At 32.9% G+C, this 72,089-nt stretch overlaps 1 long non-coding RNA gene and 3 pseudogenes across 2 annotated transcripts; 2 read left to right on the top strand and 2 right to left on the bottom strand.

The window, feature by feature from the left end:
* Positions 1-22,553: 22,553 nt before the first annotated feature.
* LOC107853800 lies at positions 22,554-25,103 on the top strand (annotated as a pseudogene).
* A 4,713-nt stretch (positions 25,104-29,816) lies between these two features.
* Positions 29,817-30,597, bottom strand: LOC124895877. 2 transcript variants are annotated; one of them, XR_007051932.1, is made up of 3 exons: positions 30,441-30,597; positions 30,239-30,323; positions 29,817-30,171 (listed from the first exon to the last, which is right to left on the bottom strand). It is a non-coding gene; the product is annotated as an uncharacterized LOC124895877 (long non-coding RNA). The 2 variants fall into 2 exon arrangements; XR_007051931.1 differs by having other exon boundaries at positions 30,397-30,576.
* A 2,221-nt stretch (positions 30,598-32,818) lies between these two features.
* On the bottom strand, positions 32,819-34,251 carry LOC124896168 (annotated as a pseudogene).
* Positions 34,252-37,864: 3,613 nt separating this feature from the next.
* Positions 37,865-45,831, top strand: LOC107853795 (annotated as a pseudogene).
* Positions 45,832-72,089: the final 26,258 nt, after the last annotated feature.

The following is a 72,089-nucleotide window of genomic DNA, read 5'->3' as shown; positions in this document are numbered from 1 at the left end:
ATCTAAGATTATTGAAGGAAAGACAATTTATAGTATTAGATAATTAAAATATTAGTTGACTGTAAAATACGATGTTAAAATTTTTTTACATTATATTCAGATAACTGATAAGAGAAAATCAATGTTCTAAAGGTACTTCTAAGAAAGGAATAAATTTCTAAAGTATTATCATAATTTTAATATAAGGCGTCATTTTTTAGAGTTTTAAAACTTACATAAAAATTGAAAATGGGAAAATAATAAACATTACTTATTTTTGTCATTTAATTTTTACAAATTTTATAAAAACTTAACATGAAAAATAATAATATTTATTTTCCTGATTGTCTGATTAGCAGCAGCGCGAAAATTAGGAAAAAATCTAATCAGACTTTTGCTTCGTCCATCAACAAAGTTCCTGCAAAATATTAAACAAGCATGATTTTATTTTAAGAAAAACCATTAAAAATATTGAAGTGGACATATATAGAGAGGGGCTCAAAAAAAAATATAATTCACTAATCAAATCATAATATGAGAAATTATAATGCTAAACAATTGAAAATAAGCAAATAAAAATCAGAAGAATAATTCTTAGGAAAAAGGAGAGCTACTACAACGAAGTGCAGTTGGCGAACCCTTGCATATATTTCATCTCTTTATTTTTACTTTTTGTACGAAAAAGTTTTATGAGGAATGGGGTTGGAGTTTTAGTTCATAATAAAAAAGAATTGATAGATAAATTTTTAGTTGATTCAATGTGAAGTTTTTATCAATTACAAATAAGTAAAACTTTCATATTTATTTTATATTCTTTTCATATATATTAGGAGTCGTTAGTTTAATAAAATAATAACTAAGATAAATAGGAAAAAAGATAATTTTATCTAAAGTGAAGACTTTTAATGAAGGACAAAAAGATCAAAATCATTTTTCTAAGGTTGTTCAGACTTTCAATATATTATAGATATAGATTATAAATATAGATTTAATACAGCGACATCTCTCTTAGTCCTTGTGGTACGTGTTTGACGGTCCCCATAAGATGCTCACTTAGGGCCTCTTTGTTTTTATCAAGAGTCTCCATGTGGTACGTGTTTGACGGTCCCCATAAGATGCTCACTTAGGGGCTCTTTGTTTTTTTTCAAGAGTCTCCATTAATTGAACCGTATTCAGTATATGAGTTTTAAAAAAAAAAACTAAATATAGTAATTTTGTCTTGTTTAAAGGGACAGTTAATTTGGAACAAGTATGGTAAAAACACGCTCAACCCTACCTAAAGATTAATACTTTGCTTCTAGAGTAAATTTCATTCATAGTTACTTAACTTTGTGTTTATTACGTAAAAGTCACTTTTCTTATATTCATTACACAAAAGTCATTTAACTTTACTCTGACCAACATAAAAGTCACTATGACCGGATTTTACAATAATCCCATCAGAAAAATAATATGACAGCCTTAATTAGTTCTTAATTTTAATTTAAGTGAATATACAATACATTACTCATATCTTGACCCTTTTTATATGTCCACAATCCAATTTTCCTTATGAATTATTTAATGAAAGAATACGAATTTTGTAATAGATTAGACTACCTAATGAAGACTATTTTTATAAAAAAAAATTGGTTGATATTTTTATGAAATATTTCATAATATTGCATTCATCTACCAAAAAGGTTCATCGAAAAAGAATCATGAACAAGATAAATTCTTCAAAACACATAAGATAGATATACATGTATGATATTATTTTAAAGTCATGAATAGTAATGAAGCAGTGCACTACAGTCGCACTGATCCTCATTGCATCCTTACCTTTAGATTATTAGATTTTGATTCGTCAAGATTCTAGTAATTTTAAGCGTAGGTGTGGGATTCTTAGAGTAAGAATTTATAAAATGAGTGTTATTAAATTCGTACTCTTATGGAAATTATATATTTGAACATATTTGAAATATTCGAAAGTTTTACGGAAGGGTAAGACCCTTACAAATTAGCTTGCACTTAGATTCTTCGATGGAGGTAGGTTACGGTTTAATTGGAGTTTAGACTCGACTTAATTATGTGTATGCCCCTAAATTGGATACTTGTGGATTGTTATTCGGACATACATGAAATTGTTGATGTTTGGATTGTTGATTCATGTATAAATACTTATTGAAAATTGACTTGATGGAATTGTCTTATGACTTTAAGTGCACTTGTAAACTTGGCACATTGTGTGGCATGTTGTAAGGTTGTGTAAATTGATATTGATAATACTAGGTTATGTTTATGTTGGATCGAGTACCACACTGGTACGTTTATATTTATGTTGGATTAGGTACCACGCCGGTACGTTTATATTCATGTTGGATCGGGTATCATGCCAGTACGTTATATTTATGTTGGATCGGGTACCATGCCAGTACGTTTATATTTATGTTAGATCGGGTACCACGCCGGTACGTTTATATTTATGTTGGATCGGGTACCCCACCGGTACGGTACATGAACATAGATTGTTCCCTACAGGTCATGACTATTTGGGTAAAAATAAGTCTCATAGCATGTTGTACACCCCGACGTCTTCTTAGCTAAATTTCGTCCATGAAAAGTCTAAGCATTAGCTTCTAGAATGATCTAAATTAATTTTCATGTGGAATTTCCTAAATTTCAACCTTTTATTACGTAGATGACTGAATTAGATTTCCAACGTTATAAGATTCGTCCAAAACGGACCTTCGGTGAAGAAGTTATGAGAAATTTATAGTTCCAGTCGTAAACATCATCATTTTGGTGTCTAGCGCATCGCGGAGAGGGTCAAATTGTCAATTGTCAAATTCCAGTGGGGCTCTTTGATGGTGGTGCATCGCGAAGGCACCCAATTTCCCACTCGTCAAATTCCAATGGACCACCGCGATTGTGGCGCATTGCGGTGACACCCAAAATCGGGTTTTTTTAGTTCAAATTTTCAGTTCCATTTAGGAGTCACTAAGGATAATTTTGACTTTTCCCTAACCTTTAAAACCATCCAAACAAAGGATTTAGGGTATGTTTGAGCAACTTAATCCTGTTTTCATCAAAATCGTCAAGAATCCTCTCTAGGGTTTCAAAATAAAAAACCCAAGTAGTTCAAGATTCAACCGTAGGTTTTGAAGTTGATCGCATATTTCGAATCCCCAGGTCGTAGGCTTCAATAAGCACCTATTGTCTTCCTAATTCGAGGTACGCGGGGTTTTTCCTAAAATCTCATAGGCATAGAAATCATGTTTTAAGAATGGGGTTTTGAAGTTTATGAATATAATCATGTTTTAGAAGTTTTGACGGTATTGTTTTGGTCTTTAGGCCTTTCCCCCAAATTGATTTGAAATTATGTATACATGTACGTATGTGTTCAAGAATGGTTATTCAATTGAGAGCATGAATTATAATGAACCCCTCTCTTGTTATGAGTTTTCTCATCTTCGTATGATATAAATGGTTTTGAATGCATTTTGAAGAGCATGATATGAAATACTTTGGCTTTTGCTATGTTTTGAATATGATTTTTGAATATGAAAGAGAGGATTGTGAATGTTGAATATACATGTAATGAAAGAGTGCATGGTTTTGCCAAAAGCACATGACCACCATATGTTTGATCAGAGTTTTTGCATAATTTTGACTTGAATTTTTGAAACATGAAATCTTTTATGCAAATTACATGTTTTGGGTGGTCTAAAACTACATTTTTTTATGAAAGATTATGCTTATTGCATTATGGATTAGAAATAGAACTTGCAAGTCTTGGTGTGACGACACCAACTCAGAAAATGCCATGATAAATTCAAAATAGAATAGAATGCATGTTTGAAATCAGATTTATAGATTTTGTGATTAGAATGTTGCATGATTAGAAATGGTTACAAATTGGCCAGAAAGAGATGTTAGGTGGTTCCCCGAAGAAGGCATGAGTCCAGATACTCATTGCCCAAAACCGTGATTTGCTGATCCGAGTATATCTTATATTACGCTGGCTTAGTACTGTGTGGCATATTAGAATTAGAGACTCCAACCCTTACGGCACACTCGGGTTGGAGGCTTTCCCGCTGAGTCTGTAATATCCCGGGAAATTTTTTATTGAAATTTTGTGCGTAAACATGTTGGGTTCTATCTTCTAGAATGAATTATAAATTTTTCGTGCAGAATATCTTAGATTATGACCCACCATTGCGTAGAGTATCAAATAATCTTTCCAAGGATATGTGGATCATCCAAAACGGACACCGAGCGATGAGTTATGAACATTCCGATCGAACCATGAATAGTATTGAACAGTAAAACATGCAGGAAAAAGTACTGAGGCCTGGCGTATTTTTGCTCCAACTTTAAATGATCATAACTCTTTGTACATAATGATCTGGGTAATCTACTATATATCAACGGAAAGCTCTACGAGTCCTCTTTCCAATGAAATTAGTTTCATCAAATTTTTCTATCGAAGCAAAACGTTATGGTCGATCTACTTCAGCCTATCAAAAGTAAATTTTTGGGTCAACTTCAAACGATCATCACTCCTCGTACACAATTATCTAGGTGAGATACTATATATCAACGGAAATATATGAGAGTCTTCTTTCTAATCAAATTAGTTTCATCCAATTTAGATAACGGAGAAAAATGTTATGGTTGATCTACTTCAGACTATCAAAACAGTCCACCAAAGGACAGATTCGAGAATTATTTAATTTTTAGGAGCGTTTTGGTCATTCTCCCTCACCCAAAATCCGTCCAAACCTTATATTAAAGCCTATTAGAAGCATTATATGTTATATTTCATCAAATTTCCTCAAAAAGAAAACCCTAAGCTCCTACATCCAACTTCAAGAACCTCCAAAATTCACCATTAATTCTGCAAATTTATTCAAGATTCCAAGTTCCTAGTTCAAGAACTCCAAGAACTATCATTCAAAGGCATGATTAACATCTCAAAAATGAGTATCAATCTAAAGTTCATCGTTCAAGGTATATGGGAATTTTCAACAAGAACTCTCTTTCGTTCTTGTGCCCAAAAGTAATTTTCTTTACAAAGGCATGATTTTTATTTGATTTTTACGAATTTGAAGCATGAACCTATATCTTATGATGATTATTATGAAATCTTGATGTTTATGATTTTGAAAGATGAATTTACATGTGTGGAGATATAAAGCATGAATCTTGAACGATATTTATCATGATTTGTGTTATAAGCACGTTGATGTTGAATATTTGAGATATTTTGAATGATTTGACCTTTTGGTCTTAATGGAGTTATTTTGAACTCGAGTGTGAAAGAAATCCACAACGTGGTTGATTTTGATAGATGGGAAGCATGATAGCTCCCGATGTATATTTACATATTACTGAAATTGTTTTATTGTGGATTGCCTTTGAAATAATCTAAGCTAAGTGTGGGAGAAATCTTTAGCACCGAGTGGGAGGTATAAAGTGACCTTACTTCCCTAGAACTACGTACCCCCGTAGGAGTAAGCCTGAGGCTAATTTATATAGTGATCACTATTTTGTATGGATTTAATATCAATAGTCCTACTCCGATGGTAAGGATAGGACGGCTCTCCCCAATACGGATTGTACGTTAGACTCCATATAGCTCACATGGTTTATGTTGGTTATAGGATCTCCCAGTGTGTGTGTGTTTCCTTGTGTCTATGGTGAATGGTGAAGTGATTTGAAAGTGGAATTGTGAAAGTTATTCTTTCAAAATATTTAAATGATATTTACATTATGAGAATTGATATTCTTGATGAACTGAAAGCGATTGACAAATTATATGATGACTCACATGTGTTATTGTACTTATTTCATCCTCTCATGATTATGATGATTTTCTTCGGGCTATGTGAGTCTTTCATACATCCTGCATATTTCTTATAAATATTTATGGTGATGATGTTTATACAACTGCATACACCCCTGCATACTCGATTGTTTTCCATGGTACTGACCCACATCTTCGGATGTGGGCTGCATTTTCTCGAAATGTAGGTTCAGGTGCTCAGTTCCAGGTTTGACAGTGATTCTTCGGACACATAGTTCTACATCCTCTATTGTGGTGAATCCTCATGTTTTGAGGACGTGATGTCTGATGTTGGTTTTAAAAAATTGTTTACACTTGATAATTGAGTATGAGTCAGTTGGGGCATGTCTCAATGGCTCGCTGGTTTTATTGATTTTCTTAGAGGTTTGTCAGACTAGTATAAATGTTGGGAGTTGACTAATAAGTCATATTTTGTTATCTTTCTAAAATTCTTTTATTCTTGGATGATGATTACTCTGTTGATATTTGAGGGTTATTTATGGAAACCCTGTTGATTCATGTTGAACTAAATGAAAATGGCTCAAAGGGTTAGCTTGGGGCTACTCGTAGCCTCAAGCATCGTGTGATGCTCCGACACCCATTTTTGGGGTGTTACAGAGTCAATGGCGGATTCCATATAGCCCGTGGAATATAAAAAAATGTAGTGGAGTGCCACCTAACTCAGAAGTAATACAAAGATCAGAAACTGTTTTGATAAGAATGATTTATGATTACTCGAATGGTGCCCATGTGTTTCCAGAAACTATTTACGCATGACGTTTGATGAAAAATTCCTCTCATCTATTTTATATATATGTTCAAGTAATCTATTTTGGATTGCTTCGCATGCCAATACTTTTGTGCTGACACCCCATCCCTCCAGGTTCTGAGGCACAGTCTAGGGGTCCAGATAAACAATAGATATTTCAGATCGTAGATCAGATTGTGCAGTGGTGAGCCTTCTATGATCCAGAAGGCCTGGTTATTTCAGATAATTATCTTTAGTTTTGGTTTAGTCTACTTGGGGCCTTGACCCAGTTTTTAGACAGTTTGTTTAGTCCATAGTAGAGATTTCGTAGACTGAGTCAGATATTATTATTCAGATATATCTTGGATTTCAGTTTTCAATGTTATGATTACATTTAGGTTGACCATGTTTCCGTAGTATTGTGAATCTTCCGCATTTATTTTATCATATGAATTATGTGCATGATTACCAGATATATAGGGGTGTTTCGGGCATTCATGGTTCGGAATGCTCTTCACGGTCAGGGCCCCGGTTCAGTTTGTGAAAACTTGGTATCAGAGCACGGTTCATGGTCCCAGGGTGCCTGCAAAATTACGTTGGGTAGAGTCTTTTTTATGGGTGTGTAGCGCGCCACACTTATAAGCAAGAGGCTACTAGGCGTTTAGGAAATGTTTCCCTTCCTTGTGATTTAGTTCGTGCTTCAGAGTCAAGTCTGTTCCTAATCAGTGATCTTTTGTCTTACAAAAATAACAGTCATGCCTCCTCGTCGCAATACTAATCAGAGTGATCAGAATAATGAAGTCTGTCTCACTCATGGGATGAGGACACGTAATAGAGCTCCCACTCAAGACCCTGTCCCTAGTCCAGGAGTCCTTTCAGTCCCGACCAGACCACCTTGGGCTCTACGGACCAATGTTAACCATCCCCCAACTGCTCAGAGGGATATTTCGAATGTCGAATTCAGACAATCTATTCATATGCTGGTACAGTTGGTGGCTAATCAGGCTCAATGATCGGAAGACGTTGGGTCTGTATCAGTGACGTCGGAGGCTACTAGGGTGGGATAGTTCATGAGAATAAACCCACCCAAGTTTACTGGCACCAAAGTAGAAGAAGATCCATAAGAATTTGTAGATGAAATGGAGAAAATTTTCAAAGTGATGCATGTGGATTAGATTGAAGGTGTTGAGTTGGCAGCCTGCCAGTTGAAGGATGTAGCAAACCAATGGTACAATGAGTCGGAGGATGTAAAGGGTGATAGTACTGAGCCCACAGTTTCGGATGAGTTTGTAGAAGCTTTCCTTAATAGGTTTTTTCCTCTGGAGCTAAGGGAAGCTAAAGCAGAGTAGTTCATAAACCTTAAGCAGGGTAAGATGGGCGAGCAGGAGTATACTTTAAAATTTAATCAGTTGGCCCGTTATGCTCCCGAGATGACGAGTAGTATGAGGGCTCGAATGAGGAAGTTTGCTTTCGGCCTTTCAGATAATCTGGTGCTTGAGTGCCAAGGAGCTATGCTGAACAAGGAGTTGGACTTTGATAGGCTGACAGTTCACATGCAATAGGTAGAGGAGAAGAAAAAGAAGATTTCTGAATCTAGGGAAAAGGAAAGATAGGCAAAAAGAGCCAGATCTGCCGACCAGGGTTACAGTCAGCCTCAAAGCGGTAAGTGGGGAAATAAATGGTAGAAGAAGAATTGGGGTAATGCACAATCTGCTGCCAGTGCCCCAACGCCCATACCACTAACAGATAGATGATCTCTTAGTTTTCAGACAGTTTGTTTTGTCCATAGTAGAGATTTCGTAGACTGAGTCAGACATTATTATTCAGATATATCTTGGATTTCAGTTTCCAGTGTTATGATTACATTCAGGTTGACCATGTTTCCATTGTATTGTGAATCTTCCACATTTCTTTTATCATATGAATTATGCGCATAATTACCAGATAGATAGGGATGTTTCGGGCCTTCATGGTTCGGAATGCTCATCACGGCCAGGGCCTGAGTTCGGGTCGTGACACATGTGTGTACATATTTGTGTTATTTTTATGGATATTTACAGTATGGTTGATACTCTTGATGGTTATGTGGCTTGTTTGTGAGCACTGTTTGAACTATTGTTGCTGTTTTGTTGATTCATTGAATATTTGTTGTGTGACGATGCCTGTCTACTTATTATTTGATTTATGTTGCGTACATGCTATTAAATTGAGTTGACCTATGATACCTACCACTACATTGTGGTTTGTACTGATACTACCCTGTACTCTTCTTTTGTTGAGTGCAGAAAATGTTCTAGGCTCAGACATGACCTCACCTCTAGAGTTTGATAGCAGATCTTGATCCAAGGGTGAGCACTTCATCTCCAGGCTACCATGGGTCATCTTATTTGTTCTTGTCTATCTTTCGAGCAATAAAACATTCTTTATTTACTTTTTTTTTATATCACTTTAGATATTATCTTTATTAGTAGTTCTTGTACGATGACTTTCGGGTCTTGGGAATTTTAGTAAGTAGTTTATTTGAATTTCCGCATTAATAAAAATTAGTCCTAGATATTTGTTATTATGTTGAATTTTATAATAATATCATCTAATATTGACTAAGTGTTTGGGTAATGGTTCGGTTTATAGATGGTTCTCCCACAAGAAGATTAGTATGGGTATCACTCATGGCCATTTGGGTCGTGAAATTTGTTAACTACAATTATTATTTAGATACATATTTTACACGACTCTATATAGTTTCTATATGCATTTTAAAAATGTATCAATCTAATATAAGAGAGTATCAATTGAGTATATGGACACTGCAAGTGTATCAATGTAGTATAAATGTGTATGAATGTGGTATAAAAGAGTATCAATTGGGTATAGGGACTTCTTGTGCCCGCATAGAATTTCCTTTCTCTTTTTTAAAAAAGTGTATCAATATTATATAAAATTGTATCAATGTGGTATAAAAGTATATCAATTGAGTATAGAGACTACATGTGCCCGATTGGGCCAAATGGCTAAAAAGGAGAATTAAATTTGGCCGACTGGTTACAGTTGTCCACCTTTATCAATTACATGTCATAATTTTAGAGGGAGAAAAATAATTTTATCAACTAAATGCTATAATTTTAGAGGAAAAAAATAATTTACCAACACATGCCTCAACTTAGGATTTTAAGAATTTATAAGTATAATTTTATTTCATAAAAATATCAATCAATTTTTTTTTTTTTTGAAAATAGTTTTCACTAGGTAGCCTAATCTATTGAGAAATTGATATTCTTCTATTATATAATTCATAAAAATTCGGATTGAACACAAGGGTCAAGATATGATTAATATATTATATTCTCTTAAATTAAAATTAAGAACTAATTAAGATTGACATACCATTTTTTTGATGGAATTATTATGAATTCCGATCATAGTGACATTTGTGATAGCCGGAGCAAAGTAAAGTAACCTTTGAGTAATGAATAAAAGAAAAATAATTTTTATGTAATAGACACAAAGTTAAGTGACCATGGATGAAATTTACTCTTGCTCCTGATAAGCTGAAACATTAAAATAAAAGTAAATAATTTTTCATTAATGCTGAGTGGTGACTTGCTCGTACACTGAATTGACTCGCCGCCATGCTTGACCACCAAGGAAGTGGCAGCAAAACCGACCCTTTCCTCCTCGATTACAACACCAATGAACTCCGAATGGCAACTGAGTTTCTATGTAATTGGTTTCCATTTCTTTTCCGTGACCTCTGCCACAGCTGTACCCTTACTTTTTCCCATCGTATCGGATCCCTCAGACATTGTACTCTCTCTTTCTTTCCTTTAATAAACTCTATGCATTAACATGTTTATTCAGTGGTAAACAAATATGTATTAATTTCACAGCTTTTTTTGTTGTACCTCAACACATGTGATATGCATAAATTCTCCAGCCATTGGATAAAGGGTTTCCTTTTTATTATGAAAAAGAATTCGTGTATTTTGTATAAATGACCCAAAAAAAGAAGGAATTTTGATACCCATCATGATTTTTTCTGTTGTTCTCTTATATGGCGGTATCCAGCCAACCTGGGCTTATTACCATCCGCAAGCTCGAGCAGATAAGCTTACACTAAGGACCCATTTGGTACGAGGGATAACTAACTTTGGGATTAATTTCATGATGAATTTATCCCATGTTTGGATGAGATAAAATTGTGGGATAAATTATTTCGGAATTAGTTATCCCATAATTTAGTGTTATTTCATGTACGTTGATGGTGGAATAACAATTCTGGGATAACTAATCTCGAAGTAATTAATCCCAGGATAACTGATTTTCCAACCAAACGAGCCCTAAATATTGTAGTTGGGATTGTTATTATTGAATTTTATGTTTCAATCAATTTTGGAACAAGTGCATCGGTTAAAAAAAATTTTATTTATGTTTCAATTAATTTTGAAACAAATGCAACACTTAAAAGATTTTGAGTTACAAAGAAAATGAATGTGAATTTTACAATTCATTCATTTACATTTTAGGTTCTTGAAAGAAATACAATTTTTGTTCTAAACTATTCATTAACATATTAACTATTACTTAATTAATACTCAACTTTTACATGAAACTTTTATCCTATAACTAATGTTTCTTTTGTTTGAAAAGACAAGCACTCAAAAATACTTATCCCCTTGAAAAATATTTGAGAGACATTGATCAAATGGTGAAATCACCAATTCAAAAATAGAAGAACAACATTCTTGAATGCTACTTGTTTTGGGGGCTTAGTTGAATCCCGAAGATAAAGTTGTTACTAGTTCTTCCGTTTGTTCGTGGGAAAGACTCCAACTATCTTCAAGGAGCGTATTATCGTGCCTCTAAGTCAAGCAAGTTTTATTTTGAATTCTTGTACAATTATCATTATTGTTTAACAATTTAAAGATAGTTGTCTCAATGGCTTCTACATCAATATCAAATAGTATTCCATCTTTTCCTAATCCTAATTTTAAAATATTTAATGGCAAAGACTTTTCTAGATGGCATGAAAAGATCGAATTCTTTTTAAGATAATTAAAGTTGGTGTATGTTCTTGAAGAACGTTGTCCTAATGCTCCTGGTTCTGAGGTAGCATCTGACGAGGCTACTTTGATTAAAGACAAATTGTCAAGTGGCAATATGATGATTATTTGTGCAAGAATTATATTATTGAAGGAATGTCCAATAAATATTATGATCAATATTATGTTAAATGCAAATATGCTAAAGAGATATGGGACACTCTTCAAGCTATTTATTTAGCAGAAGAGGCGAGTTCTAAGAAATTTCTCATTTCAAATTATATGGAGTTCAAAATGGTTGATGACAAGTCAATCATTGAACAAGTACAAGAATTTCAACTTATAGCTAATAAAATTGCTATATCTGAAATTGCTCTTGATAAAAACTTTCTTGTTGGTGCTATTGTATCAAAACTTCCTCCATCTTGGAAAGAGTATCGAAGCAAACTCTTACATGAAAAGGAAGATTTGACCCTTGAACAATTATTACAACACTTGCAAATTGAACAAGAGACACGATGGTGTGATAATAATAGTTTGAAGGAACCTTTCATGAAAGTTCATATGGTTGAAGAAAAATTAAATAAGAAGGAACCTAAAAATAAGAATTTTTCAAAGGTAAAGAAGACTACAAATTTCAAGCGTAATGGTGCCAATTTTAAATCTAGTGAATACTATCATTGTCACAAAGTTGGTCATATGCGCGTGATTGTAGAATTCTCAAAGCCGGAAAGAAGAAATAAAAAGTAAATAAAAATAAAAAAAATGATCTTGTGAAAATGGTCACAGAAGCATTTGTAGCGGAAGATCAAATGGAATGGTAGATAGATACCTATGAAACTCATCACATGTCAGGTAACCAAAATTCTTTCAAGACTTATGAATTAGTGGGGGACGGTAAAATTGTATAGATGGGAAACTCCTCCTCTACTAAACTTGTCGAAAAAGGAACTGTTGAACTGAAATTTACTTCCTAAAAGATAGTTACATTGATGAACGTATTGCATGTTCCTGATATTCAAAAGAACTTGGTGTCAGGTACGCTTCTTTCGAAGCATGATTTTAAAATGGTTTTTGAGGAAGATAAGTTTATTTTATCTAAAAACGGCATGTTGTTGGAAAAGGTTATGTTGCAAATGGAATGTTTAAACCTAATATTGAAATGAAAAGATTTCTGCTTATCTAGTGGAGTCTCTGGACTTATGGCATTAACGTCTTGGATATGTGAATTTTAGATCCATTCAACTTATAGTAAATGATGGATTAATCAAAGATTGTGGAAAGAATCATACTACTAAGTGTCTTACTTGTAGTAAATGCAAGATTACAAAGAAGCCCTTTAAGATAGTTTAAAGGACTTTCACACTTTTGCAATTAATCCACACTGATATTTGTGAGATGGATTATTTGTCACATCATGAAAAGAGGTATTTTAGCACTTTTATTGATGACTACTCAAGATATACTTATTTCTTTCCATTGAAAACAAAAGATGAAACATTTGAAACTTTCAAAACATATAAAGCAGAAGTTGAAAATAAATTGTGTATGAAAATTAAATCAATTAGGTTTGATAGAGGTGGAGAGTACTTAAAGTCAGATTTTATTGATTTTTATGAAAAAAAAAAGGCATTGAAAAATAATTTACCATGTCATATACATCAAAACAAAATGGTGTAGCAGAAAGAAAAAATAGGACTTTTATAGAAATGGTTAATTCTATGCTTTATGGATCTGGTATGTCTGAAAATTTGTGGGATTGAAGCCTTAGTTTCAATATGTCATATTTTGAATAGAATTACTTCCAAAAATCATCATGCATGTCCATATGAACTTTGGAATAATCAAAAATCAAATATAAATTATTTTAAAGTATGGGGTTGCTTGGGTCATGTTCGATTACCAGATCAACATTTAACCAAGATTGGCTATAGAGGAGTAGATTGTGTGTTTATTGGTTATTCACAAACCAATAAGGCTTATAGATTTTTAAATCTTAAGACCTCAAGTCCTCACACAATTATTGAATCTTTACATGCTAACTTTTTTTAGCATACATTTCCCAAGAAAAAAACTCTTTTGAACAAGATGCAAGTTCTTTTATTTCTCCTCTTAAAAGAAAAATAGTTGAGCCATTGGAAGAAAGTCAACCAAGACGTAGTTCAAGATCAGCCAAATCAAAAGACTTTGGACCTGATTTTCAAGCTTATTTGGTTGAAAAGGATCCTGAAAGTTATGCTGAAGCTATGTCTTCACATGATGCTCCATTTTGGCGTGAAGCCATTAATGATGAAATGCATTCTATACTGTCTAATAATACATAGATATTATCATATCTTCCTCTTGGATGTAAATCAATTGGTTGTCGATGGATTTCTAGGAAGAAAATAAAATCTGATGGTACTTTAGATAAGTACAAAGCCCATTTTGTAGCTAAAGGCTTTACTCAAGTGAAAGATATTGATTATTTTGATACTTTTGCACCTGTAGCTCGGATGACCTCTATTCGTCTCTTGATTGCTCTAGCAGCAATTCATGGTCTTGTGATTCATCAGATGGAAGTGAAGATTGCATTTCTGAATGGAGATTTACACAAAAAAAGTCTACATGAAACAACCAGAAGGACTTGTCATTCCTAGTCAAGAACATAAAGTTTGTAAGCTTCTTAAATCTCTTTATGGGTTGAAACAAGCTCCAAAGCAATGGCATGAGAAATTTAGAAAAGTTATGATTTATAATGGCTACTGAATCAATGGTGGAGATATCTGCATATTTAGTAAATTTCAAGAAAATTCTGGTGTTATAATATGTCTTTATGTAGATGACATGTTGATCTTTGAAACTACTATCGAAAGAGTCAAAGAAACAAAATATCTTTTTGCTTCTTAGTTTGAAATGAAAGATATTGGAGAAGTTGATTAATTTTAGGCATCAAAATTATAAGATCAACAAATGGTTTGGCTATTACTCAATCAAGTTATATTGAGAACATTCTAAAGAGGTTTGGTCATTTTAACGACAAGCCTGCTCCTACACCATTTGATCATAACATCAAACTAGTGTGAAACTTTGGTGATATTCTTGATCAATTGATACATTCTCAAATTATTGGGAGTCTTACGTATGCCATGCATTGTACCAGGCTAGATATTGGTTATGCAGTAGGAACTTTGAGCAAGTTTACTGGTGGCCCTGGAGTTGAGAATTGGAATGCCTTAATTCGTGTTTTAAGGTATCTGAAGGGTACAATTAATGTTGGCCTGCATTATTCTACCTTTCCAGTAGTTCTTGAAGGCTATAGTGATGCTACCTAAAATTCTGATCTGAATGACTCTAAATCTATTACTGCTTGGATTTTCACTTTGGCTGGAGAAGAAATATCTTGGAGATCAAACAAGTAGACATATATTACTCACTCAACCATGGAGTCAGAATTTATCGCTTTGTCTTCTACTGGAGAAGAAGCTGATTGGCTACGGAGTATGCCGATAGATATTCCATTAGAGGGTAAGCCAATACCATCCTTAACTATATATTGTGATAATAAAGTTGTTATATTTCAGGCTTCAAGTGATTATTACATTGGAAAGTCAATACAAGTTCGTCTCGAATATAATCATATGAGAAGATTATTGGAGGATGGAATAGTATCGCTTCAATTTGTGAAGTCCAAACTCAATTTGGCAAATCCTTTGTCTAAAGGGTTAGACAATGAATTGTTGTACAAACTTGTAATGGGATGGGAATAAAGCCTGTTGTATATTGATTGTACTTTATGGAAACCCTACCTAATGATGTAATCTTGGGTTCAAAGGGAAAAACAAGTTAAAGTTACAATTGTGAAGCATATCTATAAAATTTCCTTTTTCCCTAGAGAGTGAGTAGATATGCATAAGTTGAGATTTTTTCTCTTGATAAATATATAAGGACGATCTCGGTTGGAGTAAATAATAACACTCTTGATAGATTTGATAATATTCCTACAAAAGAGAAAAATGAGATTATATTCTCTTATTAAGTCTATACACTGATTTCGATTGGAGTGTGTAGGAACACTCTTGATAGACTTAATGATACTTTATTGTAAAGGAGGATGAGATTAATTTCTCTTAATAAAATTCATTGACTATTTAGTCAGAGTATGCAAAGTTACTCTTGATGAATTCAACACACTAAGTGCGAAGTGGACGCCGCTTTAATAAGATTTTAATAGGGAAAGTTTAAAGCACTTAGCTAAAAGGATTTGGGACACATGGCCGTAAAGTGTCAAAGGATTTTGATTTTCACCGGAAGATAGTAATATGCGTGGAGTATTTTTCTACTTCATTCAATGAACCACTTAGTTCAAATTTGTTCACTAAGTAGTCAATGATTTAGAAAGTCTTCACTAGCTAATTGTTCAAGTCCAAAAGACACCATTATTGATGCATGTTCCTAGATTAATGTCTCAAAAAAATTTTGTTTCTTAAAGATAAAATTTCTTGAAACAAGTTGGGGATTGTTATTATTGAATTTTATGTTTCAATCAATTTTGGAACAAGTGCATCAGTTAAAAGTTTTTTTATTTATGTTTTAATTAATTTTGAAACAAATGCATCACTTAAAAGATTTTGAGTTACAAAGAAAATGAATGTGAATTTTACAATTCATTCATTTATGTTTTACAATTTTATAATTTTTGTTTTAAACTATTCATGAACCTATTAACTATTACTTAATTAATACTCAATTTTTACATGAAACTTTTATCCTATAAATAGTGTTTCTTTTGTTTGAAAAGACAAGAACTCAAAAAATACTTATCCCCTTGAAAAACAGTTCAGAGACATTGATCAAATGGTGAAATCACCAATTCAAGAATAAAATAGCAACATTCTTGAGTGCTACTTGTTTTGTGGCTTAGTTGAATCCCGAATATAGAGTTGTTACTAGTTCTTTCGTTTGCTTGTGCAAGAGACTTCAACTATATTCAAGAAGCGTATTATCCCGCCTCTAATCCAAAAAAGCTTTATTTTGAATTCTTATACAATTATCATTATTGTTCTAACAGGGATTAGACACTCGACCATTTGAGCATGTTTGGATTGGCTTATTTAGGTGTTTTTAAGACAGAATAGTTTTGGATAAAATAAAAAAGTATTTTTAAGCACTAGTTAAGCCAAAATAACAAAAATAAGTCGAACCTCACAAGTTAGAAAATCCAACTCATGCATTTTGGCTTATAAGTCATAAGCCTATCCAAACAGGCCCTAAGATTCAATCTAGATTTGTGTGGTGGAATTTAATAAGTATCTTTGTAGCCCTAGTGTGTTTTAGTCAATGGGTGAAGTAGTTCAAATCTTTATAAATTCATCTCAATATCCTTATATTACCAATGTGAAGCATGATATTAATGTAATGCCTTCTTGCATGTGTAGCCCTGTTTTAATTTGACTATATAAAGTATTTAAGGTTGTAAAAGCATGAACAACTAATATTCACTATGATTCTATGTAGGCGTTTGGCCATGAAAACCAAATCTTTTCACTTTTTTTAGAATTTATTGAGTAGGAGTTGGAGTTGTGTTTGGTCATATCTTTCTGAAAAGACTTTTTAGAATATAAAATGCTTAGATATATCTAAAAAGTGAAAAAGTGAGATAAAGAAAAATGAAAACAAGTGGTTAGGTGTTTTCACTTTTCTAAATACTACTTCAAATTGTATTTGAAATTTTTATGCCAAGCAAATTTTTTTTGAATAAAGTGGAATAATTTTTCAAAAAATAGTGAAAAATTCTTAGGGCGCAAACGGGGCCATGTGACTCAGCACCGCATGTTGGTTCAAGATAATATACATATAATTTGGTAAGTTGTGAAATCTAGAAGTGAAGGATAATTCCTTCTTAATTAATGCAAATACTAAAAAACACTCATAACTCTCTGTAATAAATTTGTGTGAACATCTGTAAGTCATAAGAGTTTGTTGGATATGAGAGTTACTACTTCATAAATGTACATTCATTGAAATGACGATTAAATTTAACTTTGTGAATGAAGAGACATTCAGAAGTCTTGAAAGTTACTACCCTTTATGACATGCCATTAATTTAAGATTAATGTTACATTACGTATATTAACTCAATGTATTTTCTCTCACTCTTTTGATGGATGAAACGTAAATTATATACCTATTTAAGGAGTATCATTTGAAAAATAAGAGGCAAGAAAACATAGAAAACAAAATGCTCTTTCCCCTTCTTCAATTCTTTGTTGTAATCTTGGCTTCTTATTCTTTGACAACTTTTGAGCAATTGATTTGGGCAACTTCCAAATTTCCAGCCACGAGTGCATGTGTTTGGAAGTAGTTGTGGAACCTTGGGAAGCGACCAGCTAGAAGGATTTGCATCAAAGTCGGGCCGAAATCGCTTTCAAGGCAGTGGCTTGCCACGGCACAGTGTTTGTGAAAACTCTCTTACTATTACTAATTACTATCCAATATTAATATTGTAGTATTTTTTCTCCAATAATTTGAAAGCGATTTCCTTACATACAATATTGATAAATGACTATTTTTTTGAATAAATTTTTTTCTGATTTATCAAAACTTGAGCCATTGGACGAAAATAATTTTAAAAGATGATCACAAAAACTTTTGATTTTCTAAGAACAATTAGAAGTTGATTATGTTTTGTTAAATGATGGTTCCAACATTATTACTGATTATAACACTGTTATGATTATTGACGAATTTGCTAAAAAGAAGGTTAAAAGGGATAGCAAAAATGCTAGAGTACATTTATTGAGTCATATGACTAATCCATTATTTGATTTAGTTATTACTTACAAATCTGCTAAAGAAATATGGGATAGTTTGCAAAACTCAAAAAGGAAGGATAAAATGATGACCAAGTTCATCTTGTTGAGGGTGATGAAGTGATTGTTGCAGTAGTCGTCGAGACGAATCTGGTGGCTAACAAAACTAACTGGGTGTAGGACACAGGGGTTTCAAGGCATTTCTATGTCAATAAAGAGTTGTTTCATGACTTTGTCGCGTCCATTGATGGCAAGTGCGTCTACATGGGTAACTCCACTACTACTGGAGTTATGGGTAAAAGAAAAAATTCTCTTAAATTAACTTCTAATAAAATATTAGTCTTGAACAATATTCTATATGTTTCCTCCCTGCGTAGAAACTTAGTTTCTGGAGCACTTCTCAATAAAGTAGGCTTTAAACTTATTTTTAAAGCTGATAAAATTATTATTTCTCTTGGAAAAGACTTTATTGGAAAGGGATACTTTAGTGGGGGTTTATTTATACTAAACATTGTTCACGAGACTGACAATAATGCAGATATTTCTAATTTTGATTATATTGCTGAGTCTATTGATTTGTGGTATGGTAGACTAGGTCATGTTAATATTGCTTCTATCAAAAAACTCAGAAAAATGTATTTAATTCCCATAGTAAATTTTGACGACATTTCTAAATGTCTTGTGTGTGTAGAAGCAAAGCATGTCAAGAAACTTTTTACATATGTTACTAGTAGAAAGACCGAATTGCTTGAACCAGTACATTCAGATTTAGTAGATTTTAAGAATACTATTAGCAAAGGTGGAAAAAAGTATTAAATTACTTTTGTTGATGAGGCTGAAGTCATATTTTTAAAATTCAAAGTAGAAGTAGAAAATCAATTAGACAGAAAAAATAAGAGATTTGGATCTGATGGGGGTGGTGAATATAGTACTAAAACTCTAGAAGATTTTTGTAAAAAAAGTATTATTATTCATGAGTTTAGTGCTCCCTATACTCTTCAAAAAAATGGTGTAGTTGAATTAAATAATAAAACTCTTTAGGAATGATGAATTCTATGTTTTTAAGATCGGGTCTACCTGACTATATATGGGGGAAAGTTTTCTTGTCTGCATGCTATATTCTTAATAGAGTCCCTCATAAAAAGTTAGACAAGACCTCGTATGAGTTATGGAAAGGGTTTTCTCCTAACTTAAATTTCTGAAAATGTAGGGGTGTTTGGCTAAGATTGATCTACCTAATTTTAGACGGGTAAATGTAAGCTCTAAGACTTTTGACACTGTATTTATTGGTATTGCTAAAAAATAATGTTGCATATTGATTTACGTCATTAAATGATTATTCTATTTGTAAATCTAGAGATGCAGAATTTTTTGAGCATATTTTTTCTTTGCAAAAGTGATATGCCTAGTGATATGTAACATAATACTTTTATATAACTCAACCTAAGGATTTTGTGATCCTAGGAAAAGAGGATAAAGTATGCAAATTGAGAAAGTCCTTATATGGACTAAAGCAGGAACCTAAGCAGTGGTATGAAAAAATTAATTTCACATTAATAGATAATGGCTTTATTGTTAATTAACCTGATACCTGTGTTTATTCTAAAATGATAGGATCGGATTGTGTGATTATATGTTTATATGTAGATGACATGTTAATCTTTGGCCTTAATGTGAATGTTGTAAATAAGACTAAGAAATTTTTATTTTCTAAATTTGAAATGAAAGACCTTGGAGAAGCTATTGTGATTCTAGGGATAAAAATCAAAAGAACTGTTAATAGTTTCTCTTTGTGTCAGTCTCATTATATTGAAAAGATGTTGAAAAGCTTTGATTGTTTTGATGTAGTTTCAGTGAGAACTCCTTATGATCCTAGTATACACTTGAAAACGAATAGAGATTCTAGTGTTTCTCAAATTGAATATGCTTAAATAATTGAGAGTGTAATGTTTCTCATGAACTATACTCGGCCCAATATAGCTTATACTATTAGTAGATTGAGTAGATATACTCATAATCCTAGTAGTGAACACTAGAATGCTCTTTATTGCTTGTTAAGGTATCTGAGAGGTACTATGGTTAGTGCTTACATTTTAATAATTTTTTTGTCATTTTAGAAGGTTTTTGTGATGCAAACTGGGTGATGCACAATGATGAAGTTAGCTCTACCAGTGGTTATGTGTTTACTTTGTGTGCAAGTGCTATTTCATGGAAATCTTCAAAGCAGACTTGTATAGCACATTCTACCATGGAATTTGAATTCATTGCTCTCGAGTTGGAAGGGCAAGAAGCTGAGTGGCTGAGAAATATTTTGGCAGATGTGCCTTTATGGGGAAGACAAGTGTCACCAGTCTCTTTACATTGTGACTCACAAGCAACAATTGGGATTGATAAAAATAGTGTATATAATAGTAAAAAAGCAACATATTCGCATCAGACATGGTGCAATTAAACAATTATATAAACATGGTGTTATTTCCTTGAAATATGTAAGGTTCAAAAGAAATTTGGCGGATCCTATGACCAAGGGTTTAACAAGAAAAATGGTCCTTGAATTGTCGAGGGGATAAGGCTAAAGCCCATAGATTGAGGTAATATGGTGGATACCCATTTGTAGTCAACAAGCTATATGGACTTCAATAAACACTACATATCCTATCCCTATGGCGTAAGGTAGTGTATTATAAGGTTGAGCTTATTTTTTATCTTAATGATCCATAGTCTTAAGGTGGTCTATAAGATAGACTTGATGGATCACCTACGTGAGTGTAAAAGGTTGGTCACATTTTTATGAAAGACATGGGTCATCATTCTAGAGCACTCATGAGACCTAAGGTTTGTGTGCATGACCATAAAAGTACTTTGTAATATCTCGGAGGTTGCTTAAAATCAAGAATATGGTATGTGTTGTGGGGGTATCAACTTATGTCTATCTAGTTCAAGAGTACTTCACTTTTTGGATATTTGTCGTTGTGTCACATCACTATGTGTTAATTCAAATCGAAAGCTATTGACACTTAAGTACATGTTCCTTCCTTTTGCCCAAAAATTATTTCATTCTTTATCTTTGCATTAGTGGAGGATTGAAGGATAATTCCTTCTTAATTAATGCAAAAATTAAAAAACACTCGTAACACTCTGTAATAAATTTGTGTGAACATCCGTAAGTCATAAGAGTATATAGATATGAGAGTTACTACTTCATAAATGTATATTCATTCAAATGACGATTAAATGTAACTTTGTGAATGAAGAGGCATTCAGAAGTCTTGAAAGTTACTACCCTTTATGACATGTCGTTAATTCAAGATTAATGTTACATTACGTACAATTAACTCTGTGTATCTTCCTCACTCTTTTGATGGATGAAACGTAAATGACATACCTATTTAAGGAGTATCATTTGAAAAATAAGAGGCAAGAAAACATAGAAAACAAAATACCCTCTCCCCTTCATCAATTCTCTGCCGTAATCTTGGCTTCCTATTCTTTGACAACCTTTGGGCAATTGATTTGGGCAACTTCCAAACTTTCAGCCATGAGTGCACATGTTTGAAAGTAGCTGTGGAACCTTGGGAAGCGACCAACTAGAAGGATTTGCACCGGAGTCGGGCCGAAATCGCTTTCAAGGCAGTGCTTGCCACGGCATAGTGTTTGTGACAACTCTCTTACTATTACTAATTCCTATACAATATCAATGCTGTAGTATTTTTCTCCAACAAGAAGTCCTTAGGTGGATAATAATGTGGTGTAGCGAATTGATTTTTATCTTTTAATTCTTATGTTGTGGATTATGATAAAGCAGAAGCTACAGATTCATTGAGTTTGTTGGCATGAATGCAGAAGCTGTTGGTGATGCAGAACTATTGAAGCAACAAGAGAATTTCACAGTTATGACTCCAGAACATCCTGATTCTAATGGTTGTAAGTTGTAACAGAAATCTTGACAATTATGACAACAATTCACTTGGGAGTTGGAAAGATTGTGCTGAGTTAAATGATACTGCAGATACAAACTCATTGGGTAGTTGGAAAGACAGTACAGATGTGCAAGAGCCTTTTGATGGGTCATTGGCGCCCAGGAACAAATCAGATAGTTATGTAGGTGGTGCAGATAGCTCACCTGGGAGTTGGAAAGATTGTGCTGCCTTGAGTGATACTGAAGATACAAACTCATTGGGTAGTTGGAAAAATGGAGTAAACGGGCAACAGCCTTTTGATGAGGCATTGGCCCCCAAGAACAAATTATATAGTTATGTAGGTGGTGCAGATTGCTCATCAAGGCATGTTAAAGAGGAGTCGAGAAGTAAAACATTCAGCTCATCCAAAGCTGCATCAAGCTGAGGGAGGAAAATGTCATGTGCAGATATGGATCAGGAGGATGAGCTTGATGCTGAAGAGGAAACTTCTGTACTGGAGACTAAACTAAACATAGAGTTGTCAAGAGAGCATAGAGAGCACATTCGGTTTTGTAATGTAAAGAGGAAAAGGATTTCATTTCTTTGGAGAGGGTTAATGGGAAGATTGTAAATATACTCGATGGCTTGGAGCTACATACTGGTGTCTTCAGCATGACTGAGCAAAATAGGATTGTTAAATTTGTGGAGAAACTTGAGGAGATGGGGAAGAGTGGACAATGGTATTTCCTTATTATGAAAATCATTTTCTTTTTGTTCTTTCTTATATTTACTGTTGTATCACGAGCTTTATGATGAACCAGACAAAACTTGCTGATACTTCTTTTGCTTTGAAGTATATATGAAATGACATAGTCGTTTTTCTTGTTAAACCTTAGAAACTGTTCCCTGATTGAAAACATACCCGAGAAAGTAATCCAGAATGTTGTTGAGCATAATATATGGGAAACAAAGTCTAAATAAAAATTTGAGACAATTTTAGGAAGACTTGAACTGTGTGGTTATTTTGTTAAGGCTCGTGACTTTTATACAAACGATTTATGCTATGTCTACGCTTCAAATTTTAGTTTTGAATCTTAATTCCAATTCTGGTGGTTTATCATTATGATTAAAGTATATTTTTCCTTCTTCACTCCGTTTGATGAGGTTTTCCTTTTTGCTTGATGGTTGTGAAACATAAGAAAGGGAGCTTTGGAGTAACTGGTAAAGTTGTTGTCATGTGACCAGGAGGTCACGGGTTTAAGCCTAGGAAATAGCCTTTGGCAGAAATGCAAGGTAAAACTGTGTACAATACACCCTTGTGGTGGGGCCCTTCCCCGGACACCGCGCATAGTTGTAGTTTTAGTGCACTGGGCTGCTCTTTTTGGCTATGAAACATAGATTTTCTTTCTAATTCATCCTTATGTTTCCATACCTGTATCTGTACTTCATTTATTAACCTCATTCACTAGTGTACTCTAACCTACCTGTTTTGATTCTTTTAGAGTGAACTTATACAGCGCCACCAAAATGGATGAAGGGCGGGACGTGTGACAATCCAATTTGGTTGTTGCTACAACTATGCAACAGTAAGTACTATCCAATTTGGTTGTTGTTACAACTATGCAACAGTAAGTACTATCCAATTTAGTTGTTGTTACAACTATGCAACAGTAAGTCGTCGACATCATTAAATTATCCTGATCTCTCTCTTCCCCCAGCCCCAAGTGGGAGGGGAAGAGTGAAGAGAAAAGAGATTAGGCTCAGAATCTAGCCTATATGCTTTAGATTTTAGACCATTTCTGGAGAAAACTTTTTTCCCTCTATTTCTTGCCTTATTAAATAAGGCTGTGACATATATGAGTGAATCACTTAAAGAAGGAATAGTAGAGATATGATGACAATTCTTGTAACATGTATGAGTGAATCACCTAAAGAAGGAATTGTAGAGATATGACAATTCTTTTTTTAATGGCAGGATAATAAAGACAATCCCCCAGGTATTCTCAAAGAGTGAAACTGTTGACCCATTGCCTGATCTTCTTAAGAACATGATTAGAAGGCTTGAAGGTGGCATGTGTTGCCTCCAGATTGTGTTCCAGACAGCTGCATTGTCAATATTTATGAAGAGGGGGACTGCATTACCACCTCATATCGACAGTCATGATTTTGTTCGTCCATTTTGTACTGTTTCTTTCCTCAGCGAATGCAATATAGTGTTTGGGTCAAACTTGAAAACCGTAGGTCCAGGTGACTTTGCTGGTGCAATTGCAATTCCCTTGCCAATGGGGTAAGTCCTGAATATTAACCTTTGTCTTTACAAGATTTCGAAGACTATTAATTGTGATATAGCTTCTTCCAGGTCTGTACTTGTCTTGAATGGTAATAGAGCTGATGTGGCTAAACACTCTGTGGCAACCGTTCCTACTAAAAGGTATATACTGAAAGTGTGGAACTTTAATTTCTAGTCATTGGTTAATGTTCTTGCAACAATTTGCTTAAGACACCAAAATCTCATAAACCTATTACAATGCACAGAATATCAATTACATTTAGGAGAATGGATGAATCTAGACGACCAATTGGATGTGCACCTGAGCAGGATTTACTAGGTCTTCAGCCTTTATCCCATGAAGCAGATAGATGTGAGAAATCAAGCACCTCTAAACCATGGCATTCTACAAGAGAACAATTGGGAAGACGAGAAGACAATAAGAAAATAGTAAAGATATCAATTGAGAGGATTCAAAGCCGCGTTACATTGATTGAAATCGACAAGGACCTGTAAATAGGCGAAGATTCAGGGTTTATATGTATAATTAGATTCATGTTGTGACAATGCAGGTTGGTCCATCATCTTCTGCAGTTTTGGCAGCTGTTTGTATTGGTGTGTTCCATTTTCTCCTCGAGTTTACGTTGCCTATTTCCCACCTTGTTTTATGGATCTCTTGTAAGATAGTCCCTTAGTGTAATACTGGTTAAGGTTGTGTCAGACGGAGAATTGCAACCGTAGTTTGCCTACTCGTAATCCTAAACATAGTTTGCCTACACGTTGGCCACCATGGCTACCACGTCCGGTGGGACTAACCCACCGGAAAATAGTCATATGAAAAAGGATATAGAAGGACGTATGGAGAAGGATGTAATTAAGAAGGCTTCTTATGCAAGTTTATTGAAAGAGAAATAGGCTGATAAAGTAATACGCAAAATATTATCCAAACCAGTGGTAATGTTGCATGGTGAACCTAGTATCACTTGGAAATCATCAGAATTAAGAGATTTGATTATACAAGAAAATTTGCAATACGCTTATCATTGGCAAACTTTCGTATGGAAAACCTAATATCATGGAGTTGCGGAAACAAATACCAGTGCAATGTAATATCAAAGGTGATTGCAATATTGGAGTATTGGATGCACGACATATTCTTATTAGATTAAATATTCTAGAAGATTATGTTAACCTAATGTCTACAGGTGCATTTTATATCAAAGCCAAAGACATGTTGTGGCAGATGATAACTATAAAATGGGATCCTTGGCTTGATCCTGATATAGAATCAACCATAGGAGTTGCTTGGATTTCAATGCCGGATCTACCACCCAATTTTTTTGCAAAAAAAGCCATCTTTTCAATAGCTTCAGCAGTGGGGAAACCATTGATGGTGGATATGGCTACTAAAAACCAAACAAGACCTAGCTGTGCGCGAGTGAAAGTGGAAGTGGATCTTGTAGCTAACTTGACAACGAGAGTTAGGATTAATAAAGAGGATGATGTTACTGGAGAAATCAAATTCAAATGAGTACATATTCAATATGATTATAAGCCCAAGTATTGCAAGGAATGTTGTTTACAAGGGCATGATGAAAATTCATGTTGGAATGTACATCCAGAGTTAATGGAAAAGAAGAATGAAGAGAATAAAGAAGATAACAAGGATCAGAATGAAGGTGCCCAGGAAAATAATGCAGCAAAAGAGAATAATATGCAAAGAAGAACGAGAATATATAAACAACAATGGCTCTTGAGACAGAATAAGTACAAGAAAGACAAATCTGGGCGCATATTGGGTCAGATAGAGGAGGAAGCAAATAAGATGCCAGTCTCTAATACCTTTGAGGCACTTGCTGATGATCAGATTGATGTGGAAAATAACCAAAATGATCAAAGTGATAAGGTAGAAAACCCACAGATTAGCATAGAGAGTACAAAAGAATGGGTTAATAATACTTTTATTTAGCCTAATAAAGAAAAGACAAAGGAAACAGCAGCAGATGATGTGAGTAAACAATCTCAACATACTGAGAAGGATTTATATGGTAGTTCTGCATCAGTTAGTCAACAAGTCACAGAAAACAGTGACCAAGATAATATGCAGTTAGCTATAATCCAATCAGAAAAAGATAAAGATGATATGGGTGTAATGGAGTATATTATGCCATTAGCAATCCAGGTGGAGCAGCAGATAACATGCAGTAACAAAGATAACACATTAATGGATGAAGTTGATTTGGAGGATACTACTGATAGAGTGGGAATTGATGGGAATCTGTCTTCTAAGCAGATAGATAGACTAAAATAAAAACAAGGAATTCAAAAAAAGAAACATAATGGTGCTATAAAAGGTACCATTAGCATGCAAACAAGGAGTTCCAAGAAAAATAAGTTGAATAGAATTCAAAATGATAATGAAGAATGGTTGGATGAGCCTAATCAAATTGCAGAAGCTGCCACACAGTTCTATCAGAAGCAGTTTGCTAAAGAAGAAGATCAGACTGACTTTAATATGTTGGAAGAACTTCCTACTATTTTAGATGAAAGGCAGAATGCAGATATTGATAAGGTTCCTGAAATGCAAGAGGTCGAAGATGCAGTAATGGGCTGAACAAAAGCAGTACGGCAGGACCTGATGGCATGACTGAAGCATTCTTTCAGGATGCTTGGGAAATTATAAAGGAAGATTTGTACAAAATGGTGATTGCTTTCTTTTGTGGGTATGATTTACCAAAATTTGGTTCTTCTACCTAAAAAGTTAGTAATTAATACATTTTCTGATTTGAGACCTATATCATTGAGCAATTTTATGAATAAAAATTTCTCTAGAATTCTTCATGAGAGAATTAAAAATGTGTTACCAAAAGTTATTTCAGAGGAACAAGCAGGTTTTGTCCAAGGAAGGAGTATTGCGGAGAATATACCGATGGTACAGGAGATTGTGGCTGATATCAGAAAAATAGGTAAAACTCCTAACATAGTCATAAAGTTAGACATGATGAAAACTTATGACAGAGTGGATTGGTTGTTTCTAACTAAAGTTTTAAGGAAAATAGGCTTTACTGAAGTTTTGATTGATAGGGTGTACAGATTGCTTGGTAACCAATTGGTATTCTATTCTGTTGAATGGACAACCAAAAGGATTCTTCAGGTCTACGAGGGGTTTAAAGCAAGGAGACCCTTTATCACCTACACTCTTTATTCTAGCAGCTGACGTTGTGTCCTGAGCTCTTAAATCACTGTTATCTACTAAAAATTTTAAACTATTTGGGATGCCTAGGGGGAGTTCAAAAGTCAACCACTTTGCTTTTGCTGATGACATGATTATACTTTGCAAAGCTGATTTGACTACTCTAAAGAAAGTAACAGATACTCTTGATAAGTATGAAAAGGTGTCAGGTCAGAAGATTAATAAAGAGAAGAGTGCAATTTACATGCACAAAGGAGTCTCTCAAGGCAATGTGATAATGGCTGAAGTTGCTACAGGTATAAACAAAAGGGATTTTCCATTTACATACTTAGGATGTCCAATTTTTCATATGAGGAAGAAGAAAGATTCCTTTCAGTCAATTATGCAGAAGATAAGCAGTAAACTATAAGGGTGGAAAGGAAAACTACTATCTTATGGTGGTAGGGCTGTCCTAATTAAGAGTGTACTCCAAAGTATTCCTATCCATTGTTTTTCTGTCATGAATCCTCCAGCTAATGTATTATCTGTTGTTCAGAAAATGTTTGCCCAATTCTTTTGGAGCAATCATATTAGGGAGAAAAGTAGGCACTGGGTGAGATGGAGTTCATTATGCTATCCAGCAGAGGAAGGAGGGTTGGGTTTCAGAAGGTTACAAGATGTTTCTATGGCTTTGTTTTGTAAACCATAGTGGAATTTCAGAACTAAGGATTCCATATGGAGTAGGTTCTTACATAACAAATACTGTAGAAAGCATCATCCTAATGAAATTTTCTGGAAGATTGGTGCAGGATCTCAACTATGGAAGAAAATGTTGCAGGCTAGAGATTTGGTGGACCACCAAATTTTATGGAGAAACAGAGGCGGTCAGGATAATATATGGTTGGATAATTGGACAGATATTGAGGATTTATCAAATATTCTTCAGATACAGAGAGGTACAGAAAGCTTGAAGCAGGTTAGGGAGCTAATTGGTGGTATTCAATGAAATGAACCTTTGTTGATGTAGATTCTACCTATGGAGGTTGTTACATATATTAAAGATAAAATAAGGCCCAGAATTGAAGAAGATGGACGGGATATCCCTATTTGGAGATTGGAAACTTCTGGCAAATTCAGCTGTGAAATCAGCATGAGAGTATATCAGGCAGAAGCAAGAAAGAAATGATATATATAACTCTATATGGGTTACAGGCTTACCATTCAAAATGGCATTCTTAATGTGGAGAATATGGAGAGGAAAGGTGCCAGTAGATGCTATGATGAAAAGATGGGGGGTTGAAGGACCAATTAAATGTTGGTGTTGTATGCAGCCTGATCAAGAAACAGTTTCCCTTGTGTTTCTTAGATCATCATTAGCCAACAGGACTTGGTCCTATTTTGCTTCATGTGCAGATATTCTAAATCAAGTAGTATCACTTAGAGAAACCATTCTTACTTGGTGGACAAATGAAGTCAAAGGAAGAATCAAGCCTTACTATCAATCCATCCCAAGTATGATCACATGGGAGCTGTGGAGGAGAAGAAACAGCTTGAAACATGAAGGAAAAAATATGTTTGTGCATAAAGTAATCTTTAATGTTACAAGAAATGTGGGTCTATTACTTAAAGTAAGAAACCCAAGAGGAACTTTTCCTAGTAGCTGGCTTGATATTCTTAAAGAGTTACAAGGAAAGGAGCCTAAAATGAAGATTACAATGGTCATGTGGGATTTCCTCAATCTGGTTGGGTGATTTATAATACTGATGGGGCATCTAGAGGCAATCGAGGGGTTAGTTCTTATGCTTTTTGTGTAAGGAATGAAAATGGAGATCTAATCTATGCAGAAGGAGCTAAAATAGAAGATACCTCTAATGTGGAAGCAGAGGCAAAGGCAATTTTACAAGCAGCTATTCATGTTAATGCAACACAGAAGGAAAAGCTAATCATACAAACTGATTCAATGTTAATACAGAAAGTACTGAGCATGGAATGGAAGTGTCCTTGGCATGTAATAGAATATGTTGAACACACATGAAAGTTAATGCAGAATAAGCAAGTTCAATATCAACATATTATGAGGGAAGGCAATCAGTTGGTAGATCATCTAACAAATCTTGCCATTGACAGAGGAGATTTTGCAATCACAAACTTTCATCAACTACAGTCTCAAGGTAGAGAGATACTAAATAGTGACAAACTAGAGTGTCCTTACATAAGGATAAGAGCAGCAAGAGAGTCATTGGACTAAGCAGGCTATAGTGTTCATAAATACACAACATTACTTTGAGAATGATAGATCTTAGCCTAATTTACCACAGCCTTCAAAAAGGATTTTCGGCAAAAAGAGAAGGTCAGGGAAGTTGTTGGCGAGTAAAACACCTGGATAAAATAGGTCAGGCTACTTGCAAGTGGATCCGAAAATTCCAGTATCTCCAGCACTTCGACAACTACAAAGAAGAGCAAGTAATCAGAACAAGGATGAAAGTTTAATGAAGTTGAAGGGACAAGACTTACACAAAGCTCAGATAGAATACAGGGTCCTGTTTACTTCAACACAAAACAAAATGAGAAGCTTCATCCCATCCAGCGGAGAACACACCTGAAGAAATCACAGCAACCATTAATGGAGAATGAGAATAAGAAAAGGAAGCAAAAAGGGGGGAAGAACCAACTTTTGAAAGTTGATCAGCATAAAAGCAGCTGCAGACAAAAACACCTGGTTGATAAACCACAGAAGAAGCATCAAAATTCTGAATCAGAAGAATAGCTGAGGCAACCAGATATGCGGCGGAGAAGACGGATAATAGGTTTAGGAAACCTATACATTTGTGATATGTAATAATTGAAAGAGTGGGCCGGGTATTTTTCAGAATGGGTTAGCCCATTTTTGGTTATTTAAATAAAGGATAAATTACACAAATTTCATACTTAAAATACTATATTATCTAATATCTCTTATTTTTTTAAAATTTACATAAAATTTCATTTTTCAACTTTACTCTTGATACATATCAAGAAAATCTCACATCCTATTTTTACTCCACCATTAATTTATTCAAGATTTTCATTCCTAAAATATCTCCCTAATTATCAACAATTAAATCATATTGCTTTCTGATTTTTTTTCTTCCATTAATGCTTAAATCATGTTCCTACCTAATTTTTTTCTCCTCCATTAATGCATGCAACTTTTTTTCCTCTCCTAAAATCTCTCCCATTTTAAAAAAAAAAAATCTATTGATACATATATAAATTTATTTAGTTATTCATAGATGTTTATTCTTTTAAATCATTATATGGGTATGAATCAATTAATGGTGATTCATATGAATGATAAATATGATATCATTATATGGGTATTATGGTGATTCATACGATAGATACATTTTGTATGATTTTAACAGGTGATACATATGATATTAATGAGTGATACATATTGTATTATGGTGATTCATATAATAGATACAATTATTTATTTTAATTATTGGGTGATTTATATATATATATATATGATATTATGGTGATTCATATGGTAGATATAATTATTTATTTCGGTGATTCATATGATATTAATGGGTAATATATATATGGTATTATGGTGATTCATATGGTAGATACAATTATTTATTTCAATTATTTGGTGATTCATATGTTATTAATGAAAGGTAATGGTGTAGTTAGTGTAGGAAACAAAAGTAATAATATTTAGAAAAAAAGACTAAAAGCAGAATTGAAACATAATTAAAATTAAATCAAAAAAAAATAGACTAAAATTAAAGACGAAAAAGGTGAAAAAAGACCTAAAAAATATATCTTTCATAACTAAAGACAAAAAAAGAGAAGCATAATTAAAACACCTAAATTAAATCTAAAAAGAGAGAAAAATTAGATATTTTTCTTTAAATAAAAGAATATAATGAATAAAAGAGAATCTATTATTTTCTTAAATAAATATATTGTTAGTTTCAAATGTATCATTTTTTAATATGTATCACCATATAATATATATATCACCATTTCAAAAATCGGGATAAAATGTAATTAAGAAAATAGTCAAAATTTTATGTAATATCACTTAAAAATTCAGGTATTTAAGTAAGTTACCCTTAAATAAAAGTGGGTTGGTCCACTTATTGTAAATACTTTGTTGGTTATTAATAAAGACTAAATTAAACCAAAATATATATATATGTATGGATCTCTTGTAAAAAGAAACTTTATCCTCTTGGAGCTACTAGAAACTATGTGTAGAATCTGAATGGGCATCAGATTACGCTGTGGGTTTGGAAGAGTGATTTTTTTAATGTAGAAACGGATGGATCTGATTTAGGCTCGACGTGTGATCCTCGAGTTTCCATATTAATTTGCAGCTTATAGATTGGTAGGACTCATACTTCAACAATGCAACTTAGTCAATCTTGATTACTTGATAGTGTATTGGTGAAAGCAGTTCAATTCATATGATGTAATTCTAATAGCAGGAATGTGAGTTATACGCATACCACGGAAAAGGATTGGCTCTTAAAAGAAATACATAAATGATAGTTTTGGACTAATATTTCAGTTCTTTGAGATCTTGATTTAATAGATATTGTTTTTATTTCAGTTAAAGAAATATTTTATGTTGAAGTACAGAAGAAAACATCACTGCATAACCTGGAAGATCTACTTATTGGAGTACTAATTTCTTAGAGTTTGTTGCAAATGAAATGAAGGAACAAAAAGTTCAGAAACAATTTCTTTCATTTTCTTCTAGTTTTAGTCCGTCCATCTCAGACATAATTATTGCATCTTTCAGGCGACATTACTCTGTCTTTTAAATGCATCAGATTGATGAAATATTTAGTCTAAAGTTTATTGCAGTAAAGAGTGTTTTTAACAATTCCTGTAGGGCCGTATTAAAGAAAATATTAACAATTCCTTGTATGGGTAGTGTTTTCAACTTAGGTATAAAATTAATACAATCAGCAGTACTCATGTAAATATTTACAATACTGTATCATATCTATTCTAATATACCATATAAATTCAGTCAATAGAAAATTATGCAACATAATTACCATTCTCATAACCCCCTTTTTTGGTAATCTTTCTTTCTCAAACGGAAAAGAGTTGCTCAAATACATTATGTAGTGGAATATAATGATTTCATATACCTCAATAATGTTCAGATTTCGTTGCATTTAAGTGCACCTAAATCCGCCAAGATATTTGTCGTTGAAAAACACATTTTTAGTATCAACAGAAACACACTAATTTTCCATGAATTATTCCTTTCATTTCCAAACCCTAGGGAAAGATATCATTATTTGAATTATTTCACGTTGGCTACAACAAAAATTCTCAATGGTCCAAATGAAATATGCATGGACCAAAACATTTTAAAATCAAATGTAATAACACACCTCAGCTCTTGGTGTCTAACAACATTTAAAAAATAAGGTTCTCATTCAGTTTTCCTCAGGGAAACGCAAGTGTTTACCTTTAGGAGTAGGCAATCCCCCTTCAAGCGCAAAACACCTGCTGAAGCTGCAAATTCATCACGCTCCTCAACTCCTTTGATTTCATCGTCACTGTTGTACACAAACTTGGTGTGCTTGCCAGCAAATTTCTTCACATTTCTTTGTCCTCCTCCGTTAACATTGATACTGCTAATTGCTTCACATAGTTCATCAATTTCTTCTTCTTGGTATGTCAAAACAGCTAACGATTCTGACTTGTCACAAAAATCCAGCAGTAGAGATCTCGTAATATTACTGCCACTCGCCTCAAATTCAAGACTCTCATGCTTCTTCTTTCCCTCCTACGTGATCTTATTCAATATCTGCAACATACGACACACATAGTTCAAATCTTTTGTTGACCCACATTCCCAGAAGTGGATAATAATCCTACAAAATATATATCTTCAATTTGTTTATCTTACTTGCCTTTTTTATCCGTTTCAAAAAAGATGACTCTTTTCTTTTTTCTTTTTTCGCCAACGTCCACTCTTTTCTTTTTTTCCTTTTCTGCCAACGTCCTAATACTAACTTTTTATATGACATGTGTTTAAGAGATTAAAATTTATTTTGGTACATTCTATGTATCATTTCTTTTAAAACCATAAGAATAAAAAAGTTTCTTTACTTTCATAAATTCTACATCAAAGTCAAATTAGACTAACAAATTGAAATCAAGAAATATACCTGAGATATGATAAACTTGTCATCCACTGGGGAAGCTGTAACCGAAGGCAGCAATTCATTCTCAGATAGATCCATAACAGGTGTATTTGCAGGAGTTGGGGCAACAACACTCATTGGAGAATTAATAAAACCATCAACATGAAAGAAATTCGGCATTTTTCCGAATGAGATTTTCGAGATTTCAGCTTCTTCTTCAACCATTTGCAACATTTTCTCCACTTGACCTCTCAACCCGTTGGGACTAGAACGGGGGCTGCTACAGCTCAGCATCTACAAGTTTTTTTTTTTTTAATTAATAACATAAATACTAACCTTCTAAAATTAATTACAACTCTCTCCCTTTTTTTAATTACTTTACTCTCTCCCAATTAATATACATAACATAATCGACATATATATAAGATTCTGTGTATATGTGATATTTTTGTAATATGTTTAGGGAATTAAAATTTTTTGTAATATTGAAAACATAAGTTGTATATTTATGTAATTTTTAATTATTATTTTTTTGTTGTTTTTTTTGGTAACTAGCATCTACAAGCTAATTAGGCCCAACTTGTTGTGTGGGCTTTTGACCCAATAGGCGGTGGACATGATTTTGTAAGGGCAAAATTCACAAATAGAATACTTATCCCTTTAATTATTAGTTTCATAGCAACAGTTTCATCATTACATAATATAGCAAGTTGTATTTTATATTTTTGTAAACTGTTGCTACAAAAATATAAATGCATGTGATTTTACTGCCCTTATGATCGATATGTATTTTGTATTTTTGCAAACTGTTGCTAGAAAAATACAAATACAAATACATACAAATACATATGCTACAAAATGTAATTTGATAAAAGTGTTGTTATTTTTTGTAATTTAATACTTAAGTAAGCTACTTTATGTATTTTTTCCATTTTCTAACCCCACTTAATAAGTGATTCAGGGTGAATCTAAAAAAATAGACCCAATTGGGGTGACTTTCAAATTTTAGCTCCAAACAAAAAGGTTTTCTTAAAATAGTCTTTACCTATTAACTAATATTTTTTGGATGAAATTGCCCCTAATCAATGGAGTAAATTAGATAAATGATCCTCATAATGGATAACAACTCCATATTTATATCTTTCAACTTTTATTTTTTCTCGTTTTAATTTTACTTTGATTTTTATTTTTTCTTTTCTCTTTTTATTTTTAATTTTTCCCAACCCTTACTTTTTTCCTTTTTTCCTCTTAGCTTATTTTTTTCTTTTTTATTTAATATTATTTTTATTTTTTATTTTTTCTTTCCTCTTTTTTTTGGTTTTTTTTATTTTTTCTCAACCCTTACTTTTTTTTCTTTACACCTCTCAACGTCTACTTTTATAAAAAAAAAAACTTTTTACTTTTTTCTTTTTAAATTTTTCTCGATCTTTATTTTTATTTAATCTTTTTTGTTATTTTTATCAACCTTTATTTTTTTTTCCTATTCTCTCTCTCAACTTCTACATTTTCTTTGATTTTTATTTTTAAATATTTTTCTTCATTTTCTTCTTTTTTCGCAATTTTTATTATTTTTGTTCTTTTCTTCGATTTCTTCCATCCAAGTTACATCTCATGAGCAAGAGTTGACACTATCATATTATAAAGGCAAGACTTATGACTTTCGAACAACAAGCTACGTTTCATGGGCAAGAGTTGACACTACTATATTGTAGATGCAAGAGTTATGACTTTCAAACAAGAAGTTATGTTTCATGGGAAAAAGTTGATACTACCACATTGTATTTTGATTTATGAAATATTTTATAACTCTTACCTTAGAGGCAAGACTTAGCTTAGGGACTTTCAAACAACAAATTATACCCCACGGGTAAGAGTTGACTCTACCACGTTATATTTTCATTTATGAGATATTCTACAACTATTGCCTTAGAGGCAAGACTTAACTCAAGGACTATCAAACTACAAATTATGCCCCACGGGTAAGAGTTGACTCTACCACGTTATGTTTTCATTTATGAGATATTCTACAACTATTGCCTTTGAGGCAAGACTTAACTCAAGGACTTTCAAACTACAAATTATGCCCCACGGGTAAGAGTTGACTCTACCACGTTATGTTTTCATTTATGAGATGTTCTACAACTATTGTCTTAGAGGAAAGACTTAGCCCAAGGACTTTCAAACAACAAATTATGCCCTACGGGCAAGATTTGACTCTACCACGTTATGTTTTCATTTATGAGATGTCCTACAACTATTGCCTTAGAGGTAAGACTTAGCGCAAGGATTTTCAAACAACAAATTATGCCCCACGGGCAAGAGTTGACTCTACCACGTTATTTTTTAATTTATGAGATGTTCTACAACTATTGCCTTAGAGGAAAGATTTAGCTCAAGGACTTTTAAACAATAAATTATGCTCCCCGGGAAAGAGTTGAAACTACCACATTATATTTTCATTTATGAGATATTCTAAAACTATTGTCTTAGAGGCAAGACTTAGCTCAAGGACTTTCAAACTACAAATTATGCCCCACGAGCAAGAGTTGACTCTACCACATTATGTTTTTATTTATGAGATGTTCTAAAACTATTTCCTTAGAGGCAAGACTTAGCTTAAGGATTTTCAAACTACAAATTATGTCCCACGAAAAAGAGTTAACTCTACCACGTTATATTTTTATTTATGAGATGTTCTACAACTATTGCCTTAGAGGCAAGAATTGGCTCAAGGACTTTCAAACTATAAATTATGCCCCACGGGCAAGAGTTGACTTTACCACGTTATATTTTCATTTATGAGATGTTCTACAACTATTGCCTTAAAGGCAAGACTTAGCTCAAGGACATTCAAACAACAAATTGTGCTCCACGGACAAGAGTTGAATCTACCACGTTATATTTCCATGCCCTTAAATATGTTTTGATGTCAAAAAAAGAAGATCCCTTTGCGGATTATCCAATTTTTTATTTAGTTGCAAAATAAAATAGAAGTTGAGAAAAAAGAAAAAAAAATTAGAAAAAAAAAAGGCAAGAAAAAAATAAAGACCAAGAAAAAAGAAAAGAATTTAAAATTTTGAGAAAAATAAAAAAGAGAGAGAAAAAAATATAAAAAAATTTGAGAAACATGAGGGAAAAAAAGAGAAATGATAAAAATAAAAAAGAAAAGAAAAATAAACGTTAAGACAAATGAATTAAAAAAACAAAGAGATAGATAAAGTTTGAGAAAAAATAAAAAGAGAAAAAAATAAAGGTTGAGACAAATGAATTAAACATGAAAATAAAATTAAAAAAAAAAAAGTGAAAATAATAAAAATAAAAATAAAAATAGAATTTGAGAGACAAATAAGTATGAAAAGTTAAAAAACATTTGAGGTGTAGAGGACCAAATTATACATGTATTATACTAAAAAGGAAAGAAATAGATAATGCTTGAGAAAAAAGAAAAAAGTGAAAAAAATAAAGGTTGAGACAAATAAATTAAAACATGAAAATATTACAGGAAAAAATAAAAAAAGTAAAAATAATAATTAAAAAAAAATAGAACATGAGAGACAAATGAGTATGGAAAGTTTAAAAATATTTGAGGTGTAGAGAGGGTATTTGAGAAAAATCAGGAAAAGAAAGAGAAATAATAAAAACAAAAAATAAAGGCTAAAGACAAATGAATTTAAAAAAAAATGAAGAAATTGATAATGCTTGAGAAAAAAAATAGAAAAAAATAAAGGTTGGGAAAAATGAATTAAAACATGAAAATAAAATTAAAGAAAAAAAGTGAAAATAATAAAAAATAGAATTTAAGAGACAAATGAGTATAAAAAATTTAAAAATATATTTGAGGTGTAGAGAGACAAAATTGTACTTGTAAAATACTTAAAAGGGAAGAAACACTAATTTTCAAAGACTTTTCTTATTGGGGTCAAAAATCTAAAGCTACTCACATTTGAATCTATGACATGTAATTTCCTAGTAATCTATGGGTGAGGTTTCACCATATGTTTAAAAATATTAAATTAAGTTAATAGATAGTTCAAATGGTACTATACTCACACGCATATTTAATGATAATATTTCTGTGATTTTAAATATTTTTATTAATTGACAATGAAACGCACAAAATATACATAAGTTGCACAAAATATACATGACATGCACATAAATCTAAACATTGATTCTATTGATGCAACTCGAATCACTACTTGATTCCATGAGACTTCTTCTTGACCAACGCGAGGATCTACCTCAGAGATTGAAAATCTCAAGTCTTGATTTGTGAGTCAGTTTATTCAATCTTCCTACATCATTTCAATTAATCAAATTAAACAAAAAATAGATTGAATTATAACCTTTTCTTGGTCAGTTGAACAAATTCGTCATCTTTCAACTTTGAATATGTTTGATGAAATCATAAATGTTTCTAAAGGAAAAAAAGTAGTAGCAGTTTTGGACTATGATGGTACGTTGTCTCAATAGTTGATGATCCTGACAAAGGCTTTATGACTACTGAGGTTTGTGTACTATATAACTTTTGATCAGTCAATTCAATTTACTTAGTATAATCGAGTAAAAACAAAACTAATTTCTTACTTGTTAATAACTTTTGATCAATCAATTCAAATTACTTAGTATAATCGAGTAAAAACAAAACTAATTTCTTACTTGTTAAAACTAATTTCTTACTTGTTTTCTGATATGATTATTAGATGAGCGAAACAGTGAGAGATACACTAAAGTATTTTCCAACAATAATAATGAGTGGACGATGCAAACCAAAAGTATTCAATTTCATAAAATTATAAGAATCATATTATGCTGGAAGTTATAAGTATGGATATCAAGATACCTATTAAAGGGCATAACTAAAAAAAAAGTAAGCAAATTATACTATTGAGTTATCATTTACTAGCTCAATTAGCTTGCTATATTAATCTTATGTTATTCTATTGTTTTTTTATAATAATATTTGATTTCTTTTACTTATTTAGGAAAATAATAAAACTGCTCTCTGCCAACCTGCAGGAGATCTTTTACTCATGATTGCTGAGATTAATTCTTGTTCTTTTATTTTTAAAATTTTCACTTTATTGCTAGTATTTTTATCCACTTGCACATTATAGAGAAAGTAAAAAATTAAAATGTTTAGTTAACATTTTCAGGTGTTAAATCCTTAGTGGAGAAAACTAAATCTATACCAGAAGCTAAAGTAGAAAACAACAAATTCTGCTTATCGGTACATTTTCGTCATGTTAAAGAAAAGGTACAATATTTTGTTGAACCAGTATTTTAATAGTTCTTGATTTTACTTGAATTTTATTTCTTTTACAAAAAAATTGTCATAATTGTGTTTTAATTATTATGATTTTTATAATTGTAGCGATAGACTAAACTAGTTGAGCAAGTGAAATCAGTGACTTAGGATGTCCAAAGCTTCGATCAACTCAAGGAAGAAAGTTGTGTTTCTTAAAATCTTATTCTTAATTGATTTTTTTATATAATTAATTAAAAAATAAAAAATATTATGTTAAACCTGATTTTTTAAATTTTGTAATAGGTTTTTGAGATTCATCCCAGTATTAAATGGGACAACGAAAATGCACTAGAATTTTTATTCGAATCATTAGATTATGCTAATTCAAATGTTATTTTATCTACGTACATTGATGATGATCGAACTAATAAATATGCTTTTAAGGTACTTTCTTTTGTCAAAATTTTCTTCAACAAACAAAATTATGTCTTTGCATTTTTTTCTTGAAAAATGATAATATTTGTGCAACATGTTGTTATGAAAAATAATCAGGTTTTGTGTGATAGAGGACAAAGCTTTTAAATATTAATATCCAAAGCACCTAAAGAAACCAATGCATCTTATTTTTTGCAAGAACCATTAGAGGTATAACTGAAAATATGTACTCCATTCTCAATTAATTTTTTAAAAAATAATTTAGGTCAGAATATTAATGTGTTGGCTTTTCTTAGTAGAGAAAAATGAAAGAAAGGTGTCATTTAAGTCGAATGAAGGGTTAGTGACATTGACCAATTTAAAGGGTCAAACATAATTAAGAAATTTGATTAAGTTAATTGTGGACTTGATTAATATTTTTTAAACTTTATAATCTTTTCAAAAATACAAATCAACCCATACCCATAAAACTTCCCTTTCTCTGCAAATCAATTGTCTCTTCTCTCTTTCTCTGGATAGTCTCTCTTTAACTTCTCCCAATCAACAACTTTTCAAATTTCTCCCTTCAATCTTCTGCAACTTCAACCTCTGACGACAAATAGTTTTGAGTTCTTGCTCGTTTATTTTTACTTTCAACCATCAGTCGACGTGATAACATTCTCCAGCGCCAACAACTTCGAGTTCTTCATCGTTTCTTTTCGATTTTCACAGGAAAAAAAATAGGGCTTTTTAGTTATGAAGAAAACGAGGAACTTGAGTTAACTTCTCTTCTAGTATGAGTTAGCAATTTCAATATTTGTTGCTTAAATTTACAATGGAGACTCAAGAATACCCTAATTTGTGGTATTTCTTTTCTTCTCTTTTCGAAGTGGAATGTGATTTTTTATTGTTACTATAGTTCTTGTTGTCAAACATTGTTGTAAAAATAACAAGAGCTACATTTTAATTTTTTTTTCAGAGATATCTTTGTGACCAAATCTAACAAATAACTATTGATTTGTTGGTGTTTTTTATTTTTTAAATATTTTTTGTTATTTGTGTTTGTACAATATTAAAGTTGTTGGTAAATATTGATGTTCTTAGTGTGTTACTTAGGTGATTTTAGTAAGTAAAATTATAATCTCTAGTTGAATTTCTCATCTGGGTGTATCTACTACTGCTGTTTTTTCAACAATGGATAAAACATGTAAGACGAATCCAATAGATGAGTAATCTGTTGTAACATATATGACTAATTTGTTGCAACAAATGAATCATATGTCGCAATAATATGTGGGTAATCTGTTGCAACAGATGCATCATATGTTGCAACAGATTAATCATATGTTACAATAGATTACTCATTTATTGCAACAGATGACTCATATGTTGAATTCATATTGCAGGTTCTATCTATTGTTGCAGTAGCAGATACATCAAATAAGAAATTCAACAAAAATCATAATTTTACTTACAAAATCACGTATGAAGTAATGTCCTAGTGATATACGAACAAAATTTGACCTAAAAAATTCCAAAAATTTCAACAGGGGCACAACAAATAAGTAAAACACATCAAAAATTTCATGAAATAGGTATAGAAGACAAAAAATAGTATATCATACATAAAAAGCAAAAGGATCAAGGGGACAAACGTTTAAGTTCTCCTAAAACATTTAAGTTCCATAGTATTTTTATTGCTTTCTAATAGATGACCCATCTGTTACAACAGATTTTCTATCTATTTGATAATTTCCAACAGATAAATCATCTGATGCAATATTTTAGTCATCTGTTGATTCAAATTAAGCAATTATTAGTAATAACTAAATTGATTTTGCTAAAATTAAAGACGTCTTTAAGACAATGGGACAAACATTTGATTTCTCCTAAAAATATTTGAGTTCCCTAGTATTTTAATTATTTTTAAACAGATGACCTATTTGTTGCAATAAGTTAGTCATCTGTTGCAACAAGTTAGTCATCTGTTGCAACAGATGTTTATAACAAATTAGTCATTTGTTGATTCAAATTAAGCAATTATTAATAATAACTAAATTGATTTTATTAAAATTGAAGACAAGTCTTTAATACAAGACCCTAACAAGGGAAAAAAATACTTGAGTTCTCTTAAAAACATTTGAGCTTTAGTATTTTAAATTGCTTTTCAACATATATCCTGTCTATTTAATAATAACCAACGGATGAGTCATATGTTTCAACAACTTAGTCATCTGTTGCAACAAATGTTTATATCTGTTTGCCAATTTTCAATAGATGAGTTAGTTATTGCAACATGTTAGTCACCTGTTTCAACAAATGTCTACATCTGTTTGGTATTTTCAACAGATGACTATAACTATTTGGTCATTTTCAATAGATTACTCATCTATTGCAACATGTTAGTCATCTGTTGATTCAAATTAAGCCATTATTAGTAATAAATAAATTAATTTAATTAAAATAAAATATGAATTAATAAGTTTAATTACAATTTCAATTAATCTCATGGTAATTATACTATCAACTAAGTATGTTCGTCCAGAGTAGAGTGGTCAATTTACCAATTTTATTTGAAATGATTCATACTAAGCCATCATTAGAAATAACTATATCTATTTAACTAAAATTAAAGATGCATTAGTAATTTTAATTACGATTTCAATTAATCTAATAGTAATTACATGATCAATTGAGTGTTTCGTCCTGAGTAGAGTGATCAGTTGATCAATTTTATTTGAAATAATTCAAATTAAGTCATTATTAGTAATAACTAAATTACTCTAATTAAAATTAAAGATGAACTTACAATTTCAATTAATCTAATAGTAATTACACTATCAAATAAGTGTATTCGTCATGAATAGAGTGATCAACTGACCAATTTTATTTGAAATGAATCAAATTAAGCCATTATTCATAATAACTAAATTGATATAACTAAAATTAAAGATGAATTGATAAGTTCACTTACAATTTCAATTAATCTCATATTAATTACATGATCAGCTAAGTATATTCGTCTCGAGGAGAGTGATCAATTGACCAATTTAATTTGAAACAATTCAAATTAAGCCATTATTAGTAATAACTAAATCAATAAGTTGTTGGTCTTTGTAAAAATGGTGTATTTATAAATGATGATTTGTTATTATTTCTATTGAATAAATCTTGCTATTGATTTATTTTTTCAACAGATAAACAATCTATTGTAACAAATGAGCAATCTGTTGTAATAGATGAACCATATATTACAAAAACGAATCAATTACTCCAACAGATGAGTTATATGTTACAACAGAAGGGTTATCTGTTGAAACAGATGGACCATATGTTGCAATAGATAGATCATTTGTTGGAAGAACTCAAGGGTTATGACTTTTTGATCATTTAATTAAAAAAATAATTTGTAAATAAATAATATGAAAAAAATCTGATAAACACAATTTTGTAGCTATTTAATTTAAATAAATAAAATATTAAAAAGGCAAAAAGTTATGACTTTTCACCTTTTTTTGTATTTAAATCTATTTTTTTAAGTTAAATAATCAAATAGTCACCAAGTTTGATTTAATTAAGAGATATAATTATTAAAAAAGAGGTTAACGATCGTGATTTTTTGCCTAGCACACTGCACTACTCACTCATTCAATCTTTTATAAATAGGTCTCCTCAGCTCTATCTCTTGCATCTTGTGTTGCATAAAACCGTCATTACATCTTTAATCAATTTTCTTTCAAAAATATATTTCTTGTTCGTCCGTTGAGGTATGTTTTATTTTCTTATTCTAACATGAAAATTATTAACATGCATCTATTTTCTAGTTAAGTTTTACATTTTTTGGTTAAACTACCAGTTAATAGTATATGTGGTTTAGTGTTTTACGTTATTTGTCATGCATGTTCTAGCTATGACTGATCTGATTTGGTACATGGTGATTCTGCTTGACACCGTGTAGGAGCTTGAAAGGTTGGTTCATGAACTCGAGTGAGAGTTCGGCACCACGAGAGCAAGGGTGCTTCATGGGATTCGGAAGCTGAGGGGTCTGCTGCCTAATGGATTTTCGATTGACAATAATAATAATGATTAGGTTATATATATTTTTTATCATAAGTAATTTATTTTATCGGATCTACCTAATATTGTAAATATTTTGTATGTAATGAATGAGAAAATCTATATTTGATCGATTGAGTTTATTCTTATTTTGTTTCATTCTGCTTATTTTTTTAAGATGTTGAGAGGTGTAGGTTTTTTAGCGTTCGGGAGTGGAAAGAATCAATTACAAGAAAGAAAGTATTTGGTTGAGAGCAAGATCATAGACTAAAATCAAATAACAACACAAGATTATTTATTATTACAATAAAGTTAAAGATAGATTGATAACAGATAACCTATCTGTTGCAACAGATGGGTAATCTATTGGAAATGACCAAGTAGATAAAGATATCTATTACAATAGATTGATCTCCTGTAGCAACAAATTAGTAATATGTTAAAAATGATCAAACAGATAAAGACATCTGTTGTAATAAATTAGTTATCCATTGCAACAGATTAGTAATCTGTTGAAAATGACCAAACAAATAAAGTCATATGTTGTAACAAATTGGTCATCTATTGAAAATAGTTTGAATCAACAGACGACTAACCTGTTATAAACATTTGTTGCAACAGATGACTAACTTATTACAACAAATAGGTCATCTGTTGAAAAATAATTAAAATACTAGGGAACTCAAATATTTTTAGGAGAACTCAAATGTTTGTCCCATTGTCTCAAAGACTTGTCTTTAATTTTAGCTAAATCAATTTAGTTATTATTAATAATTGCTTAATTTGAATCAACAGATGACTAACGTGTTGCAACAAATGATTCATCTGTTTGAAATTATCAAACAGATAGAAAATCTTTTGTAACAGATGGGTTATCCATTAGAAAACCATTAAAATACTAGGGAACTTAAACATTTTTAGGAGAACTCAAACATTTGTCCCCTTGATCATTTTGCATTTGGTGTATGATATACTACTTTTTGTCTTCTTTACCTATTCATGAAAATTTTCATGTGTTTCACTTATTCGTTATGCCCCTATTGAAATTTTTGAAAATTTTTTAGGTCAAATTTTATTCGTATATCACTTGGACATTACTTCATAGGTGATTTTGTAAGTATAATTATGATTTTTGTTGAATTTCTTATTTGGTATATTTGCTATTGCTACAATGGATAAAACCTCCAGCATGAATCAACATATGAGTCATTTGTTGTAATAAGTGAGTAATCTGTTGTAATATATGACTAATTTATTTTAGTAGATGATCCATATGTTAGATTCTTGTTACAACACTATAATATGAATCCAACAGATGAGTAATCTGTTGCAACATATGATTTATCTGTTGAACGAATGAGTAATCTGTTGCAACAGATTACCCACATATTGTTGCAACATATGACTCATCTGTTGCAACAGATGAGTAATGTGTTACAACATATAACGCGTCTGTTGCAATCGATGAATAATATATTGCAACATATGACGCATCTGTTACAACACATTACCCACATGTTGTTGCTACATATGACTCATCTGTTGCCACAGATTAGTCATATATGTTGCAACAAATTACTCATATGTTGGATTTACGTTACATGTTTTATCCATTGTTGAAAAAAAGCAGTAGCAGATACACATAGATGAGAAATTCAACTAAAAATTATAATTTTACTTACTAAAATCATCTATGAAGTAATGCCCAAGTGATATACGAATAAAATTTGACCTAAAATATTTTGATCAAGTAGCAACAGTAATGGTAACAACAACAATGTTAACAAGAAGAAGATGATGATGATGAACAAGAAGAGATGATAATGAAGAACAAGATGATGATAATGAAGAAGAAGATGATGAATAAAACAACAACAATAATGAACAACAAAAATCGCAAAGAGAGAGAAAACTCCAATAAATGAGAAGAGAGAGAAACATGCTTTTTTTTCCTCCGTTTCTAGTTATATTAGATTTTACATTGGATCAAAGTATAAATTAAAACACTTGTGGGCTATTTTCAAATTTTTCTTACTTTCAATATCCTTAATAAAGTAATTGTCACCTACACTCAATTATTAAAACTTGAGTCACATACACTTCATTTTAAAACTCTTTTATCATTTTTAGCTCAAAGCCCTTTCTTAGTATGACAAGTTATGTACTTTTTCAATCGTTTGGTAGAGTGGAGAAGATCGTCCTTACAAGTTACAACAAAGATATAAGAGGAAATAAAACTCAAGCCAGATAAAGACTAGCTAATTAACAACAAGAGTTGACCCTTTTAGTTTTGAAAGTGTTATTGGGGATGAAGCTGAATAAACGAGCTTAATTTGTACCTTTTTCTTCTTGGATGAATTAATTGTGATTGAAAAAAGAAATGAAGAGATTTTGTAATTTTCTGAGTAAAACTTTTCAATAAGAAAGTATTGTTATGCACCTTTCTCTCTATCTCTCATATATGTACGAGATATATGTACATTGTACGAAATGCATATACGCCACAAAAGAAACATGTGTAGTGCATGAGATACACATATGATGCGTACAAAAATTAATTTCATTGAATATATTTAAAACCTCTTTCTAAAATTTGGCTTTATGCTACCAAATTTAATGAGCCGTGTCATATTCAAAAAATTTGCCTCGTGCTTCTTTTGAGGCCTTTGAAGCATGGGTGGATCTAGAGGAGAATACCCGACCTCCCTCAACAAAAAGTAATGTATATAAGGTTATTTTTACTTTTTATTTATGTATCTCTCTCATATCTATAAACTATGAATATCTTAAATACAGGACTAGAGATTGATTTAGTGGTTTATAGTCTGTTTGACCAAACTTTCAAAATTACTTATTTCGAAAAATACTTTTCTCAGAACTACTTTTCAAAAAATTACTTTTGGTGAGAAGCAGTTTGCATTTAATCAATAAATGTAAAGAGTACTTTTGAGCAGCATTAATATTTGACCAAACTTTTTAAAAGTTCTTCTAAGTACATTTTTTTCAAAATTGATTTCAAAAAAGTGCTTTTAAGGAGAAACTATTTTTTTTAGCTTATGAAAAACTATTTTTTCAGCTTTCCAGAAGAACTTATTTTCTTTTAAAAACTTAATCAAACACCTCAAATTTTTTTAATAAATAAGCACTTTGATGAAAAGAATTAACACTTAAAAAATAAAGTATCGCCAGACAAGCTATTAATGGTTTAAATTTTGCCTTGAGCCTCCAAGTTCAAATCACAGACACTACACTTCAATTTTTCAAACCTCTTTAGCAAAAATCCTGAATCCTCCAGTTTGAAGCACATTCTTGATCACAAACTTGGTTTTAACTTAGCAGTAAAATCTACCAAGATTCTCTATTAACTGGGGGGATTGTTAGGTCAATATACTCGAAAGTACCTAATCTCACGCGCAAAAATAAATATTACCCCTGATAGGATTAAGTTCTGGGTACTACAAGAATCAGTTACCAGCAACCACCCAACACATGAACTGCATGTTCGTTAATTATTAAAACTTCAATTTCTATCAAAGCGAACAAAATTGTACGTAATGTATTTATTGTAGTGTAAGAATTGAATGTAATTAAATTCTTACCATTTACAAATGATATACAAAAACAATACTCTGTTCGGTCTGTAGTGTTTTAACTTGGTTGGTTGCTAGTTAGAGTTACGTAGGTATTAATAATGTAAAAATTTTCTACGCAGAATTTAGTTATTATTGTTTATCTTACATAATATACATAAATTGACTCATAACTTATAGTACATGTTTTAGTTAGCCGGGATTGTAATATAAATCGGTAATTAAACACTGTACTTAGTGTGTTAGGGCTGTTCAAAATCGAAGTGATAGAAACTGATAACCCGAACATGAAGAATGCTACAGGCTTACCAATAATGAGTTATTGGTTTAGGGGTTGGTATGATTTATCCCTCCGTTTCAATTTGTTTGGTTTTAACTTGGCATAGAGTTTAAAAAAATAAAGAAGATTTTTGAATTTTGTAATTTTAAACTAAAGATACGTTGAATGTTTCAAATTGTGCAATGTGTAAAGTTAATATTCAAGAGTTGTCAAAAAAAGAAAAAGATATACTTTTGAAATGGACTAAAAAAAGTAATACAAACAAATTAAAACAAAAGTTATTTTTTCAAACTAAATTATAAATTCAAGAACGATTTCGGATTTTTTCTTAACCAGTTAACAATAACCTAGTAATAACTATTAGATTACAATTAATAGTTTTGACTTTTTTGCCTTTTCCTCTTGAAACTTACGTTGCTTGTAGTTGCTTAATAAAAACTTCTGTACTCTTGCATCATGAGGTCAAATACTACTAAATACGATGAAGGCTATTTTAGTTGTCTTCCTAAAGTCGCATGAATGCTGCAAACAAGTGAAATCTATTTTCTGGGGTCATGTTTAAAAACCAATGTCTCAAAGTATTTATGCAAAGTTACACTATATCTGAAGGAACGTGAGAGTTGCCCACCAGCTTAGGGACCAGGTCCCCAACCAACATTTGCAGTAAATAATAAAAACAAATAAAACTACAACGTAAAGGAAGAAACACAAAATATTTATGTGGAAATCTCCTAGTTCAAGGGAGTGAAACCACAACCTACCTCGTGGGATTTTCAACACTATTAAAAAAACCTGAAAAAACGACCACAAAAAACCGACCACTCATTGTGGTCGGTTGCACATGGTTGGTTTTTAATTTTTTTTTTTTTCATTTTTTTAAAAAAGCAACCACATGTGGTCGCTTTTATATTTTAAAATTTCAAAATAATTATTTCAATAATTTTTATATTAATTATTATTTATTTTACAAATAAAAATTAAAAAAAATAACAAAACCGACAACTTGTGGTCATTTTTTTAAATATAATTAAAAAATATTTTTAATTTATTTTTACAAAAATCGACCACTAGTGGTCGGTTTTTAATTTTTTTTAAAAAAAGAAAATATTTTTAAAAAATCAACCACTTGTGGTCGATTTTTATTAGAATAAAAAAATTATTTAAAAAACCGATCACTTGTGGTCGTTTTTGAACTAAAAAAATAAAAAGTAAATAATTTTTAGTAACCAATAATTATATATATGTAATCAAATATATATATATATATATATATATATATATATATATATATATATATATTCTTTTCATTAAAAATAATTATATATATAATCTAATAGATATATAATTTTTTGAAATTACACTGATCAGACGTAGTCGATAATCAGTATAATAATAATAATAAAAATCAATCATTCTTAAATTTTGTGAAAAAATTACATTAAAAAATATATCAAACAAAATAAGCAAATTACATTAAACATAATCTTTATCTTTTACTTATGTTTCAATATATAAAATAAATATTTTCCTTTGTATATACGTTAAATGACGTTAAACATGCATAATCTTTGTATGATGAATATGTGTATATATATATAATACTGTTTAGATAATGATATTATGTTACTATTCCAGTCATAATAATGTAATATATAACTGATAATTCATCAGAATATAATGAACGTGGTCTATTATAAGGTAATATACCTGCGGATGTGATATATATAGTACGCATTTAAGAGTTCATATAACTCTATTGCTTATAACTAAAACAACTAACTAACTTGCAATAAATCTATTACAAGACTCCACCACAATAGCTCTATTGCTTACAACTGAAACAACTAACTCTAGCTGATTTAACCACTGGCTAACTCTTGCCATGACTGTCAACAAACTCTAGCTGACTTAATATAGAGAAATTAACAACAATAAAAAGACCTATAATATCTTGACAAGAAAAATAGGTTTGAGCGTTTACAGATCACTAGACAAAGACTCAATTACAATAAGAACATATGACGAACAAGTTTGGTTGAGCAGGTCCCTGCTGTAGTTGAGGCTTTGCTGAGTAAATACTTCAAGAGAGATGATAGATTCTTTTGTGTGCAAGAGTAGGGTTTTCTTGTGCAGCATATTGTATAAATATAACACAAGAAAATCTATAACTCTTGTAATTGGCTGAGATAAAAAGGTGTTCCACCTCTGCCACCTTTTCTGATCACCAACTTTCTGCAACCAGTACACTTTCCAGCTATACTGCTGACTTGCTAAAAATAGCATGAAACTAGTGAACCTGGTCCTTGAAGAGCCGCAACTTATCACCAAAAGTACTCTCATTAACTCCATAAGGATAAGGTCCCTACAATGATCAGTCAATCATCAAAACTAAGTACTTTAACAGTTTTCTCCTTTTTGATGATGAAAAATCCATATTCAGCTAATCATGAGTTCATTCTATTTAGCTGATCATGAGTTCCTTCCCCCTGTCACTGATACCTATAGAAGTTCCCCCTAAGACACATACCCATTCTTCACAACAATCCTTATGTCCCCCTGCGTACAAGGACCTGGTCCCTGTACTCACAAAACTAAAACATATTAGAGACCTCATCTTTTCCCTTTTGACATCAACAAAGAGGAAGAACTGTAAACCACGTATAAAGTAAACTATCTTGTTAACTCATGGCTATTCAGGCTACACTGACATGAATAACAATAAGTAGATAAAGAGAAATGTGATAACATCAAACACAAAGATTTATCAATCAAAAGGGAAACATTATTCTTAGTATATAATGAAAGCATTAAAAACCAAGAACCAAGTAAATGCCACTACAGAGGGAACACAAAAAACTTATAAAACATAGGGGCTTAGGACACCACGGGGACCAGGTTGGGAGGGCTTAGGAAGTAGGACCAGAAAGTTGACTGAGAAGAAGAGTCACTATTTTATTCTCAGCAGCATGGTTCCTTAGAAGTTGTTGAGTCAAATCCCCAACCTTGGATTTCAATGCTTGAACCTTGGTCTTCAACATCTCAGTTTAGGCATGAAGACTCTCACTTCCACCAGGTCCCTGCTCCTATGCCTTCGGGAGGGCAGCCTTCAAACTTGCAACATCAATATCCTTCTATGCCATACTAATAGTCATTTTCTCTAATTCACTAGTCAACCTGGTCTGCATATCAATCAACTCAGCCACCACAAATTTTGACTTTATCTCACTCTTTTAAGGAATACTCTCATTATCCTCCAATGTAAAAAATATGAATATTTTCTTGAAGAACCATCCTTCCCTGGGGTATAAGACACATCAAAGTAGGAGAAGACTCTGTTCAAGAGGAATTCATAAGCTAAACTATGCTTGCATCTTTTGTACTCATCACCTTATTCATATGTTTGATCATAATGGTAGGAAGGTTGATTTGCTTGAACTTAGTAAGAGACTTCATAAGAAATAGGTCAGAACCTATTCAGTGTGTTTTTAATATGAGGGAGCAAATCCATGTTGACCAATTCAAACAGTAGTTGAAACTCACCATTGAGTGACTTCTTGGTCATATTCTTGATGTTCAGATCATCCAGTTTACCAATATGCTTAAGAAAATTTTCTAATCCATATTCATCCTTTAGGGACTTGATCCCTTGAGTAGGTCTGCCAAGTGTTTCTCTAATAACCTATTCATCTAAAGCAATATTAACACTATGGACCTTTGTATTCAAGTATAAAGCACTATCAGAGAAGGTAAGATCATGGTAGAACATATGAACTTATTTCTCATGAAGGACTGGAACAGGAGGCTTAAAAAGATGTTCCTAATTTTAAAATTTCACAATTTCCTATAACTCCACAATCCCAGACATGTCAGCCATATCAGGATCAAACACTCATCCTCATAATACCTCTTGAGTTATGAGAATTTCTTGCCACTTATCTTTAGTAAGATACTTCACCTTTCACTTGGAAGTAAATGCTTTACCATTAGGACTTTGTACCTTCACAGTCACAACAGAAGCCTTGGAATGTCTAGCGGTTTTTTAGAGTGAGACCTGGTCCCTTTACACTCTGAGAATCCTCCTGCTTGCATTTACTTTCACTCGCTGACCTAAGTTTATTAATCATGATACCTTTGCTTGCTCTTTTTTTATGGTGTCACAACACCAATCCTGGCTTTAGCCCCACGATCAACCACACTATTAGCAATATCCTCATCAATAATTTCTTCAGTATCATTATCATCTATCTCTTCCACAGGCACAATTGCCTCAAAAGACACTTCAAACTAAGTTCCTGACCTTTTCTTCAAAAGTTTTTCGTTCCTTGTGTTATATTTGCTTGTAGTCAAAGCAACCTCCAATAACCTTTGAGAACTTTCCCGAGTCCCATGGACTTTAACAACCTTAGATGGAAGTATTGAGGTACAAAATTCTTGTTTCTTGGTAAATTCTAAATGAAGGGGCCTATCATCACTATCCGTGGTCTCCACAACAGTTGTCATTTCAGCATCTGCAGAACTTGTTTTCTCCATAACATCTTCCTTTTTAATATCCAAAGGGCCATCATTTTGACATCTAGTAGAGAGAGACCTCAGAGTGTTATCCCACTTGGGTGGAGAAGAAGATCCAGTGCTTTTAGGCAACTCTTCACTTAGAGCGATCAATTCTTGGATGGCCACAACCTCACTAATGGCAAGAATATTAGATGATATGACTTTCTTATTAGGAAAATTCCTATCAAACATTTACTAATCAATCTCGTGACTTTCTTGAACTACTAGCATACAAAGTCCCTCAAATGTAATTATTTGTTATTAAAAAATAGTTGGGAGTTCCTGGGGACTAGGTTGAGAGGTGGGTACAATAACAAACAAAGATTATTTCTCGAGGGAACATGAGTGACCATAGTGTCTGTGGGTGTGCCTTTGTTGACTGTCTTTGGGAGAGAGGATGAGGATGGATTTGCAGTTTCTAGAAGAACAGAGAGGATTGCATCACTGGGTAAGAAAGAGGGAGTAAGTTAGATGAAAACAAAATAATTTTAAAGCTCGGGGTAGATAGGAGACAGAAAATAAATGACCAACGAAATTTTGGGCTCATTAGGAAATGAAGATGAGTAAGGCGAATAGTAGAAGAATTTTTCTTTAATGGGAGTTTTCAAAGGAAATGTGAAGAGCTAGAGAAGTGGGACTAATGTTGTAAGAATTTTGAGTAAATAAAAAGAGAGAAATTTTGATGTTTAAATAGAGGGGAGAGGAACAATTTGGATTTAAAGAGATGGGAATAAAGTGACGTGTTTGTCAAGATATGTATGATGATTGAGATGAAAAGGGAGTTTTGTAAATTTTCAAACAAGGTAGGAAACACATGGCATATTTGACTCGATTTTTAAAATCTTTCATTAATAGCAAAGTATGATACTAACCTTAAGAAGAACTTGGTCCTTGCATAATTTCTAAGCATTAGTGCTTGAGTCTATCTCACCTCTCTTTTTGCCTTTTTTATTTCCATGGGTGTACATCTGCAAAGATATGCAACTTATTTAGATAAGTGTAGAATTAATTCACATGGATACCTTCTTACCAGAAATGAGAGAATAAAGGACCCCAACATGACTAGTTTGGCCGTATAAGTCCCAAATTCATTTGATTCTTTTCAAACTGATCCCTGCTAAGAGCTTTGGTAAAGATATTTGTTATTTGGTCCTCAATGTTACAAACGACCATTTTGATTAGTCATTTCTCCATGTTGTCTCTGAGGAAGTATGTTTGATGTTGATGTGCTTAGTTTTTTTTTGTTGGAATGGATTTGGCAATGTTTACTATACTTGTGTTATCACAGAACAAGGGAACACATTCTGACAAGATCCTAAAGTTTTCAAGTTATTTATTGATCCAAAGTAGCTGAGCACAACATGAAACAACTGCTACATACTATGCTTTAGCAGTAGAAAAAGCCATTGAGTTTTGCTTCTTAGTGTCCTAAAAGATTAGGGAAATTCCTAAGAAGTGAGCCATTCTTGAGGTGCTCTTACTGTCAACCAGGTACCCTGCGTAGTTTGCATCAACATAATCAACTAAATCAAAATTATCACTAGCAGGATATAGTAGGACCAGGTTGGTAATTCCCTTGAGATATCTTAGAATCCTTGTAGCAGCCTTCAAGTGGGATTCCTTAGGACATGCTTAAAATCTTGCACATATCCCAACACAAACCACTATATCAGGCCTGCTGGTTATAAAGTAGAGCAATGAACTAATGATTCCCCTGAACGTAGTTTCATTCACTGAGGGATAAGGTTTGTTTGAATCAAACTTTGATGATATCTCTATGGGAAGGTCAATGGGCTTGGCATCCTCCATGTGAAATCTTTTTAATATCTCTTTGATGTACTTTTGCTGACAAATAGTAGTACCACTTGCACTCTGTTTAATCTGTAACCCAATGAAGAAGTTGATTTCCCCCGCCATACTCATTTCAAACTCACTACTCATCAACTTTGCAATTCATCACATAAGGAACTAGTCGTAGCTCCAAATATGATATCGTTCATATATACTTGGATAATTAACAAGTTTCTTGTCCTAACTTTTAAGAAGAGTGTATTATCAATCTTTCCGCTATTAAAACCATTTTCCATAAAAAGTTTAGAGTGTTTTTCATACCAGGCTGTAAAGGATTGCTTTAAATCATAGAGAGACTTGTCTAATTTAAACACATGATGTAGGAAATCAACATTTTTACAACTAGGGGAATGCTTCATTGATACCTCTTCTTTCAAAATTTTATTCAAGAATGCACTTTTTATATCCATCTAGAATAGTTTGAATTTCATATAAAAAGAAAAAGTAATAAGAATTAAAATAGATTTTATTATGGAAACAGATGCAAAGATCTCATCATAATTTATTCCTTCTTCTTGATTATATCCTTGCACAAACAACCTTGATTTATTCCTAATGATGTTTCTATGTTCATCAACCTTCTCTTGGTACAACCACTTGGTCCCTATGATAATTTTGTTAGTAGGCCTGGGGAGTAGGTAGCATACCTTACTTCTCTCAAATTGATGTAGCTCTTCTTGCATAAAATTTATCCAGTTGACATATTTCAGAGCTTCTCTTATAATTTTTGGCTCAATTTGAGACAAAAATGCAGAGAAAGCACACAATTTCTAGCTCATTTCTGGTATGTATTATAGAGTCTAAAACAGAGGAGATTGTTATAAAGATGAGAGGACTGATGCTTCCAATTGGGTCTTTATTAAGGGGGTTGAGAGGGATAGGTACCAGGTCCCATTGAGGTACTTCCTTGAGGGGATAGATTTTCCACAAAGTTTGGGTTGAAGTCCAGATCCTCTTGGAGGGACTGAGGTGAACTATGTTCTTGATGATCAGAGGAATCATTCTTGTCTCTATGAGTTGAACCCGTTCCTTGAGAAGCTGCAACATATCTTCTTTCTTTTATTATTTTTCACCACTGGCTGAATTTCCTGGGGCTTGAAGGAGATCTTCAAGATCAACATCATCATAAACATGACCTTCACATAAGCTTCCTACTTCATTAAACACCATATGCACATCCTCTTCTATGCACTGAGTTCTTTTGTTGAATAAACTGTAAGCCTTACTGTTTGAGTAGTAACTAACAAAAGTTCCCTCATCACTTATTAGACCAAACTTCCCTTGGTCATTGTTCCTATTTTTTAATATGAAACACTTACACCCAAAATATTTGAGGTAACTCATCTTGGATTTTCTCTTGGTTAAAAGATCATATGGAGTCTTCTCAAGAATAAACCTAATAAGACATCTATTAATCACATAGAAAGCAGTGTTAACAACTCCAGCCCAAAAGTTCTTGGCTATTCCTGTATCAATCAACATGGTACAAGAAATATCCACTAATATTCTATTCTTCCTCTCCACAACACCATTTTTTGAGGTGTTTTAGGAGCTAAGAAATTATGATCAATCCCAGAGTAATTATAGAATTCACTAAATTTAGCATTTTCAGATTTTGTACCACGGTCGGACCTGATCCTAGTAATATTTTCATCCTAGTAATATTTTCATTATACTTCATTTGCACTTATTTGTTAAAGGTTGTAAACACAGGGAAGGTTTCTTCATTGGGCTTCAGAAACATAGTCCACGTGAATCTGGACTAGTCATCAACAATATCCAAATATATACTATTTTCCCTCTCTACTTGTGATCTTGATAGGTATATATGAGTCCATATGGTGGAGTTCCAAGGGTCTAAAAGTGCTAACTTATTTCTTTGATTTGAAGGAGGACCTAGTATGATTACCTTTTGCACATGCATCACACATTTTGGTACTCACAAACTTCAACTTAGGCATACCTCGAACAGGTCCCTAGTCACCAACTTGTTCAACAGGGAACAACTCACATGTCCCAATATTTTGTGCCATAACTCTGTCGCAATACCTTGAGCACTAAGACAAGTGATATCTTTAGAATTACAGGACCCCGAATTAGCTACATAAATATTTTTTCTCCTCTAAGCTATGAGAATAATTCACTATTTTTAAGACTTAGAATAGCACACTTATCAGGCATAAATTTCACCTCATTTCCTTTGTTATATATTTGAGACACACTAAGCAAGCTATATTTGAAACCAAAAACATAGTGTACATCTTCAATTAAATGATTGAAATATTTGTTAATCTTCCTAACACCTAGAATAAATCTCTTTTTGCCATCACCAAAGGAGACACTGCCTCCTTCATGGGCTTTGAGCGGGAGAGAGTCTTCATTTTTTTGCAGTCATGTGTTTGGAGCAACCATTATCCATATGCCAATGGTGGCTACTTTTGTTTTCTCCAAATAGAAGACAAGGTTATTTTTAATCTTGGGAACCCATTGTAGTTTGATTCCCTAGTAAGGAGACAAAGAAATAGATTCTTCTTTGTCCAAGCATATAATTTTGTATTATGAGTGTTTGATTTAGAAAATTTGTTCATCTTTCTTATAGCATCTATCCTGGATTGAAATAAATCTTTCACATGACCATTCCCACCACAATGAGTGCACAGTAGTTTGTCTGTCACAAAAATATATTTGCTATAGGGGTTATATGGAGGAATTGACTTGTGAAAGCCAAGACCTACTTCATTACTTGAACTTTGACTTGTAAGTTTAGTTTGAACTTGAGAGAAAGTGGTCTATTTGAGATATTTTTCAAGCTCAGCCTTGATCCGGTTTCTCTCAAGCTCTGATCTTCTCTCCAAGGAGGCAGTCAGGTCCAGTTGAGCTTTAGTAAGTTTCTCCTCAAGTTCAAATTGAAGCCTTCTTTTTCACCCTTTTTTCCATCATACTTAGCTATTTCTCTAAGTCTCTTATTTAATAAGTCATTTTCAAAAGATAAGGTCTAGTAACCTTCTTGTAACTTAGATGACTGTTCAAACAACTCAATTCTTTTTATCTCAAGCTCATCAATACTTTTATTTAAGAGATCCTTATTTTTGGTAAGATCAGACATAGAGCCAATCAAAATAGTTGCAAATAGTTTTAACTCCTTAAGAGAATAATCCATGATTTTCTTTAATGTCTATAATATTAGCCTTATCATTATCTTTATCTTTAGATTTAACCATCAAAGCAAATAGAGAGTCATAAATTTGATCATCATCTTCAATCACCGTCATTGAGGTATCCTTCTATTTTCAGACTTTTCAGATTCACTTGAATAATCTTGTAATGCCCCGATTTTCTAAACCAGAATGCTACACGGTGCTCATGACCCCGAAGGACCATAAGCTAACCCATGACTTATATCTGTACATGTAACTGCATAATATACATATAAAATGCAAAAATATGAACAAAGAGGGCGTAAGGTTCAATCTTGAATAATAAAATATCTGAAATAAGGTGGTATTACAGTACCAAAAGAAAACTAAAAATACTAAAGTCTAAATCTAAATACTCTATAATCGTCTGAAAGCCTCTAAAATGTCTAAATAAGGAGTTGAAGGAACATGTCCCCAACTAACTCCCTAAATTGAAAATAAACTGAAATACTGGAATAATAAATGTAACGATCATGTCCTCGAAAGATAAGGACTCACTGCTTACTGAACTACTACTGCTGATCTGGAATCTGCACCTCAGAACCTATGGTGTAACATAAAAAGAAAGCACCATAGCATAAATGCGTCAGTACAACTAAAGTACTGAGTATACGTGGGGGTAGGCTAAATGCATGGGGTTTATATGTATGAACATGCTGACTAATATGAACGTGAGAATACATACATACATACATACGTAACTTCTACTGAACTCGTGGAGATCCTGATTACTTGAGTTTGAACTCTGACAACATGAGTTTTGTGATACTGAGATACTGAATGACTGATAACATGGATGATTATATCTAACAGTCCTGATTCCTAATTTCTACTCTGAAGATAGATACTAAAACTGTAACTGTAACTGTGACTATGGCAGGTAGTAACCTAACCGACATGCCCCGATACTTTACTGGTGGGGTCCTATCTTTACCCTGATTGGAAGGGTGTTAATACCGTGCCACGAGTAGAGATCTCTACTATGGTCAACCCTCTTTGACGGGTGACCCTGAATAGGAAATCAAGCCTAAGGCAAAATAATAGTCAAGTATAGCCTTAATATGACGAGTGACTCCTATCCTGCACTGGCTACACAGTTCTAGAGTACAGGTATTGCTGCTAATGGATCTGCCTTTATAATGGGAAAAACCGCCATCCCTGCACTCGCTTGGTGTTAGTCCCTACTCCCAACTGAAAGACTCTAAAAAGATTAACTGCGTTGAACTGACTAACTAAACTGAACTGATTTATAAACTGATTAACTGAGCTAATAATATTTTCTTAGCTGAACTAAGCTGAATTCACTGAGTTCCGTTGACTGACAAAAAAGCTACTTGAGATCTGAGGTATGAATGAGAGTAATGAAACTACTGGGACTACTGAACTACTGCTATTTCTAAGTTTTTCTGAGTCACATAACTAACTAAAATCTATGAAGCATAGCTTGACTGATGATGTCTAGAAACATGACACTAGCTCTAGGCACACAACTATAGTTTTCGGGTACAAGTACCCCCAGGACTCGATGGAAGGAAACTGACACACATGACTGACTTGATCATAAGAATAGAGTCCACAATTCACAATATCATAAGTAAGGATTTCATAATAAGAATGATTCTCAACAAACTATCACATAATCGGGAATGCACACAACATGTATATACTTGCATGGCTTCAATAACATGGTCATTCCATATCACAACAATATTATAAGCATCTCATACAACATCTTCAATTCAAGACAATAGCATGGGGATCACATTGAACATAAACTTAGAACATGGAATAGTCATTTAGGACTTATTATGTCATAAAAGCATGATTTCTATTCCCTTAGGTATTTTCACAAACACCTTACATGCACATCTTAAGCATAGGTGGATTCATCAAGATTACAAATATTCAACCACCAATTTCACATATTTATACATTAAATACCACCATATCCTCACATAAAACATACAAAGATCCCATCTTAGGCATCATCAATCTCCAACCATATGAACATCAACCACCAACAATATAAATATCATAATACATAATTTAGAAGATGGTTCTTGAGCTTCATGGACGAAAGGAGTCCATGAATCAACTCACGCATACCTTAGAAGGAAGATTCTTGATGATTGATGGAGGAATTTCCTTGAAATTGGATCTTCAAGCTTAATTATGCAACCCTAGTTGTTTTTCTCTTTTAGTGCTCTTGAATGATGAACTTAAGATGTTAGTAGGGTTGTAATGTAATTAGGAGCTATATATTTTGTAGGGTTAAGTTTAGGGATGTGTAAGGAGTGTTAAAAGACTTAATTACCCTCAAAATAACTCATAACGGTGTGTTTAAGTCACTTGAAACCATAAGATATGCGCCGCATATGATATCACATATATTTACATAGGCACCGCATATGATATCGCTTAAATTTACATAGGCGCCGCATATGATATCGCCTATATCTACATAGGTGTTGCATATGATATTGCCTATATTTACATAGGCGCCGCATATGCTATCGCATTTGCTTTCCAATGGCTATGTGCGATTGGTTAGGCGATGCACTCTACTTTGCAAAGCCATAACTCGTAGCTCGAGTGTTGGATTTTGATGAAATTGGTATTGTTGGAAAGCTAATTCGATTCTCTATAATTTTGGTGGGTAAAAATATGAAGAAATACCACATTAACATCTATTTATACTCGTTCAAATATGACCCTTATGAAATCGAACACTAAAACTTGATGGATTCAAAAACTCTTAGCTTGTATTACCTTAAGAGACTCATATGAACATGCTTAGTGGATCATAAGCTATCTTATCACTAAGGTACTCATTGTAAGTCATGTACTAAAGTATGAATCACAGGATAGGAAATTTCATATGTAGAAAAAATGGTTCGTCTCCTAGCTTAGAAACATGTGGGGTATTACAATATCTCCCCCTTGGGAACATTCATCCTCGAATGGAAATTAACTGAGGTGGGAGAGATGATAAGATAAAGTACGTACAAGACATACACTACTGAAACATGGGTTCATGACTGACATGATTGAAAGCTGACCACAACATACTGAACATGTATATCTGATGCATGGGAAACTGATTCATGAATATAAGACTGAGGATTCTAATAAAGTGAGTTTTCTCAAAATGAGAATGCATATTTGATGCACAACTGAAAGACTGAATCCATGTATATCTGATGCATGATTACATGACTGACATGATATGTAAATATATGAGTAAAGATACTGATAAATAGTACTTTCTCTACTGAACGCGTATATCTAATGCTTGAATATCTGAATAAGCTGACTCTTGAAAGCTTGATTGATTATGCCATGGAACTTGATAACTAATTTTTAACGGGAACATGAAAGCATCAAGAAAAGGTGGGGTATCTCCCCCTTAGGACACTATGTCCCTCTAGGAATGTTTACCTTGCTGAGATACTGGGGTGATGCACAGGGCATCTATGAACTAGATTATAACTAAACATTGGAGTGCTGAGACTAATGCATGATGCATGAACTGAACTAGACCTGCTAATGTTACTGACTAACTCATGTGGAAACATAAGCTTAAACGAGCGCAAGATATCTAACAATGCATACAATGATCATGAAAAACTTGTAATGTACCAGAGGTTGGGGAAAATTTCTGGATCATGGTGATTCTGGAGTGAATATAGTTAATTCTGAAGCTGACCACTATTGGTGCTGGGATTTGTGGCCTGCTCACATGAATCTCTACCTTTCTGAGCTAACACTTTACACTCCCACATTCTGTGGCCTGGCTTACCGCACCCAAAACATACCTGATTATTAGCTCTGCATGCACCTAGATGATTCTTGCCACACTCTCCATAAAGTAGATAAGTATACTCACTTCTAATACTACTCTGGGCTTTGGAGCCTAGTGCCCCACCATGGATAACATCTCCAAAGTTAGGTATAGGCAAGCTGAAGATGGAACATGGGATGGATTTTTATGACTATGGTGAGAACGATTACCACCCTGTGACCCAGCCAGAGAAAAGCTGTAAGTACCTATTCTGAATCTCTTATTAGATCTCTCCCTCTTCTTAGACTTATCTATCTTTATCTGCTGAGTATGCATCATTAACCTAGCAAGGTCCATGTCCCTATTGAGCATAGCTATTCTACACTCTTTCAATACTAACCCATAAACACCAATCACAAACTTACTCATACTCGCTCTGGTGTCAGCTATCAAGTCAGGAGCATACTTAGCTAACTTGTTGAACTTAAGACAATACTCCTTCACTGTCATAGAGCCTTGTCTGAGGTTCACAAACTCTTTTACCTTAGCTTCTCTCATCTCTAATGGGAAAAACTTATCTAAGAAGGCATCTTGAAATATCTGCCAAGTCATGGGAGTTGCACTTCCCTTCTACTCTTCTTCGACAATACTACCCAATCATGAGCAATATCTTTTAGCCTATAGGACGCTAATTCCACACTCTCCTCCTCTGAAACATACATAATTTAGGTGATCTTCTTTACCTCTTCTAGATACAGCTGTGGGTCCTCACCTGTTACTGACCCAAGGAATTTTGAAGGGTTCATTCTCATAAAATTTCTGATTCTGGCTGCAGTTGAATCCTCATCTTGCTGGGATGGGGCTGCAGTCTGTCGGTTTCCTTGAACACTAGTGGTCACAGCTTGGGCTAGTGCTTGAAAAGCTGCCTGAAATTCTACATATGGCACATTCTCATTCAAAGGATCTACGGGTTGCGGGGCTAACTGATTCCCTGTTCTCTTCTTAGGAGGCATGTTCTGCAAACAGAAGAGGAACAAGGATTAAACTGATAGTTCAACTTGAGCTTTTGCTCACTGACACGATATGAGTACTGAAAGAAGGGAAACTATTCCTAAAATATCTTATAGTCTCCTGTACATAAACGTGGCGCGCAACATACCCATATACAAGACACTACTAGATGTGGCTTTCAGACTTCCTAGGACTCTATTTAACCTTAGGCTCTGATACCAAGTTTGTAACGCCCCGATTTTCTAAACCGAAATGCTGCACGGTGCTCATGACCCCGAAGGACCATAAGCTAACCCATGACTGATATCTGTACCTGTAACTGCATAATATACATATAAAATATGGAAACATGAACAAAGAGGGCGTAAGGTTCAATCTTGAATAATAAAATATCTGAAATAAGGTGGTATCACAGTACCAAAATAAAACTGAAAATACTAAAGTCTAAATCTGAAAACTCTTTAATCGTCTGAAAGCCTCTAAATTGTCTGAATAAGAAGTTGAAGGAACATGTCTCCAACTAACTCCCTAAACTGAAAATAAACTGAAATACTGGAATAATTAATGTAACGATCATGTCCTCGAAAGATGAGGACTCACTGCTTACTGAACTGCTACTGCTAATCTAGAATTTGCACCTCAGAACCTATGGTGTAACATAAAAAAGAAAGCACCATAGCGCAAATGCGTCAGTACAACTAAAGTATTGAGTATACGTGGAGGTAGGCTAAATGCATGGGGTTTCTATGTATGAACATGCTGACTAATATGAACGTGAGAATACACACACACATACATACATACATGCATACATACATACGTAACTGCTACTGAACTCGTGGAGATACTGACTACTTAAGTTTAAACTCTGACAACATGAGTTTTGTGATACTGAGATACTGAATGAATGATAATATCGATGACTGTATCTAACAGTCCTAATTCCTAATTTCTACTCTGAAGACTGATACTGAAACTGTAACTATAACTGTGACTGTGGAAGGTGGTAACCTTATCGTCCTACCCCGATACTGTACTGGTGGGGTCCAATCTTTGCACTGATTGGAAGGGTATCAATACCATGCCACGGGTAGAGACCTCTACTATTGGCAAGCCTCTTTGACAGGTGACCCTGAATAGGAAATCAAGCCTAAGGCAATATAATATTCAAGTATAGCCTTAATCTGACGGGTGACTCCTGTCCTGTGTTGGCTACGCAGTTCTGGAGTACAGGGATTGCTGCTAACGGCTCTACCTTTATAATGGGAAAAACCGCCATCCTGGCACTCGCTCAGTATTAGTCCCTACTCCCAACTGAAAGACTCTAAAAATATTATCTGCGCTGAACTGACTAACTGAACTGAACTGATTTATAAATTGATTAACTGAGCTGATAATATTTTCTTAGCTAAACTAAGCTGAATTCACTGAGGTTCGATGACTGATGGAAAAGCTACTTGAGATCTGAGTTCTGACTGAAAGTAATGAAACTACTGGGACTACTGAACTACTGAGATTTCTGAGTTTTTCTGAGTCACGTGACTAACTGAAATCTATAGAGCATAGCTTGACTGAGGATGTCTTAAAACATGACACTAGCTCTAGGCACACAACTATAGTTTTTGGGTACAAGTACCCCCAGGACTCGATGGAAGGAAACTGACACACATGATTAGAGTAGAGTCCATAATTCACAATATCATAAGTAAGGATTTCATGATAAGAATGATTCTCAACAAACTATCACATGATTGAGAATGCACACAACATGTATATACTTGCATGGCTTCAATAACATGGTCATTCCATATCACAACAATATCATGAGCATCTCATACAATATCTTCAATTTAAGACAATAGCATGGGGATCACGTTGAACATAAAATTAGAACATGGAATAGTCATTTAGGACTTATTATGTCGTAAAATCATGATTTCTATTCCCTTAGGTATTTTCACAAACACTTCACATGCATATCTTAGGCATAGGTGGATTCATCAATATTACAAATATTCAACCACCAATTTCACATTTATACATTAAATACCACCATATCCTCACACAAAACATACAAAGATCCCATCTTAGGCATCATCAAACTCCAACCACATGAACATCAACCACCACCAACATAAGTATCATAATACATAATTTAAAGATAGTTCTTGAGCTTCATGGACAAAAAGAGTCCATGAATCAACTCACACATACCTTAGAAGGAAGATTCTTGATGATTGATGGAGGAATTTCCTTGAAATTGGATCTTCAAGCTTAATTATGCAACCCTAGTTGTTTTTCTCTTTTAGTGCTCTTGGATGATGAACTTAAGATGTTAGTAGGGTTGTAATGTAATTAGGAGCTATATATTTTGTAGGGTTAAGTTTAGGGACATGTAAGGAGTGTTAAAAGACTTAATTACTCTTAAATAACTCAAAATGGAGTGTTTAAGTCACTTGAAACCATAGGATATGCGCCATATATGATATCGCATATATTTACATAGGCGCCGCATATGATATCGCCTATATTTACATAGGCGCCGTATATGCTATCACATATGCTTTCCAGTGGCCATGTGCGATTGGTTAGGCGATGCACTCTACTTCGCAAAGCCATAACTCCTAGCTCGGGTGTTGGATTTTGATGAAATTGGTATCATTGGAAAGCTAATTTGATTCTCTATAATTTTGGTGGGTAGAAATATGAAGAAATACCACATTAAAATCGAGTTATACTCATTCAAACATGACCCTTACAAATTTGAACACTAAAACTTGATGGATTCAAAAACTCTTAGCTTGTATTACCTTAAGTGACTCATATGAACATGCTTAACACATCATGAGCTATCTTATCGCTATGATACTCATTGTAAGTCATGTACTCAAGTATGAATCGCAAGATAGGAGATTTCATATGTAGGAAAATGGTTCGTCTACTAGCTTAGAAACATGCGGGGTATTACAATATCTCCCCAAGCTTCAACTGCCCGTTTTGCAACTTTATTAGCTGTAACCCTTCTGTAAAATTCTTAGGGCCCCAGTCTTTCTTATTTTCTCCATCACCAGCTGTCTTGATATACTCATTATATAAAACTTTATGGATTTTTTCTCTATCACTAGCTGTTTTGATATATTTATTGTATTCAACTTTATGGAGAGGACAATCTTTGAGAAAATGACCTGGTTTACCATATTTTTGACACATGTCATTAGCGTTAGTGTAACTTCTTGAATTTCCTTTTCTAGGAAATCCTTCATTTCTCTTCACAATTTTGAGAAATCTTTTAGTGATGTAAGTAGTGTCTTCATCCTCTTTCACTTGACTCTCCATTTGCAGATTTCAAGGCCAGATTCTTATCTTTCTTTGATTCATTTCTTCCCTTATCTTATTATCCTTTGAGTTCATAAGTGTTCAAGTTCCCAATCAACTTATCCATAGTTAGGGTTTTAAGATTTCTTGCCTCAGCAATAATATCAAATTTACTCTCACAATACTTTGCAGGATGCTGAGAATTTTTCAAACCTGTTTGGTAGGTCTGATCACCTCACCAAGACAATGCAATTCATTTATAATAGCTTTGAACCTAATATGCATCTCTTGGATAGACTCACCTTTCTTCATTCTGAAAGCCTCATATTGAGTGACTAACATGTCAACTTTTGACTCTTTAACCTGGCTAGTACCCTCATGAGCAGTTTGTAGACATTCCCAGATCTCGTTAGCTGATTCATATGCTGAGATCCTATTGTATTTATCAGGTTGAATATTGCAAATGAGAAGTTTCTTGGATTTGAATTTTTTCTCAATCTTCTTCCTGTCAGTATCATTAAAATCCTTTCTCATTTTAGGAACTGTTGAGGTGACTTCCCTAACATAGTCAAGTTTTATAGGAACGTAAGGTGTTTCAAGAATTATCATCCACAACTCGCTATCCACATCCATGATAAAGTCATTCATGTGTGTCTTCCACCACCCATAGTACTAACCATTAAATCTGGGTTGTCTAGTAATTGATTGGCCTTCTTTAAGATTTGGTGGTGCTGCTATCTGAGATGATCCTTCCTAGGTGTTAACCATTTAGGAAGAACGCACTCTGATACCAATTGAAGGAACGTATGAATTTCCCACCTGCTTAAGGACCAGGTCCCCAACCACTGCCTGCAGTAAATAACAAAAGAAATACAAACTATAAGGTAAAGGAAGAACACAAAATATTTACGTGGAAACCTCTTTGCTCAAGGGAGTAAAATCAGGACCTACCTCGTAGGATTTTCAACTACTTTACTATCTTCAAGCAAGTTTAATACAGACTCTGCTGTTCGAAGGATTAAATTCTTAGTCTTAAATAACTTGCAATAACTCTATTATAAGACCTCACCACGATAGCTCTATTGCTAACAACTAGAATAACTAACTCTAGCTGATTCAATCACTTGTTAACACTAGCCTTGACTGTCAACTAACTCTAGTTGACTCAACACAGAGAAATCAATAATAGTAAAAAGATCTATAATACCTTGACAAGAAAAGTAGGTTTGAGGATTTACAGATCACAAGACAAAGACTTAAACAAATATAAGACAAGAAAACCTTGGACTCTTCTGATTTGTTAAGACAAAAAGGTGTTGCACCTCTACCACTTTTTCTCACCAACTTTCTACAACCAGTAAACTTTTCAACTATACTGCTGACTTGCTACAAAAAGCATGAAACCGATGAACCTGGTCCCTGAAGAGCTGCAACTCATCATCAAAAGTACTGCCCATAACTCTGTAGGGACAAGGTCCCTACGATGGTTTTCAATCATTAGAATTAAGGACTTAACAATATCTTTTTCAGTATACATGAATCTTGCTACATACCCTTGTTGAAGCTCTCCTTAATTTTAGTTTTGTTGAATTGGTTTCTGTAAATATTTTTAGGCATAATACATAAATATGACCCTAAAATTGACATCAAATTATAACATTGACCTTAAATTTTGATAGTGCACAAGTAGGCCCTTTAACTATACAAAATCTGAACAAAAAGACACTCCAATTTTGCAACTACACGTGTGTACCTAACTTGCTCTAACGTGGATTACTAATCCACTCATATGGTGCCACCTAATAAAAAACACACATTATAAGTATGACCTTTAACTTTGTTGGTGCACAAATAGTCCCTTTAACTATACAAAAATTGAACAAAAAAAAATCTTCAATTTTAACTCGGATGCGCATCGTTTTGCGTGTACAACACGCATTTTGCCAGATAGGATCGGGGTGTTTATTTGTTCAGGTTTTGAATAGTTAAAGGTCCTATTTGTGCACGATCAAAGTTTAAGGTCAATGTTATAATTTGATGTCAAGTTTAGGGTCATATTTATGTAATATGCCTTATTTTTATAAGCAAAACTTACCTAGTGCTGTCTAATTTTAATTTAGAATTTTAATAATGGTTGAATTAATAATAAAAATTTTAATGATCGATAATTTATTAATTGATATGCGATATTTTAGAGATTTTACAACGATCTGCAAGATGATAACCAATTATAAATCGAAAAATTAACATTCAAATCAAGTTGAAACACCTGATAGTCAAGCACCCTCACGGTGCGTTGAATTTTATACATATCAATTTAATGATACAAAGCAAGTTATTAGTTATCCAAGTTTTAATCTATAAATAATCACTTCCTAACTGGCAACAAAAAACATATTCAACATACTTTATCACCTTGAGAAAGTAAAAGATATTTCAAATTACACACTTAATTGAATAGTGTACCTTTTTATTATAAATAGTTTAGGGTACGTGCGTTGCACGTGTAGCATGCATTAACGGAGAATATATATATATATATGTAGATAGATAGATAGATAGAATATTATGTGTTAGTTATAATACTAAATACCAAAGTTTTAAAAAGAGAAAAGGCATAAAATCTCCCTGAACTAGTCCACATAACTTACTTTCACACTTAAACTTTACTGATATTTATTTATCCCTCCCTCCCCTCCCACCCACCCAAACCCAAACTTTTATAAGTGAAGAAATACAACCTTAGAAATATTACACCAGTCTCGTAACACAGAGTTTATTACACACTCACCACATCAACACCTTTTTCTTCTTCGAGCCCCACCATTTCCCTTTCTTCTTCTGCAAAACCTCTATTTTCTTTCTACTTCTTCAAGTCTCCACATCCCTTTTCCTTCTATAATTCAAAAGCTTGAAAAAATTCAATCAAAAAAATTTATAATCCAAAAAACTAAAAAAAATAGATAAGACTTATTAATTGAATGCAATTACGAGCAAAGAGAATAAGAAACGTCATCCGATTTGAAGAAACACAATTACAATAATTCTAGCAAGAAATTGTTTGAACATATTCAAAGCAAAAGGGGATATTAAAAATTAAGCTTTTAGAGATTGTATAAATTGAGAAAATTATTCTACTTGTGAAAAATTGAATTGGGTATTAGAAGAAAAGAAATGGTTATTTCTTTTCAATAATGAAATCTAAAAAAAGAATGTTGAAATATGCTACTTCTACATACATATCTTTTTAGTTCTTGAATAAATTAATGGAGTGAAAATAAGGGCTAGGGGTTAGAAGAGGGAGGAAGGGGATTGGAAGATTGAAGAAAGATAAAAGGGGTGGATTTGCAGAAATATTAAGAGGGAGGGGGATTGAAGAAGAAAAGGGGTGGGGTAGGGGTATTTTTTAAATTATTTACTTTTTATTATATAGATAATTTAGTGGGATCATATATATATATATATATATATATATATATATATATTTAAAATGTGCTTGTATTTTTATTCTTTTTATTCCACGTCAGCTGTAAGAGTGGTATTTAATCATTTCAAAAAATTTAGGGGGGTAAATAATTACTCGTAAAGTTAAAGTATTAAAGTAAGTTATGCGGACAAATTCAGGGGGGATTTTATGTCTTTTTTCCTTTAAAAATATAACATAAAATTTTAAAGATAAAAAAGTTAATAATTAATGAGGAATGATAATCACCGTCACACTAATAATTAAGGAGCAAAATGTGATGTAGCCAAAATATATTCCTTATTTAAATTTATACAGTATTATTTAGTCTTTTTCTACAAGTAAAGATGGTCTGACTTAATGACAACCATAGTTTAGACACTGTAAATAGAATTGAGTCATTATAATTATTTCCTAATTCTAAAAGTACCATTTTTACTAGAGTTATTTTCATTCTTGGGATGCTACATTTGTATCAAAATGAGGACGTTATATATGATTATGATAATGTTTAATTTTAATGAATGTCTATCTTACAGGATTATGATAAAAGAAATGATCAAGGATTCTTGGCTAAAGAAAAAAAACTAGACTTTTAAAGATCGGCTGCCAAAAAGAAGAAAAATATGCTACTCGTTCAAGAATTAATTACAGCTCCTACATTAAAGACAATGAATATCAAATCTTGTACCAAGCATTAAAGGCATTGCAAACTTCTAAGAAAAGGAGATTTCGAGTAGTTAAGTATCATTAGCATGATCCAACCTTATTCATAGAAATAGGATATTTCACATCCCATTTATAAGGATCAAATCTCTTAAGTTGTCTTTTATTTTCAAATATTCTAATGATTAAGGAATAAATATACACTTGTCTAAATCTTTTATAACTTTTTGCTCTACTTATTAAGCAATGTATTCTCTTGATGTTTATCGTGTGCTCAAAATCAGAGAAAAGAAACACATATTTGGTGAGTCTATGTATCAAAAAGAGAGAAAAGAAAAAAACGAGTGTGATTTAATGCCAAGTAGCTTAACTCAATTCTTGTAATTTTGATTTACCAAAAAGAGCTAGTGGAATTCCTTGAAACCCAACGGGACTAAAGTAAGACCTATTAGAGGTCCCGACCAGTATAAAATATTTGATATTAATTTTAGTTTTATCTATTTATGTTTCAACACTTCTATTGACTCCACTGCTCTATCTCAAAAGTTGACAAACCATATGGACTAGTTGAATGAGAAATAAAAAAAAGTAAGTCACCCCCATTTTAACTACTTTCAATTGGTATCAGAGCATAGATCCATATCTATTTGCTTAACAACAAAGTGAGAAAAGGCCATGACCCAAACCATTGCTAGAGCTCCATTCTCAGAAGAAACATTTAAAACTAAACCTTCTTCCTTTTATGGAAAGGATTTCTCTCATTGAAAGATATGGATGAAAACCTACATTAAGTCTTATGATGCCAAGGTATGGAAAGTAATCCAACTTGGTGATCTTTTACTTGTTCCTACAAACAAAGATGGAAAAAAATTAGGTGATGGTGAAACATCTAATGACAAAACTCCAACTTTAGAGGACTACACTGATGAACCAATGGAGACCATTAAAATAAATTCTTTAGCAAAAAAATGTGTTATACAATGCTATCGCTAGTGAACAATATGAAAAGATCTGATGCTGTAAAACTGCTAAAGAGATGTGGGATAAATCAGAAGTCACCTGTGAAAAACTGAGAAGGTTAAACAAACCCTTATTAGTCTTCTAGTCTATGAATATAAAATCTTCAAAATAAAGGATAGAGAATTCATTGAATAAACATTTTCTAGATTTGGCAAGATCATTGGAGAACTAAAAGCAACAGGATGGACTTATCTTGTATCAAATCAAATCTCTAGGATTCTCAAAAGTTTGCCTCCCCAGTTGTAATGACCCATCTAGTTATTTTCTATATTTCTGTTTATCTTATTTTTTTGATCTTTTTCATAGCTTCCCCACATCATTTATTACTCCCTGGGACCTATGATTCGGTTACCGAGTAGTTGATCTGGTTTTTAGAGCCAATTTTCTATTTTGAAGTATTCGCTGGTTCTACATGGACACCGGGTAAAAACTTCAATAAAAAAGCTTGGATGAAAATTTTGACTCCGCCAACAAATACGAAATATTAAATTTAGGCTAGGTATACCTTTGGTTTGAGTCCCAATGCGCCCGAGCTCATTTCGACCCATTGGTCGAAAAGTTAAAAAATTGGTAAGTATGGGTGTGAGACCCACAATTGGTATAAACAACCTCTAATGGAAAATCCAAATTCATTAATGCGTCAGAAAAATCAAATTTAGTAGAGTTACGTAGTTCATTTTCAAAAATGGAAATCGAATGAGTTTTTGGTGCCAAAAACAAATTTTGAATTTGCTAGTGCTGGTGCATGGCAATCGTGATGAGGCCTATGGTGATTTCCCAAATGCGGTAGTCATCCCTAGATGGTGATTTCAGTATCCCCATACTTGGTATGGGTGTATAAAGATCCTAGGGCCGCATTTTGGCCATTTTGACTCATTTTTGGGGCCTAGAATCCTTAAATGATTATAATAACATTGAGTCTTGTGGGATCTTGGAAGCTTGTTTAACATCTATTATCATAATTATCATTCGAATTAAGGTAATATTTCATCACTTTTTAGATGAAATTCTTGTTTCTTGACCCAAAACCCCAAATTCACATAGGGTTTGCTTTTAGACTAAAGATTACTTAGTTTTCACCCATTTTTGAGGATTTTTATTTCTTGTTCATGTATAAATATTGGGTTGACCTCGAAAATGTATTTTCCATAAGTGGTATCCACTTGGGGTTTTTGGTGTCATTTTTGGACCTGAAGCACAATAGTATAATATGGATATCGTTAGACTTGTATTGATGAGTAGATTACAATTTTGATAGTGTGATGGCATTTCGGGGATTATGAAGTAAAGCTGGACTTATGGTGAATGATGTAAGGTTTTGTGATTCTGCTTTGAGGTAGGATTCTACCCACTCTTCTTTGAATATGATGTGTGATATATATCACATGTGAATGTGAATGTTAGGTTTGATTATGATTAGAATGACTTAGCCTTGTTTATTGATGTTTTAAATAATGGTTTTGGACTCGTAAGGTGGTATATTTTGTGACCCTTTTAAAATACTATTGACTTCTCCTTAAAGTGAGCTAATTTGTAGCATGGTTATGATATAATGTTAGGTTTGATATGTGCTTTAAGTTTGGAGTCATGGGTAACCTTGGTTGGGCCAGTCTAGAGGTCTAGAAACCATAATTGGGGAGAGTGGCTTGAATGCCCATGTTTCTAGGCGGAGTTCCTATCTTAGGTCTGGTTATGACTTCCTTGACATCTAGAAGTTGAACTATATACTTAGCCTTGGTTGAGGCATTGTTTGTCTAA

This window comes from Capsicum annuum, chromosome 2 (genome assembly GCF_002878395.1).
Source record: "Capsicum annuum cultivar UCD-10X-F1 chromosome 2, UCD10Xv1.1, whole genome shotgun sequence".
In the NCBI taxonomy this organism is placed as follows: Eukaryota; Viridiplantae; Streptophyta; class Magnoliopsida; order Solanales; family Solanaceae; genus Capsicum; species Capsicum annuum.
The sequence above is the reverse complement of the archived record's forward strand: the minus strand, read 5'-3'. Positions and strand labels throughout refer to the sequence as shown.